This window comes from Triturus cristatus, chromosome 9, assembly GCF_964204655.1.
Source record: "Triturus cristatus chromosome 9, aTriCri1.1, whole genome shotgun sequence".
NCBI classification, from domain to species: Eukaryota; Metazoa; Chordata; class Amphibia; order Caudata; family Salamandridae; genus Triturus; species Triturus cristatus.
The window spans coordinates 246,142,525-246,214,613 of record NC_140592.1 but is presented as its reverse complement, the minus strand read 5'-3'; positions in this window follow the sequence as shown (position 1 = coordinate 246,214,613).

Genomic DNA, 72,089 nt, shown 5'->3' with positions numbered 1-72,089 from the left:
GTCAACGTTATTACAGAAAAGCCTGAAACCATAATACAGCATATTCTTAAGGGATCTCTTCATATCACTGGAAAATTCTGGGGCAAACATCCAGGCATTAGGCCTAATCTTGGCACTCTTGAGCCCATTACCCACAAAGGCCCTCAAAGGGGACAGTGGTCTGCAGATGGAGCACAGCTGACTTTAGCGAGCTTGTTATCAGCAATCAATCTTTTTATTTGACAAACAAGTTTTAATTGTTATAGTTGCAAGACAACAGGTCACATTTGTGGTCCTCGAAAAACCTTTTGCTGCATCACTTACAAACATTTGCTGCTTCAGTTAACCTCCAACACTTCACACAAGGAGATAACAATCATTATACATACAGTGCGGTTTTATCCCATCCTCATTCCCTTCCACCGCCCCCAGCCATTTACCCCAAATCTTGCCATGCCTCATACACCAGTTTCTCTTGTTAAGCACACCAATCCACTCCATGTCTCCATGGCGACAGCTTGGGTGCCTTAGGTGCCTTCCAGTGGGTCGTAACATCTCTCTTAGCCATCAGCAAGGCAGTACCCAGCAAAGCCCTATCCACCCGGAAACCTCCCACCCCATCATCTACCTTAGCAGCACCAGGAGAGGTCCAACGTCAGAACAAATTTTTGCGAGAGCTCGGCCAAAATTGACTACCAGTAGTGTGTTATGATGGAGCAGGACCATACCATGTGAAAATTTTTTGCTGGTGCTTGTGATCATCGGCCACACTCTGGGCCCACTCAAAACAGCCTGGCAGGGTGAAGTATGCACATTGTAAATAATATATCTGTATTAAACTCAGCCTGGAGGATATTGTTAGGACTCTGGGTGCCATAGGGGCATCACGCCAGTTGGCATCTTCCATGGGTCCACGCCACAACTCCCAGTGGGTACGAAGGGCAAGTATGATCAAGGTGCAATATAGCTTGGAGACACCTCCCTTTGTCAGGAATCAGGCGTCATGCGCCTGCCTCGCCTACATCTCCCAGAAACAACGGCGAGAGAGAGGAGGAGCCGTGTGTATAAATAACGCTGACGCACAACAGACGTTGTGCGTAATTCAAACATGTCGAATCTGCGTTCCAGATTCTGTTCCTGGAGTTTTTGGAGGAGAACCGCGAGTTGAGCGGCTCTAAGGCTTTTGAAATTGATGCTGTGGACTCCACCTTTGTTTTCCGGCGACGGGGTGTAACCGCTGAGCTTCCGTACCAGAGCGCGCGAGTATGCGCAGACGAGGAGGCAGAGTCCGGTCTCGTATGTAAACCCGCAAGTATAATCAGAACGTTTCTACGGTGGTTAACATTGAATACTTGCCTTTCCTGATTTGCCCTTACGAGCGCAGGATGCGTTCCCTCGATAGGGCGTATACTTTGGCTCCGTTCACTTTGTTGCCTTGACTTTGCGATTGTAGTACGGCGGGAGGGGGACATGGAGGGCATGTCACTCTGCTTCGCATCGTTGGGCCGATAGCGGTGAAGCAACCGCGACCAGGTCACTCTGCTAAGGAACATTGTGCCAATAGCGGTGAAACGACCGCGGAAAACGCTTGGTGATACTTTATAACTTCGTTCAAAACCAGCGCCCGCCTTGGGGGGGCATATAATTGATTCATTGGTTTCAGTTACGGTGAGGCAACCGTAAAGACATTCAATACTACTAAGGTATTAACCTGAAAAGGTGCACAGCAGCCCTCTGCTCAAGTTATACTAACATTTCCTTTGTGGGTCCCTGTTCTATGGGGGTGTGAAGTAAGCATCCCTGCAAGTCTCCTTCATCTTCCAGAGAGTAACAGGTCTCCGAAATGTATACGTAAGAAGGAGATATTGGCAGTTGCTAGGGGTTACTTTATCACTCTGTTATCAATACAGTAATCCGGGGATCCCATCTCGAAAAGTCAGAATGTTTGTGTGTTGGACGAACACCGTCCTAATTTGCGAGTGTGCTTGCTTATGAAAGGAATAGGAAGCGCAATCCTCAGCCTCATTGAGATCTTAGCGAGAATTAATGAGTGTTGCATTTTGACGTGTATTGTATTATGTTGTGTTTTGTGTTCTAACGTTTCTTTACAGGATCTACTCCCCGCTGTTCCCATCCTTCCCTTCCCTCGCTTGATTGCTCCAGTCTTCCGTGCCTTTAGTGCAGGAAGTTGGGGACGTCGAGAGGTGGACCCCCTATAGCATCACTCGAATCCTGAGGAGTACCTGTCCTGGGAACAGCTTCGTAACAGAATTACGCACCCACGTATTGAGACTCCTCCCGGTTCGGGTGATTGTATAGGGACGCAGTATGGAAGAGGTTTTGATAGCCCTGGCCGCGGTTCAGCGGGAGTTAGTGGCCTCTAGGGCCGAAACAGCCGAGTTGCGAGACAAGGTGGATAGATTGTCAAAGAACCCTTTTGACATGGGAGCTGGTACGCATCCAATCCAGGTCACAGTACCTCCCCCCATTCCGTTAGCCAACCCCGAGAGGTATACCGGTGACCCTCATAAAACACAGGTGTTTCTGACGCAGATATTAATGCACTTTTCCTGTAGGCCTTCATCGTTCCCGACTATCCATTCTAGGGTGGCGTTTGCTATCTCCTACTTGGCTGGTGATGCAGCCAATTGGGCGGTGCCCTTAGTACGCCATAACGATCCGGTTCTCTCTGATTGGGATGACTTCAGGACGGCTTTAGAAGGGGTTTTCGACAGGAGAACCACCACTTTCAGTGCAGATATGGAGCTCCTGGAGTTAAAACAAGGCAAAACAGAGTTGGTCACTTATTTGACCACCTTTAACCGCTTGGTAGCGGAAGCGGCATGGCCGGAAGAGAAGAGGATGTCTCTTTTCTATCAGGGGTTATGCAATGACTTAAAAGATGTCATAGCCAGAATCGATCCTCAGCCCCGCACGTGCGAAGCGCTGATTAGTCTAGCATTACGGCTGGACGGGAGGATCACAGACCGGGGTGGTGACCGGTTCCGGGGAGAGAGAGGCAGGAGGGAGGCCTCGGGATCCGAGGTTAACCCTGAACCCATGGAGGTGGGGGCAGTGCGAGCATCACTGACAAGGAATGAAAGAGAGAGCAGAAGAACACAAGGTTTGGGTATGTACTGCGGAAAGAAGGGGCACTATGTCCGTGAATGTCCGGCTAGGCCAAAATGACCTGGGGGAATTACAGAAATTGAAAAGCCGCAGCCTCAGTGGCGGGTGCGGACGGTCCCCTAAGGGGTGTGGGAGCTTCGGAGGAGGCCGAGACTCCCAGATGGAAGATTCCGTCGCTGGCCACCAATGAATTGAGAGATACTGAGGAACATATAGAGCTGAGTATGTTGTTAGAGATAGGTTGCCACACTTATCAAGTTAACGCGATGTTGGATTCGGGGGCCACTGGTAACTTTATCCATCGGGGAGTGGTGGAAAGGTTATCGATAGGAAAAGTAGCACAGGATATACCCGAAGAAGTGTTAGCTGTGGATGGTAAGCCACTCACCTCGGGTCTCCTTCTTGAACAAACTGAGACGTTACGGTTAACGTGTAGAGCCGGGGAGATGCGCCACATTGAATCATTGGCGCTAAATATTATCGAGGCTCCTCAGTATGAGGTGATCTTAGGGATGCCGTGGTTCAGCCTTCACAATCCCACCATAGATTGGAGAGGATGAACAGTTCAGTTCCTTGTGGAGGACTGCCAGGAGCACTTGATGTTATGGGGAAGTTCGGGAGCGACTGTTTTGGCCAACACGTTTGTAGCCGCCACCGTGGCAGAAAAGGACGTACGTCTAACTAAGGAGTATTTGCTATTTGCGGATGTATTTAGCAAATCCAAGGCCGAGTTGCTTCCTCCGCACCGTACGTATGACTGTCAGATAGATCTGGTGGAAGGTGCTACGATTCCTACGTGTAGGGTCTACGCGCTCTCCGAACCAGAGACTCAGCACCTGAGAGAGTACTTAGACCATTCCTTAGACATAGGATTTATTCGCCCATCCCGTTCTCCGGCAGCATCTCCTTTGTTTTTTATTGCGAAGGCCAATGGGGATTTGAGAGCCTGTTGTGACTATCGTATGCTAAACAAAAATACAGTCCGTAACAGGTATCCTTTGCCACTCATCCCAGTTCTACTGGATCAAGTACGGGAGGCGAAGATTTATACTAGGTTGGACCTAAGAGGGGCGTACCATCTGGTACGCATACGAAAAGGGGATGAGTGGAAGACGGCCTTTAAGACATGCTATGGCCTTTTTGAGTATCTGGTAATGCCGTTCGGGTTGTGCAACGCCCCGGCGGCATTCCAGTACTTCCTGACTGACGTCCTAAAAGAATATGTGGACAGCATCCGTAACCACAAGAGTCCGGAGGCTTGGAGTGGTTGGGCGGCGAAAAAACCGGAGCGAAAAATCCAGAGTGGATTACCAGTCCAAAACCATAGGCTGTTTGTTCCTACCCCAGCCCTTAGGAAAAGGGCATTTGAATGGTGTCACGACGCTCCCTTAGCAGGACATCCGGGCATACGAAAAACCACCCTGTTGATGCAAAGGTACTTTTATTGGAAAGCCCCTGGTTCAGGATGTACAGAAGTGGGTTGCAAGATGTGAGGACTGCGCCCGTGGAAAGACAGACACGTCCGCACGAAAGGGCAAACTGGTACCGTTGCCAATGCCACATGCACCGTGGCAAAACATCAGCCTAGACTTCATCACAGGGCTCCCTGTGGATCAAGGGTATTCAGCCATCCTGGTTGTCATAGATAGCCTCACCAAGATGGGACATTTTATTCCTTGCAAAACGCTGCCTACCGCGGGTCAAACCGCCCACTTGTTGTTACAACACGTGGTGAAATTGCACGGTATTCCGCAGGTTATTGTGTCAGATAGGGGGCCACAATTCATTGCACGCTTTTGGAAGGGGTGGTGTAGGTCTCTGCACATTGAATCTGCTGTGTCATCCAGTTTCCATCCCCAGACCGATGGGCAAACTGAACGGTTAAACCAGTCTTTAAAGAAATACCTGAGATGTTACGCTGAACAAGCCCAGGAGTCACGGGTATCCTTGGTATGGATGGCGGAGTTGGCGTATAATAATGCTTCCCATAGCTCTATCGTTGTCTCTCCCTTTGTGGCTAACTTTGGGTATGATGCTAGGATTTTGCCGCTTAGCCTACCAGGACGAGTCAGCAATCAGCCTTCCGTTCAGGCCCACATGCGAGAACTGCGTCTCGGACACTCGCGCGTGCGGAAACTTTTGACAAAGGCCAAGATCAAGTATAAAGGCTGGGCAGATAAACATAGGGCGGAAGGCCCACAGTATAAACAAGGGGACCGGGTGTGGCTGTCCACTAAAAACTTCCGTTTTAAACTACGTAGCGTGTTCCACCCAAGGTACATCGGGCCCTACCGCGTGATTAAACAGATCAATCCGGTGGCATACAAACTGCGACTCCCGAGCTCCCTGCGAATCCACTGCAGCCTCTTGAAACCGGCAATAGGGGGGTTGAGGAAGCCCCCTCCCGCAGTGACCTCGGAGGGCGACCAGGAGTACGAGGTGAGAAGTGTGGTGGATTCCAAGTATAGGGGAGGGAACCTATGGTTCTTGATCTCCTGGAAGGGGTATACGGCCGAGGAGGACTCGTGGGTTCCCAGCGGCCATGTGCACGCGCCGGCTAGAATTAAGGCTTTTTACCGCAAGTTTCCTGACAAGCCTGGTTCTAGGAGGCACCTGGACGGGGACGTACTGTCAGGAATCAGGCGTCATGCGCCTGCCTCGCCTACATCTCCCAGAAACAACGGCGAGAGAGAGGAGGAGCCGTGTGTATAAATAACGCTGACGCACAACAAACGTTGTGCGTAATTCAAACATGTCGAATCTGCGTTCCAGATTCTGTTCCTGGAGTTTTTGGAGGAGAACCGCGAGTTGAGCGGCTCTAAGGCTTTTGAAATTGATGCCGTGGACTCCGCCTTTGTTTTCCGGCGACGGGGTGTAACCGCTGAGCTTCCGTACCAGAGCGCGCGAGTATGCGCGGACGAGGAGGCAGAGTCCGGTCTCGTATGTAAACCTGCAAGTATAATCAGAACGTTTCTACGGTGGTTAACATTGAATACTTGCCTTTCCTGATTTGCCCTTACGAGCGCAGGATGCGTTCCCTCGATAGGGCGTATACTTTGGCTCCGTTCACTTTTTTGCCTTGACTTTGCGATTGTAGTACGGCGGGAGGGGGACATGGAGGGCATGTCACTCTGCTTCGCATCGTTGGGCCGATAGCGGTGAAGCAACCGCGACCAGGTCACTCTGCTAAGGAACATTGTGCCAATAGCGGTGAAACGACCGCGGCAAACGCTTGGTGATACTTTATAACTTCGTTCAAAACCAGCGCCCGCCTTGGGGGGGCATATAATTGATTCATTGGTTTCAGTTACGGTGAGGCAACCGTAAAGACATTCAATACTACTAAGGTATTAACCTGAAAAGGTGCACAGCAGCCCTCTGCTCAAGTTATACTAACATTTCCTTTGTGGGTCCCTGTTCTATGGGGGTGTGAAGTAAGCATCCCTGCAAGTCTCCTTCATCTTCCAGAGAGTAACAGGTCTCCGAAATGTATACGAAAGAAGGAGATATTGGCAGTTGCTAGGGGTTACTTTATCACTCTGTTATCAATACAGTAATCCGGGGATCCCATCTCAAAGTCAGAATGTTTGTGTGTTGGACGCGCAATCCTCAGCCTCATTGAGATCTTAGCAAGAATTAATGAGTGTAGCATTTCTGACGTGTATTGTATTATGTTGTGTTTTGTGTTCTAACGTTTCTTTACAGGATCTACTCCCCGCTGTTCCCATCCTTCCCTTCCCTCGCTTGATTGCTCCAGTCTTCCGTGCCTTTAGTGCAGGAAGTTGGGGACGTTGAGAGGTGGACCCCCTATAGCATCACTCGAATCCTGAGGAGTACCTGTCCTGGGAACAGCTTCGTAACACCCTTCCCCAGATCTCCCATCATCACTTTGGACTTGATGGGACTGAATTCCAGGACACAGGTATCTGGGGGGATGTACACTCACAGCACATGGCGTAACCGCAGGAACATGTGAAATTGTGTTTTGGACAGCGTATATTTATCCTGAAGTTTTTGAAAGGAGGCCATGTGTGAGCCCTGCCAAACATCACCCAACAGAGTGATTCCAATAGTGTCACAGCAGGTAAATCCCTTCAAGGCCGCCACCTCCCCCAGACATGTGCTGTGCCACATGGGAGTATGTTGAGCAAGTTTCCTCCACCAGCCCATGTGTCACAGCGCCACCCTCCACCCACCCAACACTAACCAAGTCACCACCGGAAGTACTCTGGGTATGGCACAGCCATACAATAGTTCAAGAATTTGTGAAAATCCCAGTGCGTCCAACTGTAGCTGGTAGGCTGGGTCTGACCATTCTCTGCTGTACCAGCCATTGATGGTCAGTAGGTGGAATGCCAAATAATATAGGTACAAGTTAGCCATCCCTAACACCCCTTCATTCGAAGCATGTTGGCAGATACATAAGGCTAAATGGGATCTAGAGTTGTTCTACAAGATGGAAACCACCAAAGAGTCCATCTCCCTGAACCAGTTGCACGAGATACAGTAGGGGAAAGTTTGAAGGAGATATAGCTATCAGGGCAGTATCATCATTTTACAGAGTGCTTTGTGACCCATAACTTTAATGGCAACGTCTGCCATTTTTTAGGCCTTTTTTTACCCTGTGGGTGAGAGGGGTAATATTAAGTGACCAGGTCAAGGTTGGGTTGAGAGCCACATGTATTCCCCAGATACCAGAAACTAAGACAACGTAATGGGGTATTGGTCTGCCAATCTATGCTGTCCCTTGAGGGCATGAGCAGCACTAGAATCGATTTGGCTGGATTGTTAGTCTAGATGCATTTGTGAACAGTTGCAAGATGTGAAAACACCGTGGGCTGCTATCTTGTGGATTGGAGGGATACAGCAACACATCATTCTCATAGACTGCTCCGCAGTCTTCTTGTCCCACGTTCCACTCCCTCCCTCTAATCTGCACACCATATATGCTGAACCAGGGGCTTGATGACCATCGGAAAAATGTAGGGGGGTGCAGGGGGCAACCCTGTCTGGTCCCTTGTCAGATGAGAAAGATGTTGGAGATCTCCCTGTTTATTTGGAATTGGGCTGTTGGGTTGGAGTACAAGCTTCACACCAGTCCCTTAAATTGAGCCCCAAAACCTGTCCTCTACAATATGTGAGTCAGAAAGCTACAGTCCACCGTATCAAAGGCCTTCTCAAAATCTATCAAAAGTAAGGCTTGTGGGGATGAGACCCTATCACGGTTGACAAGTGCCACATGTACACGCCTCAAACATTGCCTCATACTTCTAGTTGGCATGAAGCAGCATTGGTGTGGATGGATAAAAGAGAGGAGAACTAGGCATAGACAATTGGCCAGTATAGTGGCCAAAATGTTTACTTCCCCATTTATAAGAGAAATTGACTGGTAATCAGCACAGGAAATGGAATGTGGGTGTGTCTTAGGTATGACCACTATAGTGGCCTGATCAAGGTCTCGGGGGGAATGAGCCCATCCAAAGTGCTTCTTTGTAGAGGGCTAACAGGTGAGGCATTAGAATATCCCTGTGTTTTGTATAGAATTCCATGGGGTAGCCATCGGGACTGGGTGTTTTCCCTGTCACCATCTGTGATATTGCTTCTCCAACCTCTTCAAGTGTAATCGATTGATCCAGCTCTCGTTGTTCAGCTTTAGAAAGGCTGGGCAAGGAGACCTCATCAAGACATTAGGGTTAGCCCACTCGGGATCGGGATAAGGTGCATCTCTGTACAAAATAGCATAGTAGTCTGCAAATACCTGGACAATATGGAGGTAGGAGAGGTGGATGGTGCCCTGACTATCTGCCTCTTTGAGTTTAATCCGACCGACCAGCGGGCGAGATGCCAGCCAGGATAACAGTTTGCTTTTCTTGTCTCCCCACCTGTATACCTGGGCTATAGTGGCCTGCCAGATTTGTTTTGCTGCCTCAAGTGAAAGGGTTCTAGTCTCCTCATGAATCAGGGCCAGTAACCTATTGATGTCATTGCGATCAATGCCAGAGAGTTGAATCTTTAGGCGAACAGCGAATGCCTCCAGCCGGCTTACCCGTTCATGAAACGCCTTTTCTTTTAACCAGAGGAGGACCCTGGCATGTCCCTAAATAGTAGCGTTATAGGCCGCTCAAAGAGTACCTTCAGATTGGACCGACCCTGTGTTTGTTTGGTAGTATGCCGATATTTTGCCTCCTCACATCTCTAGAGTACACAGCATTTTGAAGATGCCAAACGTTAAGCTGCCATACAGGGCGCCTAGTAGAATCTGGCATACCGACGTGAAGACATAAGGGGTCATGATCAGAGATTTCTTGTGAGAGGATCTGTACTTGAGAAATCGATAGGACATCCACACCCGGCACAAGAAGTGTGTCAATGCATGCATGAGTGTGGTGCAGCACGGAGGTATTCATGTATTATCTCAGCCTTGGATTCCAAGTCCTCCACATGTAGCATAAACCCAGCTTGGTCACCCATTTGTGTAATGAATTATCTCTGTGGTGTTGGACATCGAATAGGGGCCCAGTAAAGTTGAACCTGGGGTCCAAGACCGCATTGAAGTCTCCCCCTACAGCAGTGAGACCCAGAGGTAGTTCAGGCTGCACACAAAAGAGTCTAGTGCAGTTGAGGGAGGGCATAAAGGCAGAGGATGTTTAGGAGGCTTCCTTCGGTCTTACCCATAAGGGCCAGATACCGACCGTGTGAATCTATCCAGGTCTGGACCACCTCCAAGGAAAAGGAGCAGTGAATCAAAACTGCTACTCTGTGGGACCCCCATGCGAAACCAGCATGATATACCCTCTCAATCCCCTGCCTTGCCAGAAATGAACATTTGGCACCCATCAGGTGTGTCTCTTGGAGCATTAGGATAGAGAGGGGGTAGCGCTTGGCATATCTCAATACTGCTGAATGTTTGATCCGGTCTAGAAAACCATTGACATTCCAGGACATTACACTATAAGAATCCATAATGAAACTAGGGGCATGAATTGCGCATGAGCTAGGGGTGCACCTGTCGTACGGGAGGGGCCAGACGTGGGATGGGACGTGCTTGTGACAGGGTGTATGAAGGCCACTGGTGACTGGGGGTGAAGGGACACTAAGACAACTCCAGAGAAGCATCTGTCGCCCTTTAATGTAGCTCCCAACTCACAACCAGGTTGTCTTAACTGAGTGTGGCGTGGGGGACCTCTCCATTTATAGGATCAATATATATTTCAGTGTCTACTTCTGCGCAAACCTTCAGGCGCTCTTCTGTAAGTGTGTGATAATTCAATTAACGAGCCAATGGCGCCTTCCCCCATCTAGCCAAACCACAGATGCCTAGCTAGACGAGGGCGGGGGAGAGCAAGTTTGTCAGTGTAGTTGCTTTTCTTCCATTAAACACTCCCATGCTGATTCAGGAGTTTCAAATAAGTGGGTTTTATCTGCCTAAATTACCTTAAGGTATGCTGGGAACAGGAGAGCATCGGATAGTTGGAGAACCTGGAGCTTCTGTTTGACAGGCTCATATGACCAGAGCCTAGTCTGAACCTCTTGTGTGTAATTCGGAAAGATGAGGATTGTTGAGTTCTGATATCAGAGGTCTGAGCATGCACGAGCTTCGAGCAGGATGGGGTCTCTGTCTTCAAAATTGAAAAAGCATGCTATCAGAGGCCAGCGTGATGCTTGTGGGGGAGGCTAGGAGCAGTCAATCTATGGGCTTATTTCACTGTGAACCATGGTGACAGTTTGTTGTCCAGCATCCATTACTTAAACCAGTCCTCCAGGAATTCCAGTTGAGCCCTTTCTGCATCTTCTGGAAAGCCCACGAAGCGTAGGTTATTTCTTCTCTGGCGAATTTCAGCATCTTCTGCTCGATGATGAAGTTTGTTTGTATGAGTGAGGTGGTGAACAACTTTGGTCTCAAAGTCAGTGGCCTCGTCTTCAACAGTTGAAAGACGTTCCTTTGCTTTGGTGATACAGCCGCTTGCATTACGGAGGTCCTGGCAGAGAAGTGCTACATCTGCTCATACCTCCTCGATCTTTGTTTCAACCGCTGCCTGTAAGGCATGGATGGCTTGCAAAATGTTGTCCTGATCTCCCTCTGGTAGGGCGCTTTATCCAGGGCATCACCTCCCCACTGCTCCAGCCGACTTGGAGAACTAGTCGGGAGGGGGTTTTGTGATCTTGTGTTTCCCCATTGTGGTCAGTTGCAGTAACGACTTTTCCCGCTCACCACGTCTCTGGCAGCACAAGCAGTCAAACAGTAGATGCGCCCCTCCCTGGATATGTCAGGGGCCAGAAGGCCAACAGGAGAGACACTATGTTGGGGCTTCGTTGTACTGTTTTGGATGTTCGTTCACTAGTTCAGGTCCCCTCCATGCTAGGTTTTGGCAAGAATCAGTTGGAGAAAAATTATTTGTGAGGGTGTGGACCCTCCAGGTTTACAGGCAGGTGAACTCCAGTCTTGTAGGCCCCACCAGGCCCCAACTCACTTCAAATGTTACTCTCTACTTTACAGGAGGATGTCACCTTGCCCCTGCTCCCAGTACACTTAACTTCGTTCTACAATGCATAACACTTTAAGATTATTTTGAAGCCACAACTTTTGTCATACATTTTTTCAGACGTTGGCATTTTTACATATTTTTTATCTACTTTTCCCCCAACAATATGTTTACTGCAAACCAGATTTTTTTCCTTAGATAGACAGGACCCATATCATACAAGGCCCTGTGAACATGATATCTGGATTTCAACAACGTGTATGTTGTCTGACTGGAAGCCAGTATAACTTTAATAAATAAGAGGATCCAGAAGTTCTAGGTGGCAGGTTTAGAATAATGCAAGTGGCTGCAGTTTGTATTGTCTGCAATCATTTTTTTATGGATGAAAATATATTGAATCTGCTAAACCCTGAGAATGAATGACCTCTCGAAAATTTCAGAGAGTTGAATTTGTTTTCGAAATCATTAAAGCTAGCTTTACAAGTCCAGACAAAATGAAACTACCTATATGAAATCCCATGCCGGGATAGGATATTAACACTTATGAAACCAGCCAGCAGTAAACTCATATATGAAATCAATTTCCAGCTTACCTCCAATACAAATTAAAGAATCATAGATTTGGCAAGTTCCCAACCAGTGATTTAATGCCACCATGAGAGACTAGAGACAACAGGGCCTATTTACAAACTGCATTTTTTAGTACGTTTAGTAATACTAAAGTAGTAACATCAATGTATTAAAAAATACTATTTACATGCTTACGTTACAGGGGTCTCCGCCTCCACCTACTTCTCTTCTCTGTGCGGAAATCTCTGCACACATAAGTGTACTGTTCATTTTGTCTAAAGCAATTTTCACCATTGGGTACAGTGGGAGTGTCTGCCACCTCCGAAGATCATCCCTAGTCTTGTTAAGTAATGGGGTGAGATTGAGAGACCAGATTAGCTCCAGGTGAAGTGCCACCCAGGACACCAGGTAGCGAAAGCTGAGCCACCTGATCAGAATGTTCGTTTGCCACTCCACACATTTCTGGGAGAGATGCAATAGAACCAGTACTGATTTGGCTGGGTGAAGCTTCAAACCAGAGGCCTCCCCGAAGAACTTTAGGATTGCAGGCAACGGGGGCCTAAAAGAGCAGGGTTGGCCATGAATAAGAGCACATCGTCCGCATGTCGGGCGATGCGGCCTTCATGGGATGCATTCCATTGTCAGCCTCGGATTTGGGTGTCGCATCTGATGAGTCAGGCTTATGGTTCTATAGCAAGAGCAAATAGTAGGGGAGAGAGGGAGCAGCTCTGTCTCATCCCCCGACCAATGTGGAATTAATTCGACAGGACTCCATTGGTCAGAACACGAGCTGACAGCTTGGATTATAACACCTTCACAAGTCCTCTAAAATCCAGGTAGCGCCAGTCCACTGTTTCAAAGGCCTTTTCAAAGTTGTTCAATAATAGAGCAAAATACGGGGATAGGAGATGATGGTGAGCCAGGGCCACATGCACGCATCTCAGGCAATGTCTCATACTACAGCGAGGCATGAACTCACACTGATCAGGATGTATTAGCGTCATGATTACTCTTTTGAGCCGGGTAGTGAGAATCATGGCGTATAATGTGAGTCAGTATTAATGACCGAAATCGGGCGATATTCTGGGCATAGGTTGGAGGGGGGGGGGGGCAGTTTTAGGGATGACCACAACTGTAGCCACGTCTATGTCTCCCGGAAAAGTCCCTTCCTCTATTGCAGTGGCGTATAGCACCTCAAGTTGTAGTAGTAGGGTCTCCCTAAATGCCAGGTAGTATTCCGCTGGGTATCTGTCCGGGCCAGGTGTCTTACCTGTGGCATGCGCCAATATGGCTTTGGGTACCATGTCTCCTAAGAAGTCAGACCCAATCTATGAGTCCAGACTCCACGCTCTGGAATAGAGACGATTGTAGTAAGACACGAATGTCTGAGCAATCGCCTCCAACACGCATTGTGTATTACAGTCCACGTCTACTATTTCAGGAATTATTTGGTTAGCTAAGGGGCGAGATGCTAGCCAATAAAGGAGCTTTTTGTCACCCCACCCGTAGATACGGGCATTGGAGGACCTCCACATTTGCCTGGCCGATTCTAGGGAGATATATTGATTTTCCCGCTAGTGAGTTGTGTTACCCCCAGCGTCTGCCACTTGCTTCAGCTGGACTGCGCAAGCTTCCTACAGGGAGAGGTGCTCGTCTCGGGCCTGGTGGATCCTTTTGACGTACCCTTTGGTGAATCCTCTGATTGTTGCCTTGCCAGCTCCCCATAATGTGCCAGGGGAAGGAACCGAGCCTTTGTTTATTTTAAAATATCATCTCAGTTTGCTCCCAATTGATACTTTGCACTCTTTATGTTACAGTAACCAGGTGTTAAATCGCCTCATGGGGCAAAGAACGCCTGTAGGCCATCCAGAAGCTGGGGCGTGTGGGCCAAGAATCCTCGAACGAGCGTGTGGATGTTTGCGATCAGTCGGCAGTCCAGAGCGGGCATGAGCAAATAGTCAATGCATGATCGGGTGCAATGGGCGGCAGACCTGTAAGTGTATTGGCAGAGACATGGGTTCCATAATCTCCAAACATCGCATAAGTCAAGCTGGGTGGCCCAGTCTGCAAGTTTCTTAGCATTAGCGGTCCGATGTGAGGAGGGGGCACCGGTAGCATCCCAGTCTGGTTTTCTGACTGCTTTAAAATCCCCTCCGATCACTGTTAGTCCCTGGGGAAGAGACATCAATAGAGTTGCAGGATCGCGCAGGAGGTTGCAAGAACTGCAGGAGGCATGTAGGCCGGGGTCAGGTTAATTGCATGTCCCCCCACTGTTCCAGTGAAAGCTAAGAATCCTCCCTGAGGGTCGCAGAGTTCTTGTGTAACTACAAAGGGAAAGGTTCAGTGGAGCAGGATTGCTACTCCACGAGACCTCCGTGTGAAACCTGTATGATACACCCTGTCAAATCCTTGGCGGGCTAGAAATGGGCAGTCGTTACCTAATAGATGAGCTTCCTGCAGCATGAGGATGGAGGGGGCAGAACAATTTGAGAACTTTAAAACCGCAGTACATTTCACCTTGTCCAGGAGGTCATTGACATTCCAGGGGAGGATACGTATGGGCTCCAGGTCAAGGTAGGGTGTCGCCATAGGTGCTATCATTAGGGGAGCTGTATATGATGGCCCGAGGGGTGCCCAGTCCTTTTGTGTGCCCGGTCTAAGGGCAGGGTGAACTGGTGTCATCAGCATGAGGGCAGTGAAGGCGCATCGTGTTGAGTGTCTTGAGCAACTGGAAGGAATAAAACAAGAACCAAGAAACAAAACCCACAACTGTCGCCCCCTCCCCATACTTCGTCCCTTAAAGCATATGTCACCCTAACATTAAAAACAGGAACAATTGCAGCCATTGGACATTGAGGGCAGAGTGATGGACCCCACCACTTATCAGGAATTGAGGTTAGCCAGAAGTCCAGAAATGTTTGTGGCTGTCAAGGCCAATCCTTTTCCACACCCACAGATTTGGGGTGCTGCGCGTCATATTGCTGGAATGGGGGATAGATCTGAGTCTCCTATTCCTTCCATCACTGGGGGCGGCGATCGGGTCCGAGGCGCCTCCTCATTCAGGTCCCACTCCTGAAAAAGGGTTTGTGTTCTCGCTGCTAGAGGAGAGCCAGAGTCACTTCTTATGGTTCCTTCTGGTGAGGAGGATTTCGTCCTTTGTGCATAGCTGCCTCGCCAGGACCAAGTGCATCTTCGCTGTGGTTTCGCCGATCCTCCCACTGCGATCTTTGAGGGCATTCACGTGGGAGAGGAGGATTCTACTTTGCTCCCAACAAGTGGGCACACTTCTGTGGCCATGTCCACACTGCCTCTGGGGAGTTGAAGAAGTGGCTCTTGTTGTTGCGGATGACTCTGAGATGGGCTGGGAACAGGAGTCTATACGAGAGATTGAGGGCTCGTAGCTTCTGTTTGACAGCAGTGTAGTGAAGGAAGCGGCCCGTTTAGGGTCACCCACGACCACCTCTCAGCCTTCCATACCAAATGAAGAGTCGGTCATACATAGAGAATACAATCCAAGTATATGTTTATTCAGATACACTCGAGTGGAGCCCTGTCTGCCCAGTCGCTTAGGGGTGTTGCAGAGAGGATTGAATTCAGCAAACATAGCGATACATTATGTACATTTCAGAACCAAGGAAGATCCACCCATAATGGAATTGTCCAAGCAGAGGCAGCTAACACAAAGAAGTACAGTAGGATGGGTTTCGATTCTGAGGCCGGGCACACAGTATCTTCTACCCAAGGTCGCTCTGTCCATGCCTGCCGCTAGACTGGTTGGAGAAGACCTCTATCTAGTGAGACAGGTATGCGAAAATGAAAACAGTGTATTCATTAGCAGAGTAAGGCCTAACCTTGAAGAAATGAAACTTTCCACAGCCTGCTTCACCAGGAGACAAGAAGCAGTCAATGGCATGGTTCAAAATGGCAGCCAAACATAAAATGGTTCAGTGAATGCTAATTTGCATGGAATAATGCACAGACTAAATAGCAAAAACATTTTCATTTCACCAGTGGGATCTCCGTTGTGCCTGGACCTCTTTAGTATAGTCTGGATACACCATAACTTTGGACCCTTGGTAGGAGAGAATGGATTGCAGGCACGCTTCCTGGAGACTAGCATCTCTGTCCTTGAAGTTAAGGATGCGAGCTATAGCGGGCCTGTGTGGGGCCCCCGGAGGCAGTTTAGGCACAAAAGCGCAATGAGCCTTCTCCACCATAAACCATGTTGAGAGGCGTTCTGTCGGCATCCATGATTTGATCCAAGTTTCAATAAAAGCTGACACCTGATTCGGCTCTGACCCATTGTTCTGCTTGGGTTTTCGGATCAGATAGAACCCGCTCATCAGAGCCTCACTAACCCAGCCAGAACGTTACCCCCTCCCTCTCTCGTGGGCCTATCTACAATAGGTAACCACATATATCTTACCACCTAAAGACAGGGAATTCCTACTATACATACCAAGACCTCTTACAATCGGCGGCCTCGCGATCCCATACGGATCCAGACCCCTCTGCCCATACGACAGTATCACAAGTGGCGGCCTCGCGGTCCCATACGAACCCAGACCTCTCTACCCAGACGGCAGTCTCAGCACAATCGGCGGCCTCGCGATCCCATACTGATCCAGACCTTTCTGCCCATACGACAGTATCACAAGTGGCGGCCTCGCGATCCCATACGGATCCAGACCTCTCTGCCCATACGACAGTATCACAAGTGGCGGCCTCGCGGTCCCATACGAACCCAGACCTCTCTACCCAGACGGCAGTCTCAGCACAATCGGCGGCCTCGCGATCCCATACGGATCCAGACCTCTCTGCCCATACGACAGTATCACAAGTGGCGGCCTCGCGATCCCATCCGAATCCAGACCTCTCTACCCAGACGGCAGTCTCAGCACAATCGGCGGCCTCGCGATCCCATACGGATCCAGACCTCTCTGCCCATACGACAGTATCACAAGTGGCGGCCTCGCGATCCTATACGAATCCAGACCTCTCTACCCAGACGGCAGTCTCAGCACAATCGGCGGCCTCGCGATCCCCTACGAATCCAGACCTCTCTGCCCATACGACAGTATCACAAGTGGCGGCCTCGCGGTCCCATACGAACCCAGACCTCTCTACCCAGACGGCAGTCTCAGCACAATCGGCGGCCTCGCGATCCCATACGGATCCAGACCTCTCTGCCCATACGACAGTATCACAAGTGGCGGCCTCGCGATCCTATACGAATCCAGACCTCTCTACCTAGACGGCAGTCTCATACGACAGTTCATCCTATGATTACCATAACATACAAAAAGGGAATCAGTCTCACTATTCATCAGATCACACAAGGATTGCCAGTTCGAGCACAGCCTGTTCTCAGGTTCGAGGGGCTCCTCTTTCCCTTATTCAGTTACCACTTACCTGATCAGGGTTACCATCTGTTCATGTAGCCACAGCTGACTAGAAGAATAGGCTATCCTCTCATACAAGAACACGCAGCACATGTTGGTTCACTACAAACTGGGTGCTTTATTACTCATTACATACGCAATCACATAACATTACAATATAACACATAACCTGCAAAGAAAAGTGAAAGATTAAGTTGTACACTCTAATAAGAAAGGGTCGACATCACCTTAGTAGTATGTAGCCTGCACTCAGTGGTCATCTAGGTTCCCTTCTCGTCTGTGCCTCGGCTCGCCTGGAATCACCCTTCTCCGAGTCACTGGGACCTCTTCCTTATCGGCTACTCTCTCCTCTCTGGCTATTCTGCTAGGAGAGCATCTGTCTCTCGGTTCTTCTCCGCCTTCAAGATGGCGTCTGTCTTCCCTGGAATAAGTAGTAGCTTTACTGCTAACGGCTAGATGCCGCCTACGGACTGAACATGTAACTGCCTCAGACTTTCACTAATATAGAGGTGCGTTTCCTCATGGAAAATTCCGGCCCGTAACCTGCCGCCCACCAAATTCTTGTACCTCCCCGTACCAAGGACACGTTCCCAGCCGGCCGGCCTGATGTAGTGTCTTCAGCATGAAGAAAAATACAATTCTTCGATAAGGGCCGGCCTGAACCGGTTCTCTCCAAGCGAATAACACCTCATAACTAAAACATTACATTTGACCTAGAAGCATCCCAAGCTGCCGGAGCAGAAAGAAAGATGGAGTCTCTCCCGTTTGAGGCCTACCAGGCCTGAATTCAGCACAGCTCCGTGAAATACCCTCACTACAGGACAGATTATCCCTAATACTAACGAATCTATCCCCTAGGCTATGTGTGCAAGCCCTGATCTATGGGGAAGAGCACAGAATCATGTCGAAGTGCCTAGTAAATAGGCTCCATTCACTACTCTAACCCTTAGACTTGAATGATAAGAGACTGAAGTCACATTCCATTATTGTTCCTCACAAGAAGGCCGGGAAAATCGAGCAGAACATTTCACCCTTGACTTCAGTCTATTATACATTCATTAAACAGAACTAATATCTGTGGAAGAATAATATGAAACAAGACTAACTGATCTATGTCTAGCACCAGGTGTGCAGAATTGAAGTAGTGAAGGAATACACTGAATAAAGCAACAGATAGAAATCAAAATGCCGATAGTAATCAGAATACCTCCTAATATCTGACGTAACATATGCACATCAGGTAACCAATTAAAGAGCCAGTCAAACCAGCCCTGGTCAATGTGTTTTCTAACTTCTTCTGTCAAGTCATGTAGTTTATCAATGTGAGCTTGAATGGATTTTGTATGATCCGACAAGTTAAAACAACAAAGACCCTCAAAATCAGAACAATCGTGTCCATGTTTAAGCAAAAGATAATCAATGGCCGCTCGATTTTGCAAGATAGCCCTACGTTCACCCTGGGCGTCTAATAGCATGTCAGACAGGACTGTAGAAGTATGATTAATGGATTTTACCATCCAGCAGGCCATTTTCCCAATAGATTTGGCATTATAAACTGCCAAAGCAGGAACACCAACAATTGAAATAGCCAGGCTAAGGTATTCAGACTTGGAATATAAATGCAAAGATGAGTCACAATCCTCCTGTAACCTCACTGTATCTCGAATCACACGAGAGTTGGCATTCGGATGTGACGAAAACATTAACAAGCTCAGTCTAGTAATGGCACAAGGGCCTCCAGAAATATTTGCGGGAATATATGGCCAGGAAGTATTACCACATGAGAAAAGCCATCCGGCAGGTAGTAACATCGTGCGATAATGACTGGGGGTAACCACCAAACTCTTGCAAGTCATGTTATTCCGAACAGAAGTACATGTTTTCGGTGTCCTTTGAAGGCACAAAGTTCGTTCATGAGCGGTGAATGAAGTGGCACCTTTCAATTTTAAACGCATACATTCAGAAATCGCACTAGGATCACAAGTAAGGAAAAAAAACAAATCACCTTGTGTGATGTTATAAGTAACTATTTGGGACTGGATGGGGGGTATCGGGTCTGACAGTACAGTACACAAGGGGCAATACTCATGGGCAGCAAAATCGCCCAGAAGAACATTGGGGCGAGCATTTGATATATTAAAAATATGAGTCAAAGTCTCCAATGAAGCAGGGACAGCCACTAAACAAGTCGCTAGAATATCCGTCACCGATCTCATCGGTGCCAAGCAGAAATGAGGGGCTTTAGTCACTTGTTTGGCCAATGTAATCCAAAAGTTCGACGACGAATCCCACGCAGCGACGGAACGCGACACTCGGGTTCTCAATTCAGCCCGGGTTGATGGGATCCCTCCTCTCTCGTCGTACCAGCCCAAAAGGAGTCCCACGCCGACACATCCTGCAGCAACAGTCCAAAGAATGATCTGAAAGAGAATCAAATACAAGCATTATTCATTCTCGTAAGTAACATTTGTCAGCCGGGACTGCTTCCCAGCTATCTTTCCCTGGTCTCATAACTAAAATGGTGTTGTCTTGACCGGTTGCAATGACTTCTGCTTGCTCAGGGGGATTCTTAGGCGACTGCACCCAAACTCTGGCCCCAGGATTATCTGTGGAGCCAAAACCTTTCTGGCCTCGTACAGTTAGCAACGTTGGGGCAGTGCCTTTTGTGATCTCACCACTGAAAACAGGCATTATTAGCAATTGATCCACTCGGTCAGTTTGATGTATCAGTAAGTCAACCTCACTGCTATTCAGCAGGAGCACCTTAATCTCTCCCTGATAATCACTATCAATTATTCCTCCAAGCACCTGAATGCCTTTTACAGCCAGCCCCGATCTAGGGGCGATTAATCCGAAATTTCCAGTTGGTATATGAACACCAACACCAGTTTCAATGATGACTCGATCCTTACTTTTTATAACGGTGTCATCCATGGCATGCAAGTCTAAACCTGCCGACCCTGGGGTCGCTCTACATGGAGCCAAAGCTCCGGGAGTAATCTCCCAGTACATCACAGTCTCTCTGATTTCATTGGGCTTAGCATCAACATTCGGAGGAAACAAACGCATAAGTGGGGATTCAGCATTTAGAAAAGGACGGTTATTCAAAATCAATAACGCTTGAGGCAAAAAGTCTCGCCAATTCTTATACTTGTCATCTGTTAATTTACGTAATTGGTCTTTTAGCAGGCCATTCAACCTCTCCACAAGACCCGAGGCCTGTGGATAATATGGTATATGAAACACCCATTCAATATTGTTTTCCACACAGAATTCCTGTACCAATCTTCCACGAAAATGGGATGCATTATCAGATTGAATTTGGAATGGCACACCATAATACATCATAATCAATTCCAATGTTTTAATAGTATTCAATTGGGTAGCTTGCTTACAGGGAAAGGCCACCAACAGGCCACTGTATGTATCAACAATAGTGCAAACATATTGACAATTCCTACTCATAGGAAGTGGACCGATGTAATCAATCTGCCAAATTTGAGCGGGTAATTTCCCGCGATGTAAATGACCTTTAACAATTTGGGGCACTTTGCGCTGCCTGATATGCTGACAAATGGGACAATGTAGAATAACATTTTTAATCAAATCTAGGGGAATATAAATTCCTCGATCAACAGCCCACCTGCTAGTGGCTTTCTCTCCAAAGTGTCCTGCTTTCTGGTGGGCCCATTTCGCCAATCCCGCAAGATCAGAATCTTGCCTGTCCACCACTGCCTCAGCAATTTTAGATTTCTCATCTGCAATGTTATGAAAGAATTTGTCAAGAGAGTCTATCGGGGTATGAGCATCCACATGGAAGATTGTAACAGTACTCTGTGGGAGCATTTCCCAAATCTCCTGCCATAATTCTTTTCCCCACAGTTCTTTTGAATGGATTTTCCAACTATGGGAATGCCAAGTCGGTAACCAAACTGCCAGTCCATTGGCAGTAGACCAAGAATCGGTGAAAATATGACATGTGCCAGGTAACTCTTGTTTCAGAACTTGATAAACAGCATAGAGTTCAGCAAATTGACTGCTCTTACCCTCACCAGTTGTACTCAGCAATTTTTGTGTGATCGGATTATAGGACACCGCCTTCCAATGCCGTTTCGTCCCTATGAACCTTGCTGAACCATCCGTAAACCAGACATGGTTTCTGTCCTCTGCGGACAAATCATCAAAAGGTCTACCCCACTGAACAGGAGACTCCTGTACTAAAGGTACGGAACATTCACTCTCAGTCTCAGTCGATGGCGCCCGTGCCACCTGCTCATGCAAAAATGCAACTCCTTTTTGTCCCACACGTGCCCTGTCTTGTATATACCATTTCCATTTAATAACACTCGCCTCTTGAGCGTGTCCAATTCGGTGAGTTTTCGGCGAACTCATAACCCACTGCATGATAGGAATTTCAGGTCGCAAAACTATATCATGTCCCAAAGTCAATTGCTCGGTATCCACCAGAGCCCAATAACATGCAAGTAACTGTTTCTCAAAAGGTGTATAACGCTCACCAGCATCAGGTAACTTTTTGGTCCAGAAACCTAACGGTACTCTACTCTTGCCTTGTTTCTGCCACAAACTCCAATTCGCATAAAGGCCTTGTACAGACACATTCAAATCCACATCACCATCACATACAGGCCATAAATCCAGAGCATGCTGAATTGCTTCTTTTGCCAGACTGAACGCATCTTGCTGTGGTTTATTTGTATTTGTGGGGGTATTTGTAAAGCGCGGCGTTCGCTCCGGAGGGAGCATCTTGGCGCTAAGTGTTCTTGATGGCCGGTCTGGGAACAGAGCGGGATTAAATGGCTGCTTTAGTGAGATCGTCGGGAAGGCTGAAGATCCAGGTCTTCAGAGCCTTTCTAAATGGTCTTTCTTGTGTTATTTGCCTGAGGTGTTTGGGCAAATTGTTCCATGCCTTGGTGGCTAGGTGGCTAACGGTTTTTCCTCCTTTCGTCTTCAGATTGTATTTTGCAGGCAGGATGAGGTTGTCCTGTGCCGAGCGGAGAGATCGCCTGGGGATGTAGTGGGGAAAACGTTTGTGGAGGTATTTTGGCCCGGATTTGTTGAAGGATCTGAAGGCGATGATTAGAATCTTAAATAGAATTCTCTTGTGGAGAGGTAGCCAGTGTAAGGAAAGAAGGGCTGCGGAGGTGGAAGCTCTCCGGGGCAGTTTGAGTACAAGTCGAGCAGCTGTATTTAGCACGCTCTGGAGTTTAGCGAGAGTGCTCTTTTTTGTCCCTGCCAGTAGGCCGTTGCAATAATCTAATCGGGAGATTATAAGGGCCACTGTTACGCTCTTTCTGGCGTCGAGAGGGAGGAAGTTAAAGAACTTTATCCCATTCAAATGCATTCTTTTTACGAGTGACACGGTACAAAGGGGCCAATATTTGACTCAAATGAGGAATATGCTGGCGCCAAAAACCAAACAAACCAATGAAGCTTTGGGCTTCTTTCCTGTTCCTCGGAACTGCAAAATCAAGAATTTTCTGTTTAACCTGAGGGATCACTTCTCGGTGCCCCCCATGCCAATTAATACCCAAAAATTTCACAGCCTGGGACGGACCTTGTAATTTATCCGGGTTGATTTCCCAACCTTTCTCACGCAGGCACTCAATGACTCTGTCCAATTGGGTCTGAACTTCCTCTTGTGTTTCACCTTGGATCAAAATATCATCAATATAGTGACATATCTGAATTCGCGGATGAACCGGTACCTCAGCCAAATGCTCTGCCACCAGCCGGTGACATATCGTAGGACTATGCACATAGCCCTGGGGAAGACTTCTAAACGTCATCTGACGCCCGTTCCACGTAAAACTGAATTGTTCCTGACACTCAGGGGCAATCGGAATCGAAAAGAAAGCATTAGCAATATCAATGGACGCATACCATGTACCTGGATGTTTTTGGATTCTTTCAATTAGGGTAATAACATCCGGTACTGCAACAGTCAAAGGGGGTGTGTGTCTATTCAATTCTCGATAATCAACAGTCATGCGCCAAGAATTATCACTCTTACGTACAGGCCAAACAGGATTATTCCAAGCAGAAGTAACTGGGGTTATAACTCCTGCATCCACCAACTCCTGAATAGTGGTACTAATCTCTTCATGACCACCTGGAATACGATACTGCTTCTGACGAACCACTTTTGTCGCCTGGGGAACTTTTATGGGGGGCATTCTTAAACGACCAACCCGTACAGGCCTGGACGATATATAATATTTAGTTCCAAATTGGTAACATCCATCATCTAAGTGCAAAGTCATTCCTTTCAAAATATCAATTCCAATTATGAATTCTAAGAGTGGCACCACTAATACAGAGTATTCTTTTTTAGGAATTCTACCTATTCTCATTTCAAGTAAAGTTTGAACTGCGGGAGTTTCCTTTCCACCTAATCCGGTAATTGTAAAAGGCTGACCTTTAAACTTCTTTGATTTTCCATGAATAAGAGTGGCCTCCGCTCCTGTATCTACCAATGCTCGGGCCCTTTGGATATTACGATGTCTCCAATAAATATCAATATCTACATAGGGTCTATTATCTCTGTGAGCCCATCTGTGTACTGGAGCCTGACTTATTTCCTAGTCTGTTTTACTGCGTTCTGTGTACCAGGATAAATCAGGATAAAGACTCTCACGTTTCCCAGGTATCGATACCTCCTGTTCATATCCATCTCCATTACGAAATGGATTCCTGTTCTCTGCATTGTACTGCGGGTTTCGATCGGCCAATCTGTGTCGATCCTCTCTCCTTCTCAACTCAGGGGATTGATCCCTATCATCTCTACGTCTGCTGTTAACATAATCATCTCTCCCCCTCTCTCTTTCCCCCTCTCTCTCCCTGTCTCTCTCATGACGGGGGGACAAATCACGTACATAACGTCGATCATCACGACGATCAGAGCGCCCACGGCGGTCGTCATCACCGCTACCGTCAGAAAAACCACGATCACACTCAGTTGTCCGAACACGCCGGGCACCCTCCTTTCGATCCAAGCCACGTTTGCGAAACATTTCCCACAAACGAGAAGTAGTCTCACCGTCAATGTCCTCCTTCCGCACACCATCGGCCATAAGACCAAAAAACATATCACGTCTAGTAAGTTTATTGTCACCAGGAGTACGAGTGTCAGGCCGGGATTGCCGTTCAGGTTTAAACCACTCACCCAACTCACCGAGTTGGCGTACCGATTCCAGCACCACAGATAACATGTTACCAGTCTGATTAATCAATAAAGTCATCATGACCTGTTTATAAGCAACAGGGGAAGAACGAATAATACGATTCCGCACAGAAGATGTCAAGAAACCATCAAGCAACCTGTCAGCAGTATTTAGAAAAATTGCCGTTTTCATCACCTCCTCTTTGAGACGTTGCGCAGCATCGCGCAAAGTATACCACGGTTTGTCATTCACAGGCCAGTCAGACGAAGTAGGATATTTTTGATTACAACCCTCAGTCGCCAATTGAAGCAAAGAAATTTGACCACCAACATTAAAGTTACGAAAATGATCCTGTACAGTAGAATCCGAACTCAAGGAACAAAACTTCAAACAATCGCCAGCATCCAACATAATGCCAGCAGCGCCCAGTTCATAAAGGCGCACCATCCATGTGAGTAAGGTCTCACCAGCTCGCTGCCGAAACCGCTGCAAAATGTCACTAATTTCTTGTTGAGTAAAATCCTCCAAAGAGTCTAAAGCAATACCGGAGCACCGGGAGCCTGCTGCAACTTCCGCCGAAAAACTGGATGCACCGAGACCGCAGGACGAGCATCACAAGGAGCTCGACCAGTACACATAGAGGAACAATCAGTGTAAGAAGCATCGACCCCACTCGAAGGACGAGCGCAATCATGGGGTGCACCATCAGAGGCGCAAGAAGCAGACTTACAATCACGGCTGGAGCGAGAGGACTCGCGCTTGGCAGACTCCTCACCCGAGGAAGGAGAATCACTCGAGTTCCAGATATTACCATCCCATTCATCAGGATTCCAATCCAGTCCGGCTTTCGCCACGACCAGACGCACCTTTCGCTTTGAAACCCGACCACGCCGATTTTTGTATTTATAACGGGCAATTCGCACAGCCGCCCTCTCGGCAATAGTTTGGTACGTCTCAAGTTTGTCAGCAAGCAACTTATTTTGACACCGCAACAAAGTATGAGCATTCTGAATCTCAACAAAGTTCGCTTCCACATCCTTATGCGATTTCTGCAACTTCAACAACCTCTCATGCAGAATCCTGTACGCAGACAGAACAATCCAACCTCTGCGCCCCAAAACGGGAAGCTCATCACCCTTAGATACCGGCGCCTTCTGTAAACAAGTAATCACATTAGCCGGCTCCGCCAGCTCCAAAAAAGAATTCCAATTCTCACTCAAACCAGTAGAATCAGCCCACTCACGGGCTAAGGCTTCATAAGGCGTTGAATCCCAGCCGGGAATATCAACGGGCAACTTAAAAGTAGATTTCGACTTTCTAGAAAACATGTCGGAAAAGAAAGAAAAAGAGAAAAAGAGAAAGAAGAAAGAAGAAAGAGCAAAAACTACACTCACAATTATATAGAAATAATATACAAACGAAACCACGCACGCGCCGAAAGCAAACACGATACAACCAAAACGCACACAGGTTTCGTAAACGGTTCGTGACGCCAAATGTTCTGCTTGGGTTTTCGGATCAGATAGAACCCGCTCATCAGAGCCTCACTAACCCAGCCAGAACGTTACCCCCTCCCTCTCTCGTGGGCCTATCTACAATAGGTAACCACATATATCTTACCACCTAAAGACAGGGAATTCCTACTATACATACCAAGACCTCTTACAATCGGCGGCCTCGCGATCCCATACGGATCCAGACCCCTCTGCCCATACGACAGTATCACAAGTGGCGGCCTCGCGGTCCCATACGAACCCAGACCTCTCTACCCAGACGGCAGTCTCAGCACAATCGGCGGCCTCGCGATACCATACGGATCCAGACCTTTCTGCCCATACGACAGTATCACAAGTGGCGGCCTCGCGATCCCATACGGATCCAGACCTCTCTGCCCATACGACAGTATCACAAGTGGCGGCCTCGCGGTCCCATACGAACCCAGACCTCTCTACCCAGACGGCAGTCTCAGCACAATCGGCGGCCTCGCGATCCCATACGGATCCAGACCTCTCTGCCCATACGACAGTATCACAAGTGGCGGCCTCGCGATCCCATCCGAATCCAGACCTCTCTACCCAGACGGCAGTCTCAGCACAATCGGCGGCCTCGCGATCCCATACGGATCCAGACCTCTCTGCCCATACGACAGTATCACAAGTGGCGGCCTCGCGATCCTATACGAATCCAGACCTCTCTACCCAGACGGCAGTCTCAGCACAATCGGCGGCCTCGCGATCCCCTACGAATCCAGACCTCTCTGCCCATACGACAGTATCACAAGTGGCGGCCTCGCGGTCCCATACGAACCCAGACCTCTCTACCCAGACGGCAGTCTCAGCACAATCGGCGGCCTCGCGATCCCATACGGATCCAGACCTCTCTGCCCATACGACAGTATCACAAGTGGCGGCCTCGCGATCCTATACGAATCCAGAGCTCTCTACCTAGACGGCAGTCTCATACGACAGTTCATCCTATGATTACCATAACATACAAAAAGGGAATCAGTCTCACTATCCATCAGATCACACAAGGATTGCCAGTTCGAGCACAGCCTGTTCTCAGGTTCGAGGGGCTCCTCTTTCCCTTATTTAGTTACCACTTACCTGATCAGGGTTACCATCTGTTCATGTAGCCGCAGCTGACTAGAAGAATAGGCTACCCTCTCATACAAGAACACGCAGCACATGTTGGTTCACTACAAACTGGGTGCTTTATTACTCATTACATACGCAATCACATAACATTACAATATAACACATAACCTGCAAAGAAAAGTGAAAGATTAAGTTGTACACTCTAATAAGAAAGGGTCGACATCACCTTAGTAGTATGTAGCCTGCACTCAGTGGTCATCTAGGTTCCCTTCTCGTCTGTGCCTCGGCTCGCCTGGAATCACCCTTCTCCGAGTCACTGGGACCTCTTCCTTATCGGCTACTCTCTCCTCTCTGGCTATTCTGCTAGGAGAGCATCTGTCTCTCGGTTCTTCTCCGCCTTCAAGATGGCGTCTGTCTTCCCTGGAATAAGTAGTAGCTTTACTGCTAACGGCTAGATGCCGCCTACGGACTGAACATCTAACTGCCTCAGACTTTCACTAATATAGAGGTGCGTTTCCTCATGGAAAATTCCGGCCCGTAACCTGCCGCCCACCAAATTCTTGTACCTCCCCGTACCAAGGACACGTTCCCAGCCGGCCGGCCTGATGTAGTGTCTTCGGCATGAAGAAAAATACAATTCTTCGATAAGGGCCGGCCTGAACCGGTTCTCTCCAAGCGAATAACACCTCATAACTAAAACATTACATTTGACCTAGAAGCATCCCAAGCTGCCGGAGCAGAAAGAAAGATGGAGTCTCTCCCGTTTGAGGCCTACCAGGCCTGAATTCAGCACAGCTCCGTGAAATACCCTCACTACAGGACAGATTATCCCTAATACTAACGAATCTATCCCCTAGGCTATGTGTGCAAGCCCTGATCTATGGGGAAGAGCACAGAATCATGTCGAAGTGCCTAGTAAATAGGCTCCATTCACTACTCTAACCCTTAGACTTGAATGATAAGAGACTGAAGTCACATTCCATTATTGTTCCTCACAAGAAGGCCGGGAAAATCGAGCAGAACACCCATCCGGAAACCCCACCAGGTGAAGGTTGTTCTGGCGGTAAAGATTTTCAGAGTCCTCGGCCCACCTGTGCAGCTCAGCCATGTGAGATAGGAGCTTTGAGACTTGATGCTTTATTGCTGAGACCTCATCTTCAGTGGTGATAAATGGGATTCAGGGTCTGTGATCCTGGCAGTAGCATTATGGAGGTCTTGCCTGATAAGTGCCACATCCACAAACACCTCATCAATTTTAGTTTCTACTGTGTCCTGGGAAGCACGGAACGCCAAGATGATAGTGACCAGGTTGCTCTCGGATACTGGAGGCCTGGACGTGGCAACATTGCTAACGCCTAATTTGCGCGTATCGTGTTGCTCCATACGAGTTTGGGAGGGAGATGGCTTCAATTGTCTGTCTTTGCCTATGTTCGGCCCTCTATCCATCTCTCCGGTCACCCCTGTAGAGAGAAGCCTGGGTGGACCAGCGAGAGGTAGGCCTCGCCCGAGATGTCGCTCACTGTCCTCTACCCACCCCACCTCAGGCTCTCTCCTGCACACTCCTGTCAAGACTCAGGCCTACTGGCCGCTTTTCTCTGTGGGTCTGGATGATACCGTATTCCTGGAGTCTTCTGGCTGCCCCCGGTCAGAATCCTCTCTGCTTCCATGTTCTGCAGGTTTAAGAATGCTCCACACGGAACTTCGTTTGGTGGTCCGTAGTAGAGGGTATGTCAGCCTGTACAGCGCCTGTGAGGGTCCGGTGGAGGCCCACTCAAGTGTGTATTTTCCTCTATGGATCCATATGGTTCCCTGAGCTCATGGCTCCCCATTGCGGGATTTGGGGCTCATTCCCTCCAAGTGTCTTGGCTGGGGGCACACTTGTGAGTAGTTGCAGGCTGATTGGGTGACTGAGATAGGGCCCTGACCGGGGAGCTGTGGATGTCAGGAGTTCCACCTCTATGGATTCCTTTCGGCGTGCCTCATGTCCTCGTGTTGCTTTCACTTTTGGTTCCTCTCCATGGATCGGGAACCCGTCTGGTATGTGATCAGGTGGTGCAGCAGGCCCCCCACTGTCTCTAGAACACCAGGCGCAGTCTTCAGCCACCCACCTGCCCTACGTTTCTACTGAGGCTGACCCGTCTCATGGGGTAGGCCACCAGCCTTGGGCGCTCACCGGGATACCAAATAGGGTGGAGGCCCTCTTCAACTGTCATGCTGCCCGTACTGGCTCGCTATGACCAGGTGGCTCCCTGCCGCAATTCAGGCCCAGCTTGATGTCGGCTTCCGACCGCCCCAGCTATTCCTCACCTGCAGAGGCCGCGACGTGGGAGCGGCCAGTCCCCGAGCGCCAGACATCATCCTCTTCGGTTTTGTTGACGCGGGACCCTCTGTGGCGGGCCCACCACTTCTTTCTCTCTCTGAGGACCGCATCCACCAGCACGGCATTACTCAGGGCCCATCATTCTCTCAGCTCTCACATGGGCCACATCGTGGGGGCCCCTTCTGTATCTTTAAGTCAGGGCACGGCTCAGCTGCGATGATCTCCCCAGGCAGCGGCAGCCTCCGGGTGCCTTACCTCTTCCCTGCTTTCTGCTGGTATTCTGGTGACTCGCTGTACTCCGGTCTCCAGTGGCTCAGGGGTCAGGGCCGTGACACATCAGGCAGGCAGAGGGCCTCCGGTCAGACGTCACCGCCCCACTCCAGAGCGGTCTGATACATCCAAATAGCCCCTGGGCCAAAGATCACTGCAGCACGGGCACCACAATTTTGTGCCCAGATCTCGTTACTCCTCCATTGCAGCCGCCTGGGTCTTCAGGCGCCACTGCAGCTCGGGACGTCTCTGCATCGTGTTGAGGCACTCTGGGACAGTTGGGGATAATGCCAGCTTCTTGTCTTTGGGCTGGATTCAAGCAGATGACGGAGGGTTCTGGAGCACTCTCAGAGTGTGACCACCATCTTGATGCTCTTGGCCACGCCTCCTACATCATTATTTAACATAGAAATATTTTGTTCTAATTATTTTTTAAGTTTAATTTAACTTTTCAACTTTTCCCTTTGCTTTACCATAGGGCGAATCACTGTCCCACTTGCAGAAGTCTCCTCCAGGTGTGCGGAATGTTAAATACATTTGTAAATTCACTACTAGCAGTAACTTTACAGTCGGTGTTACACCTGTCATCCTTAGGGTGGTGTTCACCCAAGCATTTTGCCTGCTTACCTCCTCTTTTTGCTGTATATTTTTATTGGTGTTAGGACTTTGACCACTTTACCACTGCTGACCAGTGCTAAAGTGCATTTCCTTCTCCCCTAAACATGATAACATTGGTGTATAAATAATTGGCCTATTTAGTTTACTTATAAGTCCCTTTTAAAGAGGTATACCATATACCCAGGGCCCGGTAATTAATGCTACTATTGGGCCTGCAGCACTGATTGTGCCCCCACACAGGTATCCTTTCAAACCTGTCTCAGGCCTGCCATTGCAGGGCCTGTGTGTGCAGTTTACTGCCATGTTGACTTGGCATTCAAACTACTTGCCGAGCCTTAAACTCCCCTTTCATTTAAACATAAGTCACCCCTAAGGTAGTCCCTAGGTAGCCCATAGGAAAGGGAACTATGTAAGTAAAAGGAAGGGCATATACTGTAAAGTTTTGCATGTCCTGGTAGTGACATAAACCCAAATTTGTTTTTCGCTACTGTGTGGCCTACTCCTCTCATAGGTTACCATTGGGAAATCCTTAATCGCCGTTTAAGATGTAATTCCTGATTAGAAAGGAGTAGCTGCTATATGTTTCATATCTTTGGAATGGTAATGATAAATCCACTTTACTGGTGAATTTGGATTTAACAATACTGTTTTAGAAATGCCACTATTAGAAAGTGGAAAATGTTCTGCTCTTACTGCTCTGTGTGCCTTGCAGCCTATCCTCAATATATTTCTGGGGTGGGTGACAGCTACACTTTGTGCATTCCTCTAGACAGCCATGAACACAAGAGGGGTGGGTGTGGCAGAGAACTCATCTGCATTCATCTACATTCTGATAGCTCTTCCTGGGCAGGAAGAGATGGAGAAGCTGTCACTTACACCAGAATAGGCAGTGTCCTGTTTCCCACAAAAACAGCTGATTAACCCCTACTGGTAGCCTGGAGCCATGGCTGGGAAGGGAGGACCTGTGTGCACTTCAAAGATCCTTCTTTGAAGTCACCTCCACTTCAAAGGCACAACTGAGTTTAAGTACTGGGGCTCTGACCCTACTAAAACAGCACACTACTGGACCTGTGAAGAACTCTGCCAGGAGTAAAGACTGCTGTGCTACAAGGATTTCCACTCTGCTTGACTGCTGCTCTTGAAGAGCTATTTTTCTGCTTTGCCGTGCTGCCCTGCTGTCTGCTTATGTCTGCCCTGCTGAGGACAAGGACTAGACGGGAAACAACCTTTACAACACAGGCATTACATCGCACTACCTTTACTACGCAGTCATAACATTGCAACATCCTTTACATCGCATGTCATTACAACGCAGCCATTACATCACATGTCACTACAATGCATGTCATTACAACGCATGTTAATACAACGCAGGCATTACATCGCAAGTCATTACAACGCATACCATTACCATGCATAGTACCCTTGCACTATCCGACACTTACCCTACTGTTGCACTCACTGGAGTTAGAATAGTAGTTTTTTGCCCCTACACTTTCCAACACTTACCCTACTGTTGCACTCACTGGAGTTAGAATAGTAATGTTTACCCCTACACTATCCAACACTTACCCTACTGTTGCACTCACTGGAGTTAGAATAGTAATTATTACCCCTACACTATCCAACACTTACCTTAACCCCTACCCGCTCATGACGGAACCGTTCCGTCATGAGCCACGGTTGCCGTATGCTCATGACGGAACGGTTCCGTCATGACAATCCTGTTGGCGGCCGCTCCGCCTGCGCGGCGCTGTTTCCCCGCCTGTGCGGGGCGACAACGCAAATGGGCGGAGTCATGACGGAACCGTTCCGTCATGAGCACAGCTCAACTGTGGCTCATGACGGAGCGGCTCCGTCATGAGCACAGGCCCACCGCGCTGCCCCCCTGCCCCCCCCAGCGCTGCAGCGGAATGTCCGCAGCAGCGAAGGGGTTAAATGCGATGTAATGGTATGCGTTCTAATGGTATGCGTTGTAATGGAATAATGCGATGTAATGGAATGCATTGTAAAGGTAGTTTCTAAAAATGCGATGTAGTGGCATGCTATGTAAAAGAATGCGTTGTAAAGGATATTGCGATGTAAAAACTGTGTTGTAAAGGCATGCGTTGTAAATGTATGCGTTGTAACATCATACATTCGCCACGACTCATGTCACTTGAACCCAGAGTGATTCAAAAGGCTTGCTGGCTTGCCCCCTGTTCTGAAGTCTCAGGGCCATCAAAGACTACCTTCAACCCTGCATCAGCAACTGGACTCTGCCATCTGTGAGTCCTGCCTTGTCAAGTGGCGCTAATCCAGTACTGGGTCCTTGCAAGGTGATTTCTGCTGTGCTGGGCTCAGCAGACCACCATATCTGGGACTGCTTTTTAATAAAGCAGCTTTTTTTTGTTTAAATGCAGCCCGTTTTCCTTAAAAGAAAACGGGATGCAAATTTGTAAGAAAAAAGAAACGCTTTTGTTTCATTTTTTAAGGGCAGGCAGTGGTCCCTGGGACCACTGCCTTCCCTTAAAAAATTATTTTGCATGCATTCGCAAAGGGGGAGGGGTCCCCTGAGACCTTTTCCCATTTGCAAATGCACTACCATCTACTTGAAGTAGGTGGTAATTGCGAGTGCTTTGCGACCGCAATTGCGGTTGCAAAACATTAGTACATTGTTTTGAGACTCGCTATTTGGAAGGGAACGCCCCTTCCAAATAGCAAATCGCAAAACCTATTTAGCGAGTCCCAAAATAATTGTGACTCACTAAATAGGCTATGTACATGGCCCAATGTGATTTTGCATGTGCAAACAGGTTTGCAAACCTGTTTGCGCATGCAAAAACGGGTCGTACATCTGGCCCTAAATTTTCATTTAATCTTTAAAAATTCATAACTCTGATTCTACATATTGGATTGTTATCATTTTGTTCCTCGTTTCCTTATAAAATTATTCTCTGTTATTCTAAACCTGTGTGGAATGTTATTGTGGTGTTTTCATTGTGTTACTCTGTTTGTTGCACAAATACTTTACACATTGGCTCTTTAGATAAGCCTGACTGCTCTGTGCCAAGCTATCAGAGGGTGAGCACAGGTTGGCCTAAAGTGTGTACCTAGCTTACCCTGACTAGAGTGGTGGTTACTGCTTGGACAGGGTGCATAGCTCTACCAACCAGAAACCCCAGTTCCAGCAGTCGTATTTGATGTTTTTACTGTCTCCACCCCTATTTCAGAGTGTGGTAATATGTAAGTCTACATTTCTGAGTAACTTTACACTTGCAAATGGTGAGTAGCTGAAAGTAGTAAAATTATTCAAAGTGTAGGGGTAAATTTGCTTGTAGTTAGGGTTGCCACCTGGCTGGTTTTATACCCGCAAGTCAGTTGTCCCTGCTGGTACAAAAAGTTGAAAAATCACCTGAAGCCAGTACATGCTTGCAGCATTAAATGTTAGAAGAAAACAGTTTAAAGTGAGTTCTAGAGATGCCCTAATGACCCCTGACTCATAACTAAAATAAAGAATGACAGAAAACTGAATCAAGAAAATGTCATTTAAAGTTCTACTTGAGAATCATGTCCAGGCATTTGCAGAATCTTAAAACGTGAGCAGGGGTCTGTAAACGTACACTTTTTGTGTAAGTTTAATACCTTTCATATTCACAAACTTTTACAACTCCGCACTCCCTATCTTTCTGTGTGCAGAGTTCTCAGCACCAAAAGACTCTGCAGTCAGGGTGTAGAACTCTCCACGCATACGTATAGAGAGCTTGGAGTCATGAAACTACCCAATTAGATTGTGAGTACTGAAAGGCAGTAAACGTAGACAAAAGTGTAAGTTTACCTTTTGTGAATCAGGCCCATGGCCGGAATTATTCTCTGAGTAAAGTGGCAACTCTACTTGTAGTAGATGTACACATGTAGATTTACCTTTCTGAATAGGCCCCAACAAGTGCAGGCTCTGCAGTTACAAGTGTGAAACAATATGGCAAATAGTATGTGTATGCCCAGCAGCTGCAGAGAAACACCGAAGGCTTATTAATGCTTTGCTTATTTATTTGATGGTCCATCCCTGCATGGAAGCTTTCATTTATTTCATCGATGGAGCTCACCAGGATTTAAACACAAGATTCGTGTAATTCATGGTACTTGCTGGTCAAAAACACTCTGAGCAAAGGACTTTCTGATACTGTGCCACAGACCAAAAGTATTCAAATAATGAAAAAAACTCTCCTTTATAGAACAGCACTGAATGTACCCGGTGGCGTTTGCACTCACTGACTTGAAATTACAGCAAGAAAGATAATTCAGTATTCACCATATTATTGTTTTAAGCAAAGTCGTCTGTCCCTTCATTATAATGAGGTAACTAAGGCCGAATTGTTAATCATTCTGTAAAGAGGGCTCAAAACAAGAGATCTTTTTTGTAACATTGTTCAAATTTAATTCTGTATCAGATACTGTAGTACATTGTAATGATGTTAACTACCATGCAATAAAGTTACATTATCATAATACCAATATTGTCTGCAGGTGCTGAAATAAAAAAAAGGCAGGCCTAAGTACAAAGAAGGTCTACAATCCAGTCTGGATGTAACTAGCAAGTCATAATATTTTAACCATAAAGCAGTGATATTTAGAGTATGGCCCGGGGCCGCATGCAGCCCTCCTGACCTTTAAATCCGCCCACCACGTCAACAGCAGTACCAGGCTGCTATTTACTCGGCCCAACACCCACATTAAAAATATGTAAAATAAACATCCAAGCATGTATTTACAATTTAATTGAAAAAAAAAAGGAAGCAACTAGGGTGTCCTGCAGCGCCTAACTTTAGGAATACTGTCATGTTTAATGACATCTTGCAACAAATGTATGAAAGTACAGATACATTCTGTTCAAATTTCATTAACATGCAGAACCACGTTACTTTAGTAAATCACATTATTTCAGTGCATTGAGAAGTATTTTTTTTTAAATGATAGTTTTCAATCATGGATTTAGAAACATGCATGATTTACCCCACCCTGACATCAATGGCAATAGTGAACTAAGAGGCAAGTCAGTGGTTATGTGCACCCTTTGGGTGGCCAGAGTTGCAATTATACATGGACAACATTATAGTTTATTAAAACAAACACAGGAGAAGGTTTTGTACAGTGCACATCTTGAAGTCATGCATTTCAAGGTCCTCTTATATGTGATAATGAAGTAAAAGGAGGGAAAGTGAAAGAAAACAATTGCCCAGGATCACACAATTTGGTCAAGTGGGAAAGCTGTGATTGATTCAGGGCTTTCTGGTTTCACATTTTCAACTGAGGCACTAGATGTACATGCTTTGCTTCCCCCACACCCCCCTTAACCCTTTCCTCCCGACCACCACCCTGCTGGCATCAATGCGGCCCTCGGTCACACCACAGACCGAACTTTTTGTCCCCAGGGAATATGTTTGCTAGTACCCATGCCATTGAGACACGTTGTGAAAGACTGAATGTTGCCAATCAAAAAACAAGTTAGCATGCTGTATCAGTAGTGCTGATTGGTTGCCCTCAACTAATCAGAGCATGCATTTCTGATTAAACCATTTTGATTGTCCAATAGGCAGCCGTTCAGAGTGATGCTGTTCCAGACCACTTCCAGCCCTAGCCAACCCCTCAGGGTGTGTGGTTCAAATGGTAATTCGCTTCTGCTTTTGTATTCGTGGACAGAAAACAAGTTGTCCTCTCTTACGGAAGATATTGTAATTATCAGAGTTTAGGTTCTTCTAAGCCATTGTTTTAAAAGGCTTCGGGTTTTTGTTAAGGGCTCGAGCCTTCAGCCTGTTATCATTGCTGGATAAATTGTGCTCTTAGTTTTATATGCCATCGTTTTAAAGTTGCTCTTTATTAGTATATTCTCCTTTTGATGCGTGGGCATCTTACTGCTCTAATAATGCAAATGTAAATCTGTACCTAGTCTGAAATTATGTATTTTTGTAATGCTTTGTATAATAATCAAGAATGCAACTGACGGCATTTCTGGATTTGGATTAAACCAGCTGAAAATAATTGCTATTTCCATGCGCTCTTGCCTCTATGCATTATGCAGAATGTTTTGCATCGTGAATGCAATCGAAATACAATTTGGCAAAGTACATCACGAGCTCTTCGATGCTTTGCACAACATACCCATAACTCAATGGTCTGTCAGGGCCTATCGTTTAATTATGGAATTACTGTTGTCCTTAATGAGGGTTCGGGATTAGTGCACGCGCCATCTGTTGGGGTATGTGTACAACTCTAGGTACCAGCCAACAACGGAGAGAATCCAGACAGCCTGTGTTAGCAGATTTACTATTCACCGCATTCCACAGCAGAGAAGCGAACTCCTTAACACGTTTTTGCCAGTAATTCCCCGACACAGTTGTCGAGTGTGTCAGTATCCTCCGGTGATTTTATTTTTCCAATGTCGAGCTTAATTTTAAACTACATAGGCTCAAAGGCTTCAGTTTAACACACAATGGAGAAGACATGACCATGGTAAGGGCTATCCCCTCCACATGACAGCAAATCAGATGCAGAAGAAATACACACCAGTTCAACAAAACACTAACGCCCTGATTACAAATTTGGCGGTTAATTCCGCCCTGTGCGTAAATGTCTGTTTACGCACCAGGCGGAATTACGAGTTTGGTTTTATTTAAACAAAAAATCTGAACTTCGGCATGTCAAATTTACCGAAATATATAAGGGGAAATTAGTACGCCATTTACCGTACTATGCGGATTTTGGTGTGTACCAAAATCCGTATGTTATTCCCCAATAAATCTTAATAGGCGCTATTTATCGCACCATGGGGCATATCAGCAACAGCCGGCGATAATTATCGCTCAGCACGCTTAACGTGAGGATAATTATCGCCGGCTATCGCTGGATTTTATTGCAGAGATAGCGCGCTAGCAGCAACGCTAATCTCCAATGCGATAATAAATCCAGCGATAGCTGCAAAATGTGCGATTATCGCTGGAAATCCAGTTATCTGTTAGATATATGCTTCAATAATTACGTCATTGACAATTTTTGAAAGATATGAACTGGATTCATGGATTTTCAATTACAACGTTTCGGCCATTATGAGCTGGGGCAAGGAGCGTCGTGAAACCCACACTTTAACAGGTACAACAGGGTTGGATTTCGTGATGGGCTTCTTCCGTCTGCAACTCGGCAGACAAAGGCTCATAATGAACGTGAAAGGGTAGGGGTGGAAGGATGGATGGAGGGATGGATGTGTCAGTAAAATGGTAGATTGATGGATGAACGAAAGGATGGATGGCTGAATGAGTGAGTGAAAGGATAAATGGATGAGAGGCAGGGTAAATAGAATGATGCATGAGTGAATGGATTGGTGGAACAGTGGATGAATGAGTGAATGGAATGATGGCTGAGTAAAAGGGTGGATGGGTAAATGAAAAGGAGGATGGATGGATGACAGGATGGATAGACTGAGTGAAAGGGTGGATGAATGGGTGAGAGGAAGGGTGGATGTATGGAAGGATGGGTGGATGGAAGGATGGGCGAGTGAAAGAATGGATCAATGATTGAAAGGGAGGATGGATGGGTGAAAGGATGAATGGATAAGTGAAAGGGTTAATGGGTGAGTGGATGAGTGAATGGATGGATGGAAAGGTGGATGGATGAGTGAAGGGATGGTTTGATGAGTTAAATGGAGAATTGATGCATAGATGAAGTGAAAGGTTGGATGAATAAATGGCTGAGCAAAAGGATGAATGGGAGGGTGGATGGAGGAATGGATAGATAGATTTGATGGATAGGTTTTTAGATGGATGAATAGATTTGGATATGGATGGGAGGACAAATGGACATACATACAGAATGGTGAATGAATGATGGATGAAAGAATACATGGATGACAGATTGTAAAGGTGAAATGGTGGATATCAGTGGGTGGATGAAAAGATGAAATGATGATAGATAGATACATGAATAAAAAACAAAATAGCTCTTCTGGAAACTGCAGCCAAACCTCACATTGCGTACTTGGTGGCATCAAAGCTTTAGTTTAAAGTGGGCTATACTTTAATTATCTGGCTTCTCACTTGGTTAGGGTGCAGGTAATTGTGTTGAGTTTAATGTAGCCGTTGTCTTATTAGAGCATACTGCATAGGCCTGTAGCGTGACAATCAAGGTCACAGAGACAATTGGTCATATGTGTAACCTGTTCAAGCCAGCTTGTATATCTACTGCTACCCTACTATGTGACATTAATTAATATTATACAATTACTGAGGAATTCGGATAACAGCTGAGGTCATAACCTAATAGTCTAAACTTTTAATGTTGATCAAATGAGCTCCCCTCAGTTGGGTAAATATAAAAGCTGCTGGTACTGTGTTTAATATTTACTTTAGAAATCACCTTATTAATTAATAGTTATTATTATATTATTTTGTAAGCAAGCTAACAGTCTACGCATTGGTGAAATACAAAAATAAATAAATAAAAGCCCAACGCAAGGTTTCATTTCAGTACTTTGGATAAACTCAACTTGTATCCTGTGGAATAATACACTTACTTATGATTTCCTGGATTAATTCCAGACATTGTTCAGGTCTTTATGTTTCATTTACAATGCGGGAACTACACATCCGAGTGCCATTGGATCAATGACATGTGGGGAACACAACCTAAGTCCTCACCTTCTGCTGACTCAGCTGACTCCACATGGGTACAGTAGGAAATGCTTGAATAGCACATTCTCACTCTCAGGGAAGCCCATCGCTAACTCCCATGCTGGATGATGGTATCCCAAAGGCACAGTGCTGGGCCTTTTAGTAAGCCTTAATTGACCATTTGAGTACCTGGGGTTGAGGGGGCTAACTACACCACAGACGGGCCAATGAGGTAGCCAACCCATTCATTTGCATGCCCTTCCTAAAGAGTACAGCACCTGGTATACTGTCTGAAGCACATTTGACAGGTCAATGCTGTGTAGCCTACCTGTATCAGTGAAGTTGTCAACTGATGGCCAAGAACTCAACTCTTGCCACTCTCCAACCTGCAAAAACTGTCTTTAGACTTTCAGCTATAAAAAATTATTGAAACCTCAAAGGCTTCAAGGTGACTTTATACTAGACAAACTCCTCTATATGCTGCAGACATCTCACATTCACTTTACGCTCACCACCTCAGGTGTCACACTGCTCCTTGAGCTCTGCTATTTCTCCATAATGTTGATCCTGGTCTCCGAAGACCCCCTGGACTGGTGTTCAGCACAAGTCATTTCTCTTTAACTCCCCGGGCAAGTCTCTGCCCTGATCGCCACCACCATTCTGAGTCACACTTTATGTCATCCATGGGAATTGGAGCCCACACCTCCACCCCTTCTCATTCTTAAGCAACATGCTTTAACCCACCAACATCCAATCATCCTCTTTAATGCCCCACTACCAGGGAGCTTTTGTGGGCAGTTCCTTTTCCATGCTAAAAGCTATATCTCTACAGTTCAGGGCCCTCTCCATTCTTCCAATGGGTATTTGTGATATCCTGAAATACACAATGATTGGATGTTCCAGCCCTCACGTTCGTGGAACTTCTCTTCTACAACACAGTGGTTGGCTGTCCTACTCAAGTCCCCTAGGTTCAGGGAATTTGCCTTTCACCAAGAGCTGAGAAATCTCTGCATAAACATTACACAATCTATGCTCTATTCTATTAAAATATTTTAAGGATTAACATATTGGGGAGAGGATTTGGCCTAAAGGCTAGGGTGGTCGACCTCGAATCTGGGGAACCGGGTTCGAGTCTCGGAAATGATGCTGAACATCCTGTGATTCTGGGCAAATCACTTAATCTCCCTGTGCCACATAAAAAAAGGAACGTGTCCTCATGTAACGCAACTGGTGCTATGTAAAGCGCTCTGATACCCGATACCTTGGGGCCAAGTTTGCGCTTATAAAACTCTGTGAAATGAAATTTAAAAAAATATCGTGGAAGAGCGGAATTTATCCTAGCCTCTCAATACATCTCTGCTGGATCCTCTCTCGAAGTGTGGTCTAAAGTTCTGGAAGTATGTCTAAATTTATAATAAACAGTGGCGGAAGTATTGGTGGAAATAGTCCTCTGGCACGTGTAGGGAATGTATACACTGGGTGATTTGTGTCCTGAAGGCGCTCTCATCACTCTTGAGTCTCAGATTGAGGAGGACGGTCTACCTCCTGGTCAATGCCTCTTCTATAACTCTCCCATTGAGTTACTAAGGGACCGGTGGGAGGACATTTGCAGGAACATCATATGCAACCTACTATCCACTATCTCCATGTACGCTGACTTTAGGAGCCGGACCTGGGCCACCACTGCATGGCTCAGGAGTGGAGGTCTATAATGGAGTGTACTGTCCGTGTCCCATGCAATGGGTGCTTTTCCTTCATTTGGTATTAAGTCCTTCACAGGGCCTACCTTACCCCACACAAGATAAACCATTATATTTACTGCATGGACGCTGCCTGCCTCAACTGTTGCCAGCCAGATTTGGATTTTCTGCATATGCTGTGGGCCTGCCCGTCTCTAGCCCAGTACTGGCAAGGTGTTACTTTGAAACTGAGAAATTGCACAGGGTGCAACTCATTGCACATGTGGGAGGTTTGCCTATTAGGTATACACTGTAGAGATAGGAAACAAAGGGCCATCCCCCTATTTCTCAACTTAGGTCTCCTGCTAGCCAAGTGCCTATTTACCCGCAAATGGAAATCATCTGTCTCCCTTATGCTCACTGCCTGGGAGCAACCCATGACCACGTGGGCTCAAGCGGAGAGTATCGCCCTACACAGGGAAGACATGATGCGTTTAAGCAAGTACCCCCTCGTAGCCTGCTGGGACGCTATCCTGATTGATTTCCATACTGCTATGCTGCACACAGTTAAGTTCCCTGGACGATCATTAGACTCCGCTGTAGACATAGGCTCCCCAGTTGTGCAGTGATTGCAAAATGTATTCTATGCCAATTACCACCCACTCTTTTGTTTGATCCCTTTGCTGTTGTATTGCAAAATGACGCATGTTATCTAATTAGATGGGTGCGGACTTGTTCCCTGTTTAAGGTTTCTTGTTTTTTGCTCCTTTGCCTGGACTTAATGGAATCTTTATATTGCTATGCATTGACCCCATTGATTCGACCTCAGGCGTTACAGCCTGTACAGCGATATGTTTTTATAAACCCCATGTAATGCGTTATACAGTAGACATTAGCTATATTACTTCTCATGCTGTGCTTTATTTAAATGAATGTCACTCTTGTACATTGAATATAGTGTTGTGTTGATGTTGTCAATACTGTATATGCTATCTAAATGAAAATGTTCAAGAAACAGACTTAAACAAAAAAAAAATGTGTTTTTCATTCAATTCACTGAATACACCTACCAATCACTGATTTCCAATAGATGCACCTGACAACCAAACTTAAAAGATTAAATCCAATGAACAGCATCCCGACCAACTGCATACCTAAAAACCTATTATCCTTATTTATATATAGGCGGCTGTCTCACCATTCCGAATAGGGGACGGAGGGACCGCCCACCTAATTTATAAATGACCACCAAGCAGGCTGTCATTTTATAAGCATTGGCAGGACCCACCGTCACAGCAATTCCTGTCAATGTATTTTACTCTTTGTTACAAGGCTACATCCTGCTGATATAGCCCTGTAGCTAGCTGTGAGTATTCTTTTTTATTTACAAAAAGAAAATCCTGAAACAGGTTTTTCTTTTTGTAAATAAAATAGAGTAATGCTCCCCTGGCCATGGGAGTTATTTCCCAGGGCAGGAGGAGCAATATTTGCATTTTACTGTCGTTCACTGCTTTCGTTTGTCTGGCGGTGGAAGACAGCAAAAATGGCTATACATCCACCCCTCCTAATTGGATGGGCAGCCATAGTACCATTTCTCTGAAGTAGTCTCCACCGTGGCCAAAGTAAAGGTCTTCCCGCATATAGATTGGGCGGGGGGCGGATAACTATGTTGGCAGGGAGGGAACTCCATTGCCTCTGCAACAGACTTCCCTTTCTGTCAACATATAAGTCAGGCCCTATGTTCTCATGGCAATAGGTGGCACATCCAGTATCTTGAGAGTTTAAATCACCAGTCCTATCTCTATTTAGACTAGGTTGTCTCAGTTGTGATTGGCTTCCACTTTGAGCTCCCAAAAAGTCTCATTTCTTGAGACCTTTTTCATGCTGAATGGCACACACTGTTCTTTGTCCCTGTGTTCCATTCATAAGGACGTTTATTGCTTGAATGCCTTTACTTGCAATTTCCATAGCTTTCTCTCTTTCTCTTTCAAGCTATCATGCACATTCACTAAATTTGTAACTTACCTCCCCTCCCTGCACTAATCCTAATGCAGGGCTATTAGGTTCTGGAAAGGAGCACTTGTCCATGAACATTTTCATAAAATGGAACAATCGGAGAAAAAAAATATAAAATATTATGATACTTAGCCTTACATAAGAATTTTATTTTATCATTGCCAAAAATCTAAATGCCCCCTGCTCACACACAGATTTTAGGAAAAAGGCTTCGTTGGCTTTAGTAGAGGAAGCTCGCAGACTAGATGTCATCTGTGGCTGAGCTCCTCACTAAAGTCAGATTATGTTTGTACACAATTGACACAGTTTAGGTATTTTGAATTTATAAGCAAAGCAACCCAAAGTACCAAAGAAGCCTCAATGGAAAAATCTTTCCTCAAGCTATCCATCATAATATAAAACTAGCCAAAGAGTTTGTAGTGCAAATTAAGGACATTAAGTGTATAAAGCCAATGGTCGAGTGTATACAATGGTTGAAACCAAATGAACTATAAATAAAAGCAAAAAAATATAAAATGAGGAAAAGTGATCTAAAAATAAAGGAAGTGTCACGGGATGCCTGACCAAAAAGGAAATTACTGATATCCTGTAAAGGGTACAGTTCACGTACCAGTGTGTTGCACAAATCGGAAGGAAATCATAGTACCCAAGAAATTAAAAGAAGAATATGTCAAAGGTGAAGTAGCAAAATTGAATTTTGGACTGGGAGACATTGCGGTTAGTGTGTCATTGGCATTTAGAAAAACTCTTGTCTTACCCGTGACCTTTTAAAATAATATATAAATAAATTAGAGTCCCGTGGTCCAAAAATGACTCACAATTATCATTTTCTGATGATCTTTTTAAAGTTATTTTAAAATGCAGGCATGCTTTGCATGAGTGCTCAATTTTACTGCACTTATGCCCCAATTATCGGGACTTACATGCGACTTTTCATCAAAACAATGCTTCCAAATCCCTTCTTAAATACATAATGCTTCTACCAAATTTACAACAGCAAGGAAACAGTAACAGCATATTAAATTCACAAGAAAAACTAGTCTAATTTGCATGGTCTTCAAGTTGGGGCAGTTAAAAGATGTGCACAAGATTTCTTTCATGACAACTACACTCATTGTTTTATTTTCAATAACTTTTTCATAGAGGTGGGCATTTTGGGGCCTATTCACACAGGTATGTAAATACTCCTATTGTTCTACTTCTCTTACTCATAAATTATTTTGTGTTTCGGCCCATGGTTGTGTGTAAGACTCTATTGTTGTTGAGGAGAATTTATAAAAAGTCACTTCACAGATCAACTTGCATTCCTGAGGTGCCAAGTGCTTGTATGGGCAACAACTTTAGGGTTTGGGTTCACATCTTGAAGTTCATCGAAAGCTCCACCCACAGCACAAAAGCATTAAGTTAAAATGACGGTTCTATTTTAGAGGTGGGTTAATGTATGCATGTATGCATAATGTATGCCAGTAGCGCAAACCCAGCCAAATGGCAGTGGAGCACTGTCCATGGTCAAAGATGAGCATAAAGTCAATGAGTAAGAGGAGAGGATGCTGGGTCGCAGATGGTTAATGCTTTGTGATGTAGTGCTTTTATAACTGGTGACTAAGCCGTTCCTAAATTGGAGCAGCTTTGGGGCAGTCCTGGTGGATATACGGATATTGTTATAAATCCTAGATGCATATTTGGAAAAGGCCTGCTGTCTTGTTTTTTCCTTTTTTACACTTTTTAGTCTGCAGTCTGTTGGAATCCTGGCTGTAAGTGTGCCGAGATTGACCAGAGATGTTGAGCTTATCAGCAAGATAAGTGGGGAGCTAGGTGTAATAGCTTTGTAAATGATGCAGCTGATTTTAAAGATCGCGAGGGCCAGCAGGGGGAGCCAATGAAGTTCCATCACGGTGGGGGTGATGTGGTCATATTTATTCAGGCCCTGAACGAAATGTGCTGCAGCATATTGGATGCTCCTAAGAGGTGTCATTGTGGAGTCTCAAAGGCCTTGGAGTTGGGCATTACAGCAGTTCTGAAGTCACTTTCAGGATGAAAGGGTTTGACCTTTTTGGGAAAAGAGAGCTGGTACCAGGCAGGCGCGGTGCGTACATTGGGGCGTTGGGGCGTAGCCCCACTAAGCCACATCATGGACCCACCATCGACCGTCATGCACGCTAAATAAATAATTGCCAATGCCTCACGTCTCGTTGAATATTATACGCGGCCGCTACTAGTACCGGGACACGCCCGACTCAATCCGGACTGCGCTGAAGCCAGGGGGCGGGGCTGGGCTGCGGCAGCTTGAGTGACAGACTCAGCTGCAGCAGTAGTGCGCATGTGCATTTTTGGGCTGGTTTTTTTCTATGACCAGCCCGAACATACACGCACACTACCTTCCCCTTACGAGGGACCCAAGGGTGCTGCTTCATACAGCAGCCAGGGCCGCAGCCCCCGGGTCTGATAATGGGCGGAGAGTAACTGTCCCCTTAGCCAATCCTGGCTCTGCATGCAGTGCCAGGATTGGCTGAGACACCGCGCAGAAGGGCAGGCAATCCATTATTGGGTGCCGCGCGTCAGTGGTGGCACTGCCGCAGCCGCACTTTGTATGGCCTATCACTGTGGCTTTATGTGAAGCCATGCAGTAGTGATTGGCCATTTTGGGACTCTGGCTGTCGTGGTGACGTCACAGGCTCGCAGCGCAGCAGGTCGACTCCCTTGCGTCACCGCACACACTAGACCTCGTGCTGGTGTACAGTACTGCTGCATAACTGTCTGTGTCTGCAGTGCTAACTACTGGACAGTCTGCTGGTGGCTCGCCTGCCTGCTGCTTGTGTCGTCGTCGTGTGTCGTACACGTAGATACTAGATCCTGAGCAAAGTAAGAGTCGGAAATAATTATAGTCGCAATTATTATGACAAACTATGACTCTTTGCTTTACTCCTTTAAATTTTTTATATTTTAATTTATTCAGTGTTATATAGCGCAGCACGCGCGCAAACCTTTTGGAGCGCGTTAAATGAGCAACAGTTATGTCACACAAGTCTAACCACCGCCTTAAGGCCTTCTACTACCCTAGAGATGAGGAGGCGTCCCTGAGTTCCCGGAGAAGTATGTGAGTGTCAACTCACTCAATGCAAGTGACACTGTCTCTGAACACCGCATCCAGGCCTGACCGCATCTTCAAGCAATGCGGACTGTAAGGCTTAATGGACGCTGCTGGGTGGGGCTCGCCGGTGCCCTTCCAAGAAGGGTCAGCCGGCCTCTCAGACATCCACCATGCGTGAATGATTCACGTGTATCCCCCCACCCAATACGCACACACCGTCCGAACCGAGGCAGAGCCGCCGTTCCGACCTCGTCCACCGACATAGCAGTGGCACCGGGACACAGAGGCCTAAAGGCCCCACTGATCCCGGATAATTTATGTATATTATCCCACAGTTAAAACAACGCACGTAGGGGTCCATTTCCTTCTTAACTATGGCACGTGACATACCGGCTAAGCCACTGGTGTGACGGTACATTGTCCTTGGTATAGAAGAAACACGATGAGGCAGCAGGATCGGGAATGGATGAAGTAAAGCGGGTGGGGCTGGCGGGAGGAATCATGATCCTGGGTGGAGTATGGGGGGCAGCTGGAGATTTTCAGGGAGCTGGAGGGGGGTGAAGCACACACGGAGGTCCAAGGTAAAGGGGAGTGAAGGAAAATGAGGGGTCTGACAATGACGTAATGCCATAATTCTATCGGTAATTGAAGCGATAAAATAGGCATGTTAGAGGCGTTTAGACTACTGGGCGAGGTGTGAATAAAGTGCCCATCTAAAAACAGGGATGGTTGCATTGACAATCACAGGGGGCGGACTGGGAGTAATGAGTGGCGAATAATGGTCATAGAGAGCCAAATGTCAGATGGGCGAAAGCGTAATTTTCAGAGCAAAAACTGTGTTAGTACTACCGACAAGTAGGCTCTGGGAGTATACATGGTGGTATGGGAGCATCCATATAGACCAGTAAGTGGTGGCGGTAAACGTGGGCCGTTAAAGAGGTAGTGGATGATGGTAGCGTGGGGTCTAGTAACTAGAACACTGGGGCAGAGTTGTTGAGACCTTCGTGATGAGCGCGGGCCAAGTTATACATGTCCGCAAAGGGGGCGTACGCGGACGAAGAAAGTGCCGGTATAAGTAGCCGGGCCCGTCACAGGACAATCAATTGAGAGTGACAAGAAGTCCACATAGGGGCAATGTCAAAAAAGAGCGCGCTGGTAAGGGCGGAACAATTAATGAAGGTATGTACATCACGTAGCAAAAGTGTGACATTACAAGAAAGGTAAAGACATAAATCAGGAAGAGCACGTACCCTCTCCTAAAAATAAATGGGCCGCAACAGAGTAGCGTCTGGCAGCTGGGGGAGGTAGCGTGGCTCCCTCGTAGAGGCGTTCATAAACCTGTCGCTCGATCAGGTCACGCTGGTGGAGGCTACTTCCTCGGGGAGGGCTTAAAACATGGACGGGACTACCGCGTTGGTGGAAAGGTAGAGGCGTGATGATGCAACGCGCAGTGACGTGTGCAAAGAGAGCGGTGCATCCTAGCAGCCATCTTGGAGTGGATAGAAGGACCCTGAAGGAAGTGTAATGAATAACCAGTAAACGTACAGTGGCGATTGATAAGATAGGTCAATTTCCGCGCATATTCAATAGTAGAATTAAGCGCATAATGCAACTGGATAGTGTAGTTTTTTAGCGGACAGTGACGCCGAAAACGTGCTGGGTGCTCGACCTGAGAAATGGTCGACCATCTTAAAGGTTGTCAGGGAATATAGAGGTTCATACCTGACAAGGGGGTAAGTAAAAAGGACTCAGCTGGTTGATGATATCAGTAGTGAGGGATAGTGACCTGGCGGTGGGGTCTGAATAAAGGGAGTAACCTTCTGACAGGGTATTTACTATGGCCCAAAAATGGTTGCTAATACTCTCTGGATGGGGTTTGATTGATTAGTGTGTGTACACATCAGTATGAATTTTTTTTTTACTTAAAAAATAAATAAAAATAAGGTAGAGAATGACACTTTTGCGTAGACATTCATTGGGGATGGGGGTACCTGAATAAGATTCTTCTTATTACAGTGTGGAGGAGGTCTCCTGACCTGGCGGTCAAGGTTCATGGTACCAGTTCAATCCATGGGATGTCATCGTTGAGGCCTGTTTCATAAATTTTAAGCCTGAACACCCATCGTTGTTCTTGTCTAAACAAGGCAGATGTACTCCACTGAGGGTTAGAGTCAATTATAGTCCATCTCAAGCTTTCGGGGGTGTGATTTTTTTCTGTACAGTGGGTCTGTAATTTTGTGGTCATCTTGCGACATCGGATCGTGCTTTTATGCTCTCTGATGCGGGTCTTTACCGATCTTGTGGTCCTCCCTACATATTTAAGTGAGCACGGGCATGTAAGTAGATAGACACAGTTCTTGGTATTACAGTTCGTATGGCGCTTTTGTTGCCATAGTCTCCTCATGCCCAGATCTATTTCTTTTGTTGCTGTTGTCTGGGGGCAGGCGGAGCATGATCTGCATGGGTAATGTCCTACAATGGGGGGTAAGGCCCATAGCGTGGGTTGTGTCTGCACTTGTTTTGTAGGGCGTGTATGTACAAGTAGGTCCTTGAAATTCTGTGTTCGTTTAAAGGCAAACCAAGGTATGGGGTCTACGCTGTTGCGGCCCATTTATTTTTAGGAGAGGGTGCATGCTCTTCCAGATTTATGTCTTTACCTTTCTTGTAATGTCACACTTTTGCTACGCGATGTACATACCTTCATTAATTGTTCCGCCCTTACCAGCGCGCTCTTTTTTGACATTGCCCCTATGTGGACTTCTGGTCACTCTCAATTGATTGTCCTGTGACGGGCCCGGCTACTTATACCGGCGCTTTCTTTGTCCGCGTACGCCCCCGCAGTACCTGCACAGCCACCGGCTCTTTCATTCCCTCCCCTTTGCGGACACGTATAACTTGGCCCGCGCTCATCACGAAGGTCTCAACAACTCTGCCCCAGTGTTCTAGTTACCAGCCCCCACACTACCATCATCCACTACCTCTTTAATGGCCCACGTTACCGCCACCACTTACTGGTCTATATGGATGTTCTCATACCACCATGTATACTCCCAGAGCCTACTTGTCGGTAGTACTAATGCAGTTTTTGTTCTGAAAATTACGCTTTCGCCCATCTGACATTTGGCTCTCTATGATCATTATTCGCCACTCAGCACTCCCAGTCCGCCCCCTGTGATTGTCAATGCAACCATCCCTGTTTTTAGATGGGCACTTTATTCACACCTCGCCCAGTAGTCTAAACGCCTCTAACATGCCTATTTTATCGCTTCCATTACCGATAGAATTATGCCATTACGTCATTGTCAGACCCCTTTTTAATAACTAAACTCCCCTTTTTTTAATTATCTTCTTTTTTAATGACTCCACACTTATCCTTTGAGGATTCCTGTCCCCTTCTGTCTCCCACAGGTTCGGTTTGACTGAGAAGACGGACAACATGTTTTCTTGGACGCAGTGACGTCTCACAGATCTTGACTTCAGCTGACGCAGGAGTATAGGGTGTCTTTTTCCGTGACTCCTACTTCTTTATCCCTTTCTAAACACACGGTCCTGAAGAAGCGCACTAGGATCCAGTAAGGACCACCAATCTGCGCGAAACATGTCGACCTTCACATACCCTTAACACATCACATTTCCCATTCACGGTTTGTGAGCAGGCGGGACCATAACCTATCCCCCCCTCTATTTAGTCCACAGGAGAGTCTCCAAACCAGCCCACGAGTTTTAATTTACCTTGAGGACCTTTCATTAAATTCATTGAGGTACCAATAGGTAATTGTAACATCACTCACGATTATCACTTTGGCCCACACACCCACATGCACAAAAACAAAATAGGAGGTATACTCCCACTTCGAGCCCACACAATCTTCCTATTGGAGACAATAACTAATGACTCACAACCATAGGTAGATTGTTGAGCATTTGTTAACCCCCCCTTTTTTCCCCTTAAGGAACTGTCACCACCTATTGTTATGATTGACTGGCTTAGTAGCATTGGTACAGGACCTTCCCCCACTCTCTCTAACTAGCTCCTCGTCCCTCTCTCTTATGTTAGTGTAGAATTAATGAACGGCAGCTAGCCGTGGGACACCTATCCTATTCTCTCCTTTTATCACACTCTACCTATACGTGACATACCCACCACGTACAATCTCAGGAGGCATACCACAATTGACGTACATACAGAGGCCTAGACAATAACAATAGGAACATGGACAATCAAGACCCTAGCTTTGACGATGAAACCATTGCGGAAATCCTCAGGGCACCTTCTCTTTTAGCAGCAGACGGTAATACAGCTACAGGTAGTAAAAACGATGATTGGAAAACATTACAGACACTAAGGAAACTCCAGCTCAAGACAGCCCTACATGGGATTGTCATGACAGAATATCTTAGAGCAAACATTGCCCCTAATGGTCTCCTTGTGACACTTGCTCCCAGGATATTTTTAGAAGACCTCACCTTTCGCCATGAACGGTCTAAAATAGCCTGGAAGTGCACCCGTGACTGGCTGGTGTTAATTATTAACACGGCCAGACGACTCTCTGATGAACTCCTCATAAAGATCACCATTGCAGAGAACAGACTAAAAACAGGAATATCCATCATCGCTTTCAAATCCCGACTCGCAGAAATAAATGAGGAAATGAATTATCACAAAGAATACCTCACCAAACAAAAAGTGAACAAACTTCAGAAAGATCTAAAACGCTTTGAAAAAGAAAAGGTCTATCCCTATATCAAAGATGACTACGTTTTTCAACATAATGACACTACATCGGATGAAGGAAGCAGTACACATTCAGGAAGATCTGACTCTATCAGCAGTGACTCAAGTTATGAAAATAACCAGCAAAGACAAAGGGGAGGATGCAGACATCAGCAACCCATGTCACATCAACCACCTCCGCTACTTCAAGGTTTTCCATCCCTACCTTTCCAGCCACAGATGTATCAAGGACCATGGATGGGGCATCCCGCCATGTGGAATGGACCATCAGGACACCCCCCACAATGCCCCAATACCAACAATTCCCGAACGCCCCTTTTTTCAACAGAGGGAGGGGCAGAGGAAGAGGCAGAAGAAGAGGAGGAGCCAAGAATGTCCATTGGCAAGACCAATAACAGATGGTACTGAGGAGCAAGGCCCCCAAACCTTAGTAGTTAATCTTTCATCCAGACCCTTAGTGGAGGACGAATACAAACTCTTAGAAAAGGGCTTGGGTTTCGTTCCCACCCCCAAGGATGACTCTTTCAAACTCCATCAAGAACTACATCAGTTCTTCCGGAAGGTACGACTAAGAGCTTTGTTTCAGGAGAGAACTGAAGATCCCATAACAGGCACAGGATTCAAGAAGAAATCCAAATTCACACCGACAGCTGCCATGACACCAAACGAAGTGCTCACGTTTGAACAAGCTATCCTTAAAGATGTCAAGGCAATCACACCAAGCCGTTCCTTTGACAATCTTACAAAAGTAGAAAGAGGATTGCTGAAAGTGATCATGACAGACCCTACTATCATCATTAAACCTGCAGACAAGGGAGGTGCTATCGTCATACAAGATACGGAGGACTATGATGCAGAGTGTACCCGCCAACTTTCGAACACCAAATACTACGAACTGATTGAAGAAGATCCAACAAGAAGCCTTACCATCCGGATCAAAAGCTTAGTGATGGAAGCAGGAACCGAAGGTTGGATAACTCGGGATGAAGCGTCTTTCTTGGTTAATGAAGATCCACGTATCCCGTACTTTTACAACCTTCCCAAGATCCACAAGGGCATCACTCCTCCACCTGGACGACCCATTGTGTCAGGGATAGACTCTCTACTAGAACCTCTCAGTAAGTTCTGCGACTTTTTTCTGAGACCATTGGTTGTGGAAACTCCAACTTACTTGCGAAACACCACTGAGGTCCTCAACCTCATTCAGAACTTTGAAGATCCAAGATTGATCAACCTTTTGGTCACGCTGGACGTAGAAGCACTCTATACTAACATACCCCAGGATTCGACTTTCGGGGTATGGGAACGTGCTCTCCATGATGTGGACCCCTGGCCCTATGAAACACCGATTAACTTAATTTGCCAGTGTGCTACCATTGCCCTTAAAGAGAACTTCTTCGCCTATGAAAAGAAACTCTACCACCAAGTTCAAGGTACCAGCATGGGGAGTACATTTGTACCGAGTCTAGCCTGTCTTTACATGGCTAACTTTGAATCCGAACATATTTTGAAGACATCTAACCCTCACCACACCAACATCTTACTATGGCGTCGCTACATTGACGACGTCTTGGTCTTCTGGAAAGGGACAGAAGAGGAGTGTCAGAATTTTTTCATATGGGTGAATACTCTGGACCCTTTTCTCAAATTTTCGGGCTCTTCATCTAACAGCTCCGTCCCATTCCTGAATTTACAAATTTCATTACAAGACGGCAATCTACTTACAATCAACTATTAAAAAGACTACCGACAGGAACAGTCTTCTCTTATACCACAGTCACCACCCTAAGGCATTAAGAGACAACCTGCCGGTAGGACAGTTCCTACGTCTTCGCAGGAATTGCAATACTCTGGACGAATTCGAAACCCAGGCAAAGATCTTGTCAAAGAATCTCACGACAAGACAATATCCAAAGAAAGTGATAAGACAGGCGCACAAAAGAGCCAAAAACAATAACAGAGAAGCACTTCTGGAAATAAGAGAAAAGAAAAAGAAACGATAACGAGTGTGACCACATTCACACCTAACTCAAATACTATTGAGAAGATTGTCAAAAAACACTGGAAAATCCTGGAAACAGGAGATTTCAATCCAGTTCCCATACCTTTGTTTGCCTTTAAACGAACACAGAATTTCAAGGACCTACTTGTACATACACTCCCTACAAAACAAGTGCAGACACAACCCATGCTATGGGCCTTACCCCCCATTGTAGGACATTACCCATGCGGATCATGCTCCGCCTGCCCCCAGACAACAGCAACAAATTAAATAGATCTGGGCATGAGGAGACTATGGCAACAAAAGCGCCATGCGAACTGTAATACCAAGAACTGTGTCTATCTACTTACGTGCCCATGCTCACTTAAATATGTAGGGATGACCACAAGATCGGTCAAGACCCGCATCATTGAGCATAAAAGCACGATCCGATGTCACAAGATGACCACGAAATTACAGAGCCACTGTACAGAAAAAAAATCATACCCCCGAAAGCTTGAGATGAACTATAATTGACTCTAACCCTCAGTGGAGTACAACTCCCATGTTTAGACAAGAATAACAATGGGTGTTCAGGCTTAAAAGTAATGAAACAGGCCTCAACGATGACATCACATGGATTGAACTGGTACCATGAACCTTGACCGCCAGGTCAGGTGACCTCCTCCACACTGTAATAAGAAGAATCTTATTCAGGCACCCCTATCCCCAATGAATGTCCACGCGAAAGTGTCATTCTCTACCTTATTTTTATTTTGATTTATTTTTTAAATAAAAAAATTTTTTCATACTGATGTGTACACACACTAATCAATCAAACCCCATCCAGAGAGCATTAGCAACCATTTTTGGGCCCTGTCAGAAGGTTACTCCCTTTATTCAGACCCCACCACCAGGTCACTATCCCTCACTACTGATATCATCAACCAGCTGCATCCTTTTTACTTACCCCCTGGTCAGGTATGAACCTCTATATTCCCTGACAACCTTTAAGATGGCCGACCATTTTCAGGTCGAGCACCCAGCACGTTTTCGGCGTCACTGTCCGCTAAAAAACTACACTATCCAGTTGCAGTATGCGCTTAATTCTACTATTGAATTTGCGTGGAAATTGACCTCTCTTATCAGTCGCCACTGTACGTTTACTGGTTATCCAGTACACTTCCTTCAGGGTTCTTCTATCCACTCCAAGATGGCCGCCAGGATACACCGCTCTCTTTGCACACGTCACTGCGCGTTGCATCATCACGCCTCTACCTTTCCGCCAACGCGGTAGTCCCATCCATGTTTTTAAGCCCTCTCCGAGGAAGTAGTCTCCACCAGCGTGACCTGATTGAGTGACAGGTTTACGATGCCTCTACGTGGAAGCCACGCTACCTCCCCCAGCTGCCAGACGCTACGCTGTTGTGGCCCATTTATTTTTAGGAGAGGGTACGTGCTCTTCCTGATTCATGTCTTTACCTTTCTTGTAATGTCACACTTTTGCTACGCGATGTACATACCTTCATTAATTGTTCTGCCCTTACCAGTGCGCTCTTTTTTGACATTGCCCCTATGTGGACTTCTGGTCACAATCAATTAATTGTCCTGTGATGGGCCCAGCTACTTATACCGGCGCTTTCTTCGTCCGCGGACGCCCCCGCAGTACCTGCACATCCACCGGCTCTTTCATTCCCTCCCCTTTGCGGACATGTATAACTTGGCCCGCGCTCATCACGAAGGTCTCAACAACTCTGCCCCAGTGTTCTAGTTACCAGTCCCCACACTACCATCATCCACTACCTCTTTAACGGCCCACGTTACCGCCACCACTTACTTGTCCATATGGATGCTCCCATACCACCATGTATACTCCCAGAGCCTACTTGTCGGTAGTACTAACACCGTTTTTGCTCTGAAAATTACGCTTTCGCCCATCTGACATTTGGCTCTCTATGACCATTATTCGCCACTCAGCACTCCCAGTCCGCCCCCTGTGATTATCAATGCAACCTTCCCTCTTTTTAGATGGGCACTTCATTCACACCTCGCCAAGTAGTCTATACGCCTCTAACATGCCTATTTTATCGCTTCAATTACCGATAGAATTATGCCATTATGTCATTGTCAGACCCCTTTTTAATAACTAAACTCTCCTTTTTTTAATTATCTTCTTTCTTAATGACTCCACACTTATCCTTGGAGGATTCCTGTCCCCTTCTGTCTCCCACAGGTTCGGTTTGACTGAGAAGACGGACAACATGTTTTCTTGGACGCAGTGACGTCTCACAGATCTTGACTTTAGCTGACGCAGGAGTATAGGGTGTCTTTTTGCCTGACTCCTACTTCTTTATCCTTTTCTAAACACACGGTCCTGAAGAAGCGCACTAGGATCCAGTAGGGACCACCAATCTGCGCGAAACATGTAGACCTTCACATACCCTTAACACATCACATTTCCCATTCACGGTTTGAGAGCAGGCGGGACCATAACCTATCCCCCTGTCTATTTAGTCCACAGGAGAGTCTCCAAACCAGCCCACGAGTTTTAATTTACCTTGAGGACCTTTCATTAAATTCCTTGAGGTACCAATAGGTAATTTTAACATCACTCACGATTATCACTTTGGCCCATACACCCACATGCACAATTACGGCACCTCCTTCAAAAGATCTCCAACAAAGAGCCCTCTTGTACGACCCGTGAGGGACTGCAGCGCCACCCCCACGAGGAGCACCGCCCAATGATGATGCTTTACACTCGCAAGAGTGTGTGAGGGCACAAAAACAAAATAGGAGGTATACTCCCACTTCGAGCACACACAATCGTCCTTTTGGAGACAATAACTAATGACTCACAACCATAGGTAGATTGTTGAGCATTTGATAACCCCCCCTTTTTTCCGCTTAAGGAACTGTCACCACCTTTTGTTATGATTGACTGGCTTAGGAGCATTGTTACAGGATCTTCCCCCACTCTCTCTAACTAGCTCCTCGTCCCTCTCTCTTATGTTAGTGTAGACTGAATGATGTGCAAGCAGTGTTTGAAGTGTTGGATGTTAAATGTAGAGGAGACTTTCAGGTTATCATTGTGTATAATCAGCATATTGGTGAATCTTGATTCTGTTCTCGATCTGTGAGTAGAGCAGCTGCATCTCCATGTAGAGGTTGAAGATAGCAGGAGACTATATGGAGCCCTGGGAGACACCAGAGGAGATAAGGGCCTTTTGTGACCTTGACCTGCCTGGACGTGGCTAATACATTTTTTTTGTACTTATTCATTGCCATTACAGTATATCAAAAACTGCAGTCCATGAAATGTGTACTAAAAAGTTCCTTTAATGTGGAATATTCGACCGCACTGCATGGATTCTTTTATGTCATCTTTAATTCTGGGTGCTTTGTCGTGTCCAAAATTCACATATATCTTCAGAGCTATTTCAAGTAAACACCCTCTACTATCATTGGTCACTGGCCACTTTAGTGGGCCACACTAGATATTGTAGTTTAATAGCATCTGTGGCTAACATTATTTCTACTTTTTATATTTTGGTATTTTTTTATTTTGGTATTGATTTCTTTTTGGATTTGATGCCCTGCCATTCTGACAAATCTGTTGTGGTAATCCTTGCTCTTTTATAACTTCGGCTGTTAAATTACCAATTCTGGATGGTCCGTTTATTTCAAGTGTTTGTGAATTTGTGGTGCTTTTTACAGGCAGCGTACAGTACTAATTTATCCTTTTCTTTCTTAGCATTTAGGGATTGCCCACATTAAATTGGGTAATGGTAAGCAATACCAGCTTGAGTAGTGTAGGATGCCATCAGTTTCTTACCAAAGAAGGAAGCTTTAACATTAATGTATTAATTCTGCCTTTATCCTTGATTATTTAGGGACAGTTACTTAATGTGTTCACTTCATCTTCACCCACCATGGACTAGTGACAAGCAGCATGCCATGGTTAACTTATTTTTGCTTTCTTTCTTTTTTGGTCTTGCTCTTGCCATATTTGATCAGTTTTCTGCGTTACTTTGCTTACATTTATAGGCTCCTGCAGGTTTGTAATAGAAGTTCTGTTCTTTTCAACTGATGTATCATTTTTTTTATAGTGACCTATGTTACTGTAGTATGGTTTTAAGTAACCCCGATAAAAGTGAATTTGTTTAGGTATTGGATGCATGCATGACCTTTAAATATTAATGCATGTGTAATTATGGTTGTCTGTTAGTGACAGTATTCCTTCATCACCTGCATACCAGAGCCACAATTGACAGAGCTAGGAAACAATCCATCTGCAGACAGGAAAGAAAATTAAAGATAAACAGAACTCCAGAGGACTTCATGAGACTGCAGTCCCTCTGTGCAATATGCAGACAGCTCATCACATCTGTGAAAGCAACGTGCTATGCCAACACCATCAACGAAGCCACTAATAGCTACAGAATGCAATGTAGCACTGCATGAACCCGCTGACTAACCCATCTTTTCATCACACTAGAGAAAAGTGCAATGCCATCAACCTCTTGTGAAAAATACTGTAGACCTGACAGCACATCGGCAACATCATGCCTGTTTCACCTCTTATGCCCACCCGTTACCATAGAATGGTCAGCCTTCAAAACCACTACACTACAAGATAAGTGAAAAAGCAATCTATGTTCAACTTTGATACCACATTAATGCTAACGATCTCCTGCATGTCTAACAGTCTAGCTTCAGATCCCACTGCAGCACTGTGACTGCTACCTTACACATCTAGGACAATGCTCTCCTGACCACAGATGAAGATCACCTTGGCCTAAGTATTGCTAGACCTGTAAACTGCCTTCAACACATTCAACCATCCCAGCCTCAAACACAACATGGAGTGTCAACTGAGAAACACTGTCAATGTATTTTACTGGATCTCCACCTACCTTACCAAACAACACCAGTTTATTCATATGGACGCCTCCAAGTCCCAAAAAGATTTATATTGCCATCAGCTTAATTGAGAATACCAATCTGTCCCTTGTCATCTTCAACTTCTACATGGAAGTGCTTGGTACCTAATTCATAGAAGCAGCATCAAGATTCACCAATATGCCAATGACATCCTACTCTACTTGAAAGTCTCCCCTGCTTCAGATATCTCACTCAAATACTATCTGCCCATCATCTAGACCTGGATGTCCAGCACTCAACCCAACCAACATTCAATGTATATCAATTGACAAGAAACAGTACAAAGTGACTCAAAGACATGGTTTTATAGGCTTTTTTGCTGAATTTTCAGCTGATCCCAAGTCACTTTGGTTCAACTTGCACAGGAACCTCTCCCTCAAGGAACACACTGCCCAAAAATAAAGACAGCCTGCTATCAGTTCTCTCTTATAAAGCAAGTGAAACATGAATTCCAGAAAGTGGGTTAAGAACTGATTCAAGTCCACTTACTTGCATCTGGATAGAGGTAACATCCTGCTCCATTGCCTCCCAAACTCCACACTGGCATGCTTTAAACTCATCCTACACTCCACAGGACATCTCATCACGGGCTCGAAAAAATATAATGACATCACCACACTCTTGATAGAACTCTCTTGGCTTCCTTTGCTGGCCCACACCATCTTCAAAACCAACGGCATCATTTAAAAAGCCATCCCGATCAGCACCCCCACTTATCTTGCAGAGAAGCATGCCAGCTCTGGTGAATCTCAACACACCTGCAGCCAGGACACCAACAGACTGCAGATAAAAAAACATTTTAAACATAAAAACAAAAGGTTTATAATGTCCCCACGTCTATTAGGACTGCCCCAGTGCTGCGCCATTTTAGGAAAGAGATGAAGATGCTCTCTATAAAGAACAATGCATCACAATGTATTATCTTCAAACTAACTGCACTCCTATCACTTATTGACTTTTTTCTTGCATTTGAGCTTGTTCACCGGTTTGCCGCTTTTTGGCTATGTATATGTTAAAGATATCCCTCATACATATATACATACATACATACATACATACATACATATGTACAGCTAGCTTTACAAGGCCAAACATGTGGCTTTCACCTGTAATTATAAAAAAATATTTTTTACTTTGGGTAGATCCATAGAGATGAATTTAATATTGAGATCCTCATGGTTTGCATGAGGGTTGATATTTTGCTAGGCAGCAAGACACACTGGGTGTCTAGCCTATCACTTTTATCAATTCCAACCTAGGGCGAGTGATTTACAGCTCATATTCATTTGCAGTGGCAGTGAATGCATAAGTTACTGAGGAATATACTGCCATTTTGACAGGCCATCTTAATTGACCCAGAGCTCCACACAACTTAATATGTGAATACATACATTGCTAATTGATATTTCTATGAAAGCCAATCTATGGGTGCACCAATCGGCATGCTTTAAGGCCTTGCTTCTTGCACCCTCCACTAATTACTTCTGGTTTCACAATGCAGTGGTCGCTTAACCTTGTGTGATAAACTGAAAGACAGGGGCTTTGGCCTCACCCAAATGTGGATTTTCTTCAGTACAGATTTTGATTGGTTAGAGGGTGCTTGTGTTACACTTTTTGCCTTGTGGGAAAACTTATAGTCAACACAGCAGGACTTATTTGGTTTTGGTGACAAGCCTTTGATCTAGGCTATGGGCCCGACCTGTATAGTATGAAAAGTTAAGACAAAGGCAAGAAACCTGACATTTACTGTGAAATGAATGTGCAAAAAGCAAGAGGTCTTTAGGAGTGGATTGTCAACAGGGAATCTCACAGATTACCAAAGTTGGCAAGGGTTTTTGTGTTGGGCCACACATCCCCCTTCCCCATGCCTATACCAGCCCCAGGGACACCATCTCCCAGGGCGCAATAATCTACAGTGTACCGGGGAGCAAACCCCGGTTCACTGTGATCCCTGCCTTGGGAGAGTGCGGGAAACTCCCCTTTGCTTGTGCCCAGTGGGAGCAGGTCCCCACATAGTGGGTGCCTCTGTTGGCTTTGGGGCACCAACTAGAAGCCCCGGTTGTTGGGGTCTTCAGGGCCATCGCACTCTTAGGGAGGGGGCAGTACACCTCTTCCATTTATTTTAATACAAAAGGCTGCAGGGATGGGGTCCCTGGGGACCTTGGTGGCTCGGTGAGGGGGAAATGCCACCCCAAAGTTTTAAAGATAGGCCCTTTTTAGGGGTCCTTGGGGGCCACTTTTGCCTTGGAGAAGGGAGCTGCATTCCCTCCTCCCCTTAAAAAACCCATGGGTGATGGGGTTACCAGGGTCTGGAAAGGCTCATACAGGGGGCTGCACACCCCCCCTACTTATAAAAAAAATTATATATGGGTGTCCTGGGTGGTCACTGGGATACCCATTATAGACATTACAAAAATGAATACATGAGTGTCAGGAGCCGCTCGTTTAATATTAACTGCTCCTAGGAAAAAGTACCCCATAATGCCCTGCAAGGGCTTTATTTTTTATATTCTTCTAGCTTTGTGGTGCCACTTGAATAGAGAGGGGCGCCATTAAGCCCTTCTTAATGTTATTGGGGGCTGCAAGGAGTCCAGCAGCCTCTCAGCACCATTAACAGAAAAGCAGTAGGTTTCCTGGGTCCATCAAATCTATGAAACAAGGAGAACTTGCACTCCTAGCTAAAGCTCTATGTTATTTGGCTGGGGTGCAGGCTCTCTTCTGGTTGTTTTCCTCATTGGATTTTTGGGGCCAAAAAATGTCAAAAGAGAACTCACAGGCATATATATATATATATATATATATATATATATATATTTTTAAAACAATACGACTCCTAACATTTATTTTGACATATTTTACCCACAAAATGTAATAATAATAACTATGTAAGAAAAAAGAGTCACAGACAATGTATTTTTAAAACACTAATGGCCAGCCCTGAAGGTGCGTGAGTCGGCTAGAGAAACTAAGTTGGTTCCTGTTGGAGTTTTCACCTTCTGATTTAGACTCTGAAATGGAAGTCAAAAATCCTCAGTAAGGCAAGGCTCAGGTTGCAGTCAATATTGGTTCTACAAGGCCAAATAGCTGTCATTTGAAGTGCCAGTGAAAAAGTTGACTTTGGCAGGAAGGCTTGGAGAAGGAGAAATCCAAACTTTGCACCCAAGGAAGATACCTTGTGGCTGGAAACTTTTGATGCCTTTGGCAGGTGAAGATTTCTACCTACGGTCTTAGTCACTTTTTGGGAGTTTGGATTCCTCCAGTGGGGCAAGGCTGCAAGCTGTTGCCGAACAAGGTGCCACAAGGCCAGATACCTTCTCCACAACATTCACCTAAAACATATTTGGGGGAGCAGCCTGAATCTTTGGCCCAATGACAATGCGCCCTAATCGGATTGACTTGGTACATTTGTCCAGATCTTCTGTCGGTCCTCCAGGCAAAAAGTCTTCAAAATGTATCTAAGTCCCAGGTTTTAAAGCTAGATAGGAGAAGTCACTCTTCAACCAGCCAAGTGTTCCCTGATCTCAGGGACAGCATTTGGAGGTCAGGACTCACCCCAACAGAAGCCATTAGCAGGGACCAGGACAGGTTCAGTTGAAACAGCTTAGTCCTAGATAGAGGTAGGAGCAGGTCCAGCCCTTAGGGTTCTCCCAACAGGTCACAACAGCAGATGCAGTCTTTCTTCTGTCTGCCACAGATCCAGTAGTTTTCTTAAGAGGGTGCCTGGCTCCAGCTTGTGAATGGGGGGACTATTGACCCCTCTCTAACCATAAGGAAAAAAGTTCCAATGGGTAACCGCAGCCACATTTGCAGCCATTTTTGTGTTCCCTATTGCAAATATTCCCACAGTGCACCTCTCTAGCTAAAATCAAGATGGCAGAACTCACCCTGGAGGTGTGGCCGGGGGAACAAGCATACCCTCTCCTGTGGTAACTCAAAACTGGTTCTGGGGAAACTCCTCTCCCACCAGGAATGGTGCCTCACTAGCTAGGAGGCCAATAGGGGGGTCAAGCCCAGGTGTGAGCTACATCGGCCTGTGACAGGGCAGGCTCCTTTGAAAATAATTAAGTTCCTCTGCACAGCCCAGGTGGTCATCCTGTTAGAGGCAAAACCAAAGGGGACCAGGACACCTCTCCGCATCCAAGTCCGTTTCTATCTCTGGGAGCCAATTCTCGCATCATCAAGGAACTATAGAGCTCCTGAGTGACAGTGGCAAGCTCATGCAAATGTCATGCACCCTGTCTTATGGGCACTTAAGGCTTAGTTAGGGGTGATTTATTAAATCTAATAAGAGGGACTAGGTCTGTCAAAATGGGTTAGTTTGAGAGATCTAATTGCAGTTTAAACCTGCACAGCCAGCCTACTGGTGGCTGGCCACTAGTCATGTTTTGCATTGTCTCTTTAGTGGTGGCAGAATGTGTGCTGCAGTCCACTAGTGAAATTCAACTTGCAGGACCTGGGTATGGTTGTATGACAGAACCACGCATGGCTAAACCATGCATCCTGCAACAATGAGGTCAGAACAACGAATGCTCCTAAACCATGCATTCCTTTCCCATGCAAGTCTTTATCATGACTTGCCTTAGGAAAAGCGCTGGACTTTGAAACAGTATATTTTACTATTCCAACTCCAGTCTGCAAAACAGTAGGAAATGCATCCGACTTTAAAGTCTAACGCCGCTTTACCTAAGGCATGTTGTTGTAAGGACATGACATGCGTGGTAAAGCATTCGCACATTCGCTGTTCCGACCACTTTGCAAAGGCAATGCGTGGTTCAGCCATTGTTGTTATTGCTGTTTTCCCCGGGGTACAGGCCCTTGGTTCACCTTGTACCAGATATTAGGGGCATATAGGTAAGTTAAATATGCCAAGTAGGATTGTAGCCAATAATTCTGACATGTTTTAGGGGTCAGAGCACATGCAGTGGGGCCTGGACAGCAGAGCTTTATACAGAGTTTAAAAAAACAGCAGCACAAGCATTTGCAATGCAATCGGTCTCGCCTTTGGGACCTTATATGTATTTAGCTCTGCAGCACATTACCCTGGGTGCTGAAACATCTACTATTCTTTAACATGGAGTGAAAGTAAGCACCAAACTGAGTGACACGCCAGTTATGGGAGCACATAGAGAGAAATATTGCCTTTGAGCGGGAAATCGTATAGTCCAAAGCTGTGTTTTAATATAAAATCAGGGCCTCCCCTTGGTCATATCACTGAAAATACAAGATTTGAAAAAAAGATTATTGTCTACGGGTGCTCATGGAAGACAATTTCTATGGACTCGAATCTAGAGAATGCTAAAGTGATTCTGGGATTTTACTGTCCTCTGCTGGTTGTTTTCTATCAAGACAGTTAAATGGAGGCAGTTGAACAGAAAACAAAGTCCCTAAGCGGAAGCAGACAAGTCCCAGGGCTGATCTGCAGAGCCCACAAAGTGCATACACATTATAAGTATATAATAAGTAAATACTAAAGTATCTATAAAAGGTCTCGAATGCTCGACCTAATTAGTCAAAAAAATGACAATGCTCATGCAAAAAGAGTGATTTTCCTATAGCGAGTTTGGAAATGGGATTTGAAAATGTCCCATACCTTCCCAAATTTCACGAAGGTGTGTGCCCTACACTACAAAGGACTGTTCTTGAAGGCATTCTGAAAATCATTTCCTTGTGGGGACAAAATGGGGAAAAGGTAAATGTGCATTTGCAGGAATATGTCCGAATTATGCAGTTCCATTTTCTGCCTTATTTACATTTCCATAGTACTTACTCCTGCAGATTACACAAAAGCAAACTTTAAATTTCTGTATTGCTATTTTTTAATACGACCCTTTGTTGGTTAGAACGAAACTGATAATAATCCCAGCGAGAACTGTCATACGGTTTATGGCCAATCAAAGCAAGCGCTCGATGCCTGAAAACTAATAGTTTACATTTTTAAAAGATAATATACTTGTCGCTCCCAATGGTGACTTTGAGCAGTTTAGCAGGTATGATTTGTAGCAATACGTTCTGCTGTATTTCCGATTTACCCATGAATTCCGGAAAAATCTACACATGCATAAAGAAAAAGACCACTAACTTTAACACTGAAATTTGACTTATTCCACTGGTTTATAGCTCAACACATGGTACGTTTGTGATCACTGTTTTCCTTCATAGAGGCGTTTGGATGGCTCGTCAGTGGAAGCAGGTATGATATGTGCTACAATGTCTGCACTTCGGAATCCGTGCAATGCATAATGAATCTTGTAGCACCCAATCGTAGGTGACGTCACCTCTTGAACGCATCCTCTCTGCACACAGGTTTCTGTGACAAAGGTGAGTGCCAGGAACCTTGAACAGCAGAATGAGGCCAAGGGCACAGTGGGCAAACCTCCGAGAGCTCCCCTGAAAATATATTTTGCTGAACAATAATGGAGCCCGGCCAATTGTCTAAAAGAGGCCAATCTCTGCAATTGTTATGGATAGAATAGTGTCCCGGCAGCTGTGTTAAAAGTGGATGCTTATTTCCTGAGAAATGTTGTAAATTTGAGATCCAAAAATAAACTGGGCTTCTAGTAAATATCCTTTGGATTTATAATGGCCCAATAGAGACTGTTAATTGAACTCTAACTGTTCTGTGGAAATGTTCATATTTTTGTTCCCTTGTGCTTCTATTAATAAATGGCTGCCACACATATTTCATTTAACGCTTAATTGTAATTCCAGGTCTACTCCCTTTCATTTCGTATCTGAAGATGTGCAATCTTTTTTTTTTTGTATGAAAACAGTAATTTGGAGGAATCGTAAAGAACTTGAAACAAAGATCTTAAATAGAACAACAATGTAAGTCGAAAACTTATTTTAAATAGCGAAAAACAGAAAAACGCAATGAAGACATGTGCGTGGGTGACCTGTAGAGAAAACACAATGGAGTGACTGATAGAAGAGCCCAGCAATGGAGACATATATTCAGGGTATTTTAGTGGTCCATAAAGAAACGCTGATGAAGCCCAGGAAAGCATAAATCGGCATCTTCCCGAAAGGTGCTTACCATGTTGTTATAAAGACGCCTGGAACAGGTAGGTGAAGTTCAAGTTACTCTTTTATTACGGTCTCCACTCTGGAACCTCTAACAAGTCGCTATCAAGGCACAGCTCACAAACTCTGCCAGTCAGGCTGCACTTGTCAACATTCCAAGGCAGCCTCTGGCTCAACTGTAGGAACATTCCAAATGGTAGAATGAGGAAGGGGGGCACAGAAAGAGAGAGGGAGAGACCAAAGAAGGAACATGGAAATACAATAGTGCAAATAGTAAGAGTGGATGAATTATAACACATCTTCCCCCATAAAACAATGCAGGAGAGAAAAATAATTCTATTGCATAACAAAGTCTTTATGCCATATGGTTATAACACATGTCTTCTCCACAAAGCTGTTAATTTAAGACTACATTCTTTTCTGAAACATCACTCTTATTCGGTGAGGAAAATTCAACTCAAGCCAGTGGTTGAAGTGCATTAAAAAAAGTATGCAAACTGTGATGCTCTGTGCAAGGGGGTAGGCTGAGTGAGCTTGTGGGCGTGACTAAAAAATAAACATTCTGTAACTCTCAGTCTTTCACCTTCCGGTAACTACATATAAAATAACACACAGTTGAAATGAAAATGCAATAAGTTATGTTAATCAATGGGAAATGCCCTATCTTACATTGTGAAACCTCTAATAAGTAATGCACTGCACCAAATCCTGGTTGGTGCAGTGGAGAATAGTGACTTGTGTATGTTTGGTGCTAGACGTTGCATTACACACAGTATAAGATAGGCTGCTATAGAAGGTTTAGGTTAAAAAAGTGTTTCCAATATATAGATTTTTTGCAGGCTGTAGGTAGTGCAGTATTTTAATTTTAAATTACTGTCTTTTAAAAACGCACACTTCATAGCTGAACTGATAGCTCCCTTACAAAACCCCTCAAAAAGACTAAATGTGTGCCACCAGGAAGCAATTTATTTTGGTAACTGTCTTTTTAAAGTACACACTTCACATCTTAGCTGGTGCTCACTTACAATACCTTTAAAAAAGAATAAGTGTCTGTCACAAGGAAGCTTCAAGTGCTTCCATCCATTTAAAGCCAGGCAACCTCTACATTTTGACCAGTTGTGCACATTTACATTTCTTTCATGCAAGCCGGCACCCAGGCAAGAAGGCTTGTTTAGCTGTATTTGTCCTCCCTCGGTTTCATATCACATGAGACCCTCTGCCTTACACTTCAGCTGAAGCATTTCAGCTGTCGGAGGTAACCGTCTGGGGACGATTTACTTTTAACAAAAAGTTGGGGAATTGCTTTTCGAAAATTCTAAAAGTAGGGGCACGTCATGCTCCTCAGAACCCCCCCACTTCGACCACTGACTCAAGCGTGTAGTGCAAGCTCTAGATTTGAGTAGCAAGTGAAATGTCCTTTTTTAATTCTGTTGTGAGTAACCTACAGACCATAAGCAACATGATACATGTACACTGCACAACAAACACGAGTCTTTAAATGCAAAGTAGGTAATTTTCTGACTTTCCAAATATTGTCCATGGACCTGAGGTCAGGTGGCACCAAAAGCAGGCTTCCAAAGACCAGTGCTCTGCACACAACTTAATGATATGCACTCAGAACCACTCCATGCTGAGATTAATGCTGATAGATAGATAGATAGATAGATAGATAGATAGATAGATAGATAGATAGATAGATAGATAGATAGATAGATAGATAGATAGATAGATAGATAGATAACAGAGCCCAATTAAAAATCCAGCTAAACTTCTGTAAAGAGAAGACTGCGATGTAGGTAAGAGCAGTGTCTATTCACACTGCCAGTAAAACAACCCAGCAGCAACTGCCTCCCCAACTGACATATGTGGAATCCCATTCCTCAACATTCCAACACTCCCCACAGGGATTCAAATACCATGTCTCAACCGTCATCCCAATCATAATTGGAATTTTTCTTGAGCAGATTGCGTATACATGCAATATTCTCTGCAGTCCACATGTGGCCAGGGTCAGAGATCTTCCATCATAGGCAGTACTGGACTGGTAGGCAGTACAGACGTACGTGGGCTACCACCACGGGACTGTAGTTGTCCCAACTTCAGCCACCTCTTCAGTGCAGTGAAGCACTCAGCATTCCCCCCATATTACCGTGCATATTAATTTTAGCATTCCATACAGTAACAAGCATACACAAGACACAGAAGTATATACATTAGGTGTTTATTTAGCTACATAGGAGCCCTAATGTTGTGAAATTCAATCTGACGAACCAGGTTCTACATCTGAGAGTTTAGTGGAGTTTCTAGACAGTAGCGGCCCGTGGAGGGAGTGCTGCGGGGTTGTGGGGCGGGGCGGGGAAGGGGCAAGGTGGGGGTAGTAAACTCTGGCTCATGGCCGACCGGAGTAATGTAAACAAATGAATAAATAAAACGAATTTTGTTGCGCGCACTGAAACGGCAAATGCGTTTCAGCGAGCACAATGAAATTTGTTTTATTTATTTATTTGTTTACATTACTCCGGTCGGCCTTGAGCCAGAGTATACAACCCCCACCTTGCCCCTCCCCCGCCCGGCCCACAGCACTCACTCCACAGGCCGCTACTGATTCTAGAACCTCGGTTTAAGAACACCCCAACGGGGGACTTTACCAAGACAAAGGCAAATATGAGGCCGAAGAACTTAAGGTACATAACAAATACAACACCTACTAATCACTCCTTTCACATTTCAGAATATATACACATTGCAGCAGTTTAAATGAGTGTTGTGTAATGCGTGTCATTTAGTAAGAATTCATTTAAGAAAGAGTTTTGAATTGTGCACCTTCTGCTCTACCAAGCAGTTTAAATGCATCTGTGTTTGTGCCATAACCAGTGTAGACATTACAGAGTAGAATGTTTCCTACTGGAAGAATAATGCATGCTTTGAGTTTAGCCAGATATCAGCATTCCTGCAAGGACATTGAGTCTCATCAAGTACAGTATCAGCCATGTTTCCTTTTAATAGGCTTACATTAGATCTAAACTCGTTCTCACCGTCTTCCCCCACATAAGTTTCCTTCTCAAAAAAGGTAATGCCATGCTAAATATTGGATAATTTTTCTGCTCATCTTTTTCATTAAGTCTTAGAATGCTTTTCCCATAACCAACCATTTGTGCATCCAAATATTAGCACTTTCCTTTTCCCAATTCTATTTTACTTGTACTCACCATTCTCCAGAAACTGTACTTGTCTCCATAACCAGCTATGATTCATCCTTTCAGAACTCCACCCCGTCTACACTCAAACATTCTGACCTCTAACCTTTGTTTTTAACTATTAATTGCTATATCCTTAGGATATTGTAATTAATAGAATCCTTGGATATTTCTGGTTTTGCCATTTCCTACTTCATCTTCCACATCTGTGAAAGACTGATGGAAGACAGACTGCCTCTATACTTCTTGCATAGAACACCTAATATTTACATCTCTTACACCCATTCTCTAATAAACTTAAATTATCTTCCTGTCTAACTGTAAGAAATTAAATTCAAATGTGGTTAATATATGGAATTATAGCTGGGTAACAGTGAATTATGGGGATGTATTTCACTGAGGGGCTCTGAGTGACATGAAATAGACAACAAGAGCAAAGATCGAGTTGTCTATGACACCATTCAGACCCAAAGGTGGAAATTATCCACATTATACGCTTTTTGTCCATCTATAATTTTATGTTATGTATGACCTCACCCCCCAAATCACCTGCCCATTCATTCAACTGCTACTCAGGGAAAGAGGAAAAATGGGGGAGCCATACGAAGCATGGCCTCTCCTCCCTAGCCCAAATGAGAACAAAAATCTGTCCTCCTGAGTACCCCACTAACAGTCAAAAAGAACCCAACCTGTTTGAAGATAATATAGGGGTGCTTGTGAGGTCACTAGTGTGTTAGAACCTCGCTAAGCTAACAAAACAAATTACCCCAAGAGAGTAGAAAAGATCTTTATAGGAGAAAATATATATTTTTTTATTCTTAGTATTTACAATATTTTGTCAGAGTTTGCAAACCATAACATATGACATAATTTCATTAGTGCAAACAGAACATATAAATAGGGATCCACATTCATACACGCAGAACAAGCTATCAACCACAAATACACACATACTCATACACTCTAACCACTCAGGAGCAATTCATCATAGGAAACGTGGTCAAACATCCAACGTAGTTCAGGGTCCTATACAAAGAATCGGTATTAACTATAAACTATTGTGTGTCCTCTCAGTAGTAGGTGGTAGAAATATATGGAGACACGAAGTTCTCCAGTGCCAACGTGCGTTTCGGTGCCTAACCCAATCTGGGTCACACCTTCATCAGTGCGACCAGGTCAAATGTGGGACACAAGGAAAGAAGCACTGGATGGAATAACGGAGTAATGTAAGACAATAAAAATCATACGCAGCAAGTTTACATAAGTCAGCAGGATACAGGTTTAGCATGAGTGACAAATTTAAAATAGGGGGATAATATGTTAGCAGCAAGTAAAGGAGAACAGTTTTTTTAAAATATTTAAATATGCTCATCCTCACCGCTGTGTGAGATGGGCTGCCATGCAACCCCTGTTGTGCTTGCCTAGCGACCCTAGTATTTCGGGCCACCTGCCAAACTACCACATATATTCCGACTCAGACTCCCGTCCATGTATGGCCCGGTACAGTTTGGCCATAGATTAGTTCCTACCCGGCGTTTTAGGTGAGACGCCTTCCTCTCCAAATGACGCCCATTTGAGACTCCCAGAAGATTTGTGATTCCTGGCGCCCCGCCTCTTTAGACTAATTTTTGGCACCCTCTTTGTATTTTTTAAATAAAAAAAATACACCTTGTGCAAGTCATTTTCATGACCATTGAACTGCCCAAGGGGCCAGGGAACTACCAGATGGTGATTTTTATCTATCCTTACTTTTTTCTATTGTGTCTGTTCCAGAAATAGACCTCCTTGTTCATTAGACATTTATCTATTTACTCCCATAGATGAAATTTGGACTGATATGAATATGCGCCTGTGAGCGCCCTGTACCCTTGGATACTGCACCTATATATTCCCTGAGTTTCCGTGTATTTGAAAACCGTCAAGTGCTGGAGCCTGAGGAGCCCACCCTTCCGCTGTTCCTAAAATATCGTATTGGTAAGCCTCACTCTATTGTGTGTGCTCTCTCTATGGGCCCTTGCACAGTCCAGAAATCCCCCTTTGCCCCGTCTCCATAAAAAATCTTTCTCCCAAAAATTATTTTGCTATTTTTCTCAGATTGTGATCCTAGATCCCTCTTGTTCTTACAGATCCAGTCTGTTGAGCTGGTCTCAACTAACTTTCTCTAGTACAGTCTATTTACCTGGATGCCTCACATTAAGGTACATTGTATATATATATGTATATATAAATCTCTTGGGTTAATTTGTGTCACCATATTCATACCTTTAAACTTCACGTGAACTTGGGTGAGTCTTTCTCAGTTTTTTGTCGACTTTTGTTCCATTCCCGGTGCACGCTCCTCACATTCATTTATTGACATCCAAATATGATTATCAGGAAATATTAAGGTATATTAAAAAAACTGTTCTCCTTTACTCGCTGCTAACATATTATCCCCCTATTTTAAATTCGTCACTCATGCTAAACCTGTATCCTGCTGACTTATGTAAACTTGCGGTGTATGATTTTTATTGTCTGACATCACTCCCTTGTTCCGTCAGGTGCTTCTTTCCTTGTGTCCCACATTTGACCTGGTTGCCCAGATGAAGGTGTGACCCACATCGGGTTGGACACTGAAACGCGCGTTGGCGCTGGAGAACTTCGTGCCTCCATATATTTCTACCACCTACTACTGAGAGGACGCACAATAGTTTATTGTTAATATCGATTCTTTGTATAGGACCCTGAACTATGTTGGATTTTCGACCACGTTTACTGTGACAAATTGCTCTTGAGTGGTTAGAGTGTATGAGTATGTGTGTATTTGTGGTTGAGAGCTTGTTCTGAGCGTATGAATGTGGAACCCTATTTATAGGTTCTGTTTGCACTAATGAAATTATGTCATAAAACATATATTTTCTCCTAAAAAGATCTTTTCTACTCTCTTGGGGGAATTTGTATTGTTAGCTTAGCGATGTTCTAACACACTAGTGACCTCATGACCACCCCTATATTATCTTCAGATAATGACTGTTATTGGTTCTTGTTCCCTTGTCCGACCTGTCTACTATCCGCCCTCAGGGGCCCCCTTTGTTTTAGTGGTTACTCCTGTGTACCCTATCCAACCACTCTCTGTGCCTTCCCTTCCCTCTCCAGGAGCTGTGAGCCCTGTATTCCAGTGCTACTCGAACGATATTGCAAGTCACCACGGAGCTCAATAGCCAGCTAGAGCAGCTTGGAATTCCTTTATGATGGTAGCAAAAGTGAGTTATGAGATCTGTAATCCACCGTTACTACGTCACAGCAGTGAACTATCAGATTTCGAATCTGATATTCAAGCTAACGGCTCACAGAGAAAGTCCTTCAAACAAGCTAATGCACAATCGTTTTTACCCGTGCCACAGTTCCACTGAAAGTATCTGCACTCCTCAAACATAATGTGCCTCACACAGAACTGACAGGCATACCGTGTACTGAAACACTTAGTGACAGAATTTGTTCTGAGCTATGAATATAATTTTAATGAGCCTGTCTCTTGATTGTGTTTTGTGTGTACACACATATGTTAAATGGGTGCAAAACTCACACATGGGAGTGTGTCTGTCAGCATTGTGCTCTCAATAGTAGACTTATTGCCACTATTGCAACAAGGTCACATGCCTTCATATTGACACAATACTTGGGTTCGAGTACCTCTGTAGGTCCCATAATGTTTTTGTCTGACTACATTTAAAATGTTTTTTTTAAATATGTACACATGAGCAACAGCTGTCCACATATCCACAGTTCTAGTAAAAGCAATTTTAATTCAAAGAGTAATAATTCAAAGCTGCTCACACTACAGACCTTTCCCTCTTGTTTGTGCTGCAGGGGGATGCTGAGGGGGTGGGAATAGGCTTCGAATTACTGCACCTCCCCTTATACCCCATTTTGCTGACAAGACTCTTCTGTTTAGAAGTGTCTGAAACAATGACACCAAAAGGTGCCTTTGGCTTTCCCCACCTTACTCTTTATAGCCTAAGTCGGGTCAGGGGCGTAAACAGGGGCATATTTATCAATAGTGCAGCTGGTGCAAGTGCACCAAGCCCCATGGATGGCACGCTCAAACTACGTCCCAATGTTAGATTTTTTTTATATCGACCAAAGGGACAGAAGACATTTTTCTTGCTTGCATTATGGGCCATGGGAACCTTGCTACAACACTGCAAAGCCAAACATAGAGCAATATTACATGTTCTTTCTGTAGGCCACTTGTATGA